Here is a 71,182-nt window from a genome sequence, read left to right on the forward strand (position 1 = left end):
TTAAATTCATGTCAGTGGTGGTGAGTTTTATCAGTAAGACTCTAAGGACTCATGTACTTAACTTCCTGCAGTCTAGTCTGCTTGTCTGTAAGGACAAACTGATTGGGAAATGACGCTCTAGGTTAAAACCAGTCAGTAGATGTCCATTGACTGCACCACAGAAACCAGTTACTTTGCCTCCTCCCAGCCCTCACCATGTACCCTGAGCTTCCGTTCTGCTGAAGCTCCCACTCATGGAAGAACCTTCCAGAAATCCACCGGTGCGGCAGGCAGGCAGTCTGAGGAATGGGCTTCCCACGCTGCTACCCATCCCCTTGGAACCGCCATCACTGATTTGCAACAAAGGTCGCGTGAAGTGGACCAGGGCCACACCCAAAGTTAGACATGCTAGAAAAGGGAGAACTACAAATACTGACATGATACCTAAACATAGAGAAATGCTTTTCAAACATATGTAGTTATAGTTGTGTGTTTCGAAGTTTTGGCTGGGTTTTGTGCGCATATCCCTTTTTAATGTTACAACGGCCAACACAGTGTGTATTTTTCTAAGCGGGAAGGCAAGGAGGGAGGAAAGGACAGAGGGGGGGAGGGAGGGAAAGAAGAAAGAGGACAAAAGGAGAGTAGGAAGTACTTACTCCTATATCAGATAACTTTACAGGTGTTATTTCAGTTTCTCCTCAAAATAATAGCATCAAATGTGAACAACTACCCCATGTTGGAGGTGTGATTCCTGAGCCTCAGAAAAATGAAGCAGTTTCCTCAAGGTCATGCAATGGTCAGCAATGAGGTTCAGGGTTCAAATTCTCATACATATATCTCAAAATCTTCTTTTGAACAAACTCTATAAACATAAAGCACTATAGGCATAGACACATGAGGAAATATTATGATAATCATGTTTCATGTCTAAATGCTTATAAATGACCTATCCGAGTGTATGCATTGAAACGCACACAAAAACCCTCTGTTTGTGCGTTGCTTTATAAATGCTAATCTGTATTAAGAAAGTCAGCCCTGGCTGGCGTAGCTCAGTGGATTGAGCACGGGCTGCGAACCAAAGTGTCGCAGGTTCGATTCCCAGTCAGGGTACATGCCTGGGTTGCAGGCCATGACCCCCAGCAACCGCACATTGATGTTTCTCTCTCTCTCTCTCTCTCTCTCTCCCTCCCTTCCCTCTCTAGAAAGAAAGAAAGAAAGAAAGTCCACAAATAATGTTGATGCTGAGAGAGATAAGCATTTGTCTTTTCTTCCAAGTGAACTGAGCCTAAGTTCTGGATTTACAGATGACTATCTGAATTCCTGAAAGAATTCAAAGCAAGTTAAGTCCAGAATGAGATTCCCAGCCCTCCTGTCCTTAGAGAATCAGGACTCAGCGGCAGCGCAGTGAGAGGTGAGAGGGGCTCGCCCACGGAACACGCCCCTCCCGTCGGCCCTCCGTCCCGCAGTGTCGATGGCGGATGCACTGCACATCTCACCTGGAGCCACTGGACCCTTCACTCCTGACTCCCGCTCCAAATGTCACCTCTCTTGTCCCTAACTCTCCGGAGCACGCCCAGGAACCTGAAAAGGCTTCTCAGGAGCCCAGACCCAGGACGCCATTGAGGTCTTCACCCCGAACTGGGGACTCAGTTCAGAATCGATGCACGGGGTGAGGACCCCTTGGTTCCAAGCTTGCTTCAAGGCATGGATGACGGAGGGGGGCTTTTAAGGGTCATTGCTCAGAGAATGGTTTGTTAACAGGCCAACCAGAAAGAGAAAGGCAAAATAATTGTTTTAAAAAATTAGAAATGTAAGAAGAAAGAATCGTGGCATTCTGGGGGCATTTAGGATGAGGGCAGCTTGGTCTATAGACACCAAGGCCACCGTGGCCCATCTAGGCGGTAAGTGTCACATACCGAGTGAAGGCTGAAGAATCATTACGTCATTCTGAATGTACATTGCAAAGTTTCCCCACCGTGTTTAAAATACACAAGTAACGATAAGACAGCAATAGGAGCAAAACTGCCCTCAGAGGGAGGAAAAGGAGGAAGTCACCATTTTTTCTGAAGTCCCACCATATGCCTGAGATGTTTCATATGTCACTTCATAGGAACATACAACATATGTTTCGTATGTCATTTCCTCTAATCACTATAAAAAAACCTTTTGGGTCTGTTTTATCTCAGTGTTATCAATGAGTTTTAAGGGTAACTCTCTGGCTTAAAGTCACTTTCGGGTCTCACACTCAGGGATGTTCTTTTCCAGAGCCCACGGCATGTCCAGACATTCTTGTCTGGGGTCGCTTAATTTCCTGCTGAAATAAGGTGAGCTGGGGTGCTAGCAGGAAAGGCAATGACGCAAAGAACAGGAATTGGTTAGTGTTGTCTACACAGTCGCCTGAGAACACCCACCATGGGCCCAGGGCCTTCCCTTCGCTGCCTGGCCAGCTGCCAGCCCCCTCCCCCGAGGGGAGTCAAGCAAGAGGGCGCAGTCTCACCCTCGGACAGCACACTTGAACCACCTGTGTGAGCAGTCTGCAGCTGGCAGACCCAGAGCATTCACTAAGTGTTGCTTTTTTGTATCTGTAAGTAGTAACAGCTATGTGCTACCACTGCAGTCCCGTTCCTTTCATGGTGTCCAGCACTGAGCGATTTAATTATTCATTTAGTCTCTGTAACATTCACCATAGTTTTCCAGTGGCTCCAAGAGAAACTGTTCACCTCTGGAAGCCATTAACATAAAGACAGTGAGCCGGCCCGCCCTTGTAACATTTGCTAAGCTGTGAGTCTGGGGAAAGAAGGGCTGGTATCCTTGGAAATGTAATTCACGTTTGTGTGATTCACGGGTTAGACCAGCGAGGACCTACTGTGTTCCCACTGTGAGGACCCAGTGTGTGCCGCGTCCTGCGTTGGGCCCTCTCCCTTAAACGTTCTCATTAATTCATCGCTAAACCCCAGCAAGGTGGGTCTTTTCCTTCCCATCTTGCAGGTGAGGAAACGAAGCACCGAAGAGTGAAACTGCGTCACCACGGCCACCCGTCCCGCTGAGATCGGGACACGGGTTGGGTCCGAACACGTACAGGGGCTGGCAGTTCACAGACTATGTACGAGCCCTGGTGACAGTGACCAGGGGACCAGGGCATTCTACATCCACGGCTTCTTTGAATCCTCTAAATAATTGAGCGAGTTCCACCACCCATCACATTAAAAAAAAAAAAAAAAAAACAGGCTCAGGCGGTGAGTGATGCATGAAAGATCACAGGGAGAGTATGCAGGAGCAGAGCTCCTTTCGGGTCCAACTTGCAGTGATCGCCAGCCCCCGCACCGTATATCGGCAGGAACGGGGTCAGGACCGAGTTCTTCAATAGCTTGTGCATCAGTCAATGTGCAAAGATAGTTCCTCATTTGGGAAAAGGGCTTGGATTTTAGTTCACTGTGTTTCCGTGGCATTTAAAGTGAAAGAGCTTGTAACACGCGCTTAGCACAGAGGGTGCGAACACACACCTGCATGAACGGGTCAACGGGGGCGCCCGACCGCCCGGCTCCGCGGAGTCACCTTGGCAAAGGGTCACTAAACGGTCGAAGTGAACCAAGACACTCGGGTGACTCTCTTCACCTGGACTTCATTCTAAAGGCGCTCCCTGCGACATTTCGGAAATCTTTAGAACAATCCTACGCTGCTGAAATTGTACGTGGGAAAGTTCTCCGGAAGAAATCATCGGACATACCCTGCACGGTGCATCAGGGTAGTCGTTGCTGGATTATTGTAATAAAAAAATTCCTGCAGGTTGTAGTTTGTTACGGGAATCTCAGTGTATTCACTCAACTGCATGCTGTGAAGTCCTAGAGTGATACCCACGTGCACACACACACACAGGCACACACATGCACACACGTGCACACACGTGCGCCCCCCCATTCAGACAAAGGCAGTTGCTTCAGGGTGGGTGAAGAGGGGCGCTGTGGACGGGCTTTGCTAGCGTGTCTGTGTGCGGCAGGGAGCGTGTTGTGTTTATGAAGCTTCTCTCTGTTTGCCAGGTTTTCCCTACTGAGTGCGACTTCTTTAGTCACTAGAAAATAAAAGGTCACGCCTGAGTACCCCGAGGCCCAGCCCAGTCCTGCTCTTCACCGTGGCTTTGTTACAATTCAGACAAACACACTGCAACACCTGTTCTGTCTGCGGGGCCCAGGGGAGCTGCAGGGTCTCCTTGGTAGCGGGGATGCCTGGGCAGTGCGGCTCACTCACAGGGCAGCCTCACCACGTGCCTGTCTCCGCGCGCCTGTCTCCGTGACAAACCCGGAGGGTCCTCGTCCCGAACGCTTGCAAGGGGGCGGCTGGAAAATCCCTCCCATTTCCACCTGGGCGGTTAAAATGGCCCAGCCGTGCTGTTTGCACCCAAACAGGCTTTGTCCGGGAACCCTCCCAGTAGCTAACGTGCTTTTGTTTATTTAAACGCTAAACCTTTTGGTTGTCTGCCAGTTCCTTCCAGAACAAAGTTAATTTACTAGGTGTGGTGTAGACCATTCCAAGCACTGGGGCCTCTTTATGAGATGAACAACCAAACACAGTGCGCAGTTTGATATAGTGTTTCTTATATTAATTGTAACACGCTTGTGAGTGAAAGACTTTGACACATCAGCCCAGTGACCCTTCAAAATGATTTGTTATATTTACCACCAGGAGAGTGCAGAAATGTATACATATGCATATATAAACAGGTGATATACTTTTTTTAAAGATTTTATTTACTTATTTTTAGAGAGGGAAGGGAGGGAGAAAAAGAGAGAGAGAGAAACATCAGTGTGTGGTTGCTGGGGGTCATGGCCTGCAACCCAGGCATGTACCCTGACTGGGAATCGAACCTGCAACGCTTTGGTTCTCAGCCCGCTCTTAATCCACTGAGCTACGCCAGCCAAGGCTAAAGAGGTAATATACTTTTATGCAAAATCGAAGTCATAGAAATAATGACAAGCAAACATTGAGCAATTACTGCATGCACCTGACCCTCCACAGTGCTTCAGGGATTTTCGTCAATACCCACAGCAGACTCATGTACCAAGTGCGGCCCTCCCTCCCACACCCAGGACCCTGGATGGGAAGGGTATTCACTCGGCTTGGCCATGCAATGGACTCGACCTCAGCCTGCGAGCATGAAGCCACGATGGTTAAGAACCACTGCATTTAGTTCCCCCAAACCTACCAGGTGCTACAGAGAACCCAGGGCCCTTGAGTTACCTGACATTGAGAAGTCTCATAAGTAGGGCCAATCCTCACATTTCTAGGGGAAAACTTTGGTGTAGCCTGGGGGAACTGCCACCCCCTGAAAACCAAGAAGTGGACCCAGCCCTCTCAGGGCTCTGCAGGTCTGTTCTGGTGCCGCCAGGGTGGTGCAGATACCCCTGGCTTTCCCAGCATCACCTGGTAGCCACAGGGAGCCCAGCGCCCTGGGAGCCGCAGCTGGGCGTGCTGGCTTCCTCCACCTGTGCTGATGGCTGCTTCCCCTCCGCTCTCTGGGCCTGTGACCGTGGGCAAGGACCGCCCTCTCTCTCTGGCTTCAGTAAATGAGTCAAGCAAGAGGTTTGGACTGCGAATGCTAAGCTCTCACACCCAAGGGTCCTGACCCATTAAAAGCGATGAGGTTTTATTTCCCCCCCGGCATCACACACAAGTGGGGAGGCTTACACACTTCCATTGCAGAGCAGATGATTTGCAAAATGATTCCACAATCTTACCTTCTTCCAGTCTGTTTTTTGTTTGTTTGTTTGTTTAGTTTTGTTTGTTTTTATTTGGGGGAGATGAGGCTGCTGTATTTAGCTTTCCCCAGATTCAACTGATGCTGTAAGAACTAGAACTGCGCGCCTTTCACCACTCCCCCCCCACACCCCCACCTCCCCCAGCCCCGCTGCAGGAGGTCTCCTGGGATGGTCCACTCCGGGTCCCTGGCACCTCCGGCAGGTGGGCTCTTTGTGTGCAGGCATCTTGGGAGACAGTGAGCAGAAGGGGCCACGGATACGGGTGAGCCCCGCCGCCACGGGGGCCCAGCCGCTGCGTCCTGGGGGCGCATCCCTTGCTCCTCCCCCAGCGCCGAGGGACGACCCCGCGCCACCAGTGCCTTCCCCGGGCTCCGTCCCGTCGTCTCCCTCCGCGAGCACCCCAGCACACACAATACCGGCGAAGGCGATTATCTCTGCCAGCGTAATTCCTCCCTAACATCTGCTTTCGCCCATAACACTCCACTAATTTTTCCCTCATTTCATTACACATAATTTTCTTTCAACACAATCTACATGTATTAAGTGGTAATGACTTTCAAGTTAAGAGCAAATCGACACCAAGGGACCCCCGTCTCCCCCATGGTTGCCTGCCGAGCCTGACTCTGGCTATTAGAGATAAATTCGGTACCTCAGGAAGCTGCAGCGAGGTAATCAATCAATTAAGCGGTTAGGACATACATTATCAAACTTCCACAGTGCGGGGGGCAGGGGCCATGCTGATCTCCTTGCCAAGATTTTTTTAGGAATTCAAAAAAAAATGAATAAATAAGAGCGCGAGCTATTATACAACCAGGCTGTAATTTGCCACTCAAAGTCAGAGGCTGCCTGTGTCAGCCGTGACGCGCGGAGGCAGTGGGGGCGGGGCGGCGCGGGGCCGCGGCTGTGCGCGGTCAGCCGTGGGGCCCGGCTCCGCTGTGCGCTGGCGCGACCCGGGACCCCCGGGGAGAACCCGGGGGTCTGCGAGGCCTGTCCTTTAGGAAGGAAAAGACGGATACCATGCGCTCCCGTGTCTAGGGCGCACCCATGTTTTTGGCCCAAATTTTCAGGGGAAAAAAAAATCTTCTGTTTTCATTTCTTTTTAATTCCATTTTTTATTTATTTACATTTAGAGACGAAACCGATGCTCATGTGCCAGGGTGTAATTTTTGCATACGGATATCATTCTTGCTTTGTAGCGTTACCCTTTTAGTGCATAAGCGTGAGTAAAAGAATTACAAATATTTATATAGATACGAAATGTGTGCTGCTCATGTGTATTGCACATACGTATTTTTCCCTCAAACATTTGGGCAAAAAAGTGCGCCTTGTACACGGCAAAATACCGCACCCCTGTGACGGCCCGTGCTTGCAGCGGGGATTAACTGAGACCAGGAGTACGGAACCCTCCGCCCCTCCTAGGCTCTCAGGAAGCCTTGATCATCTTACTCCTCCCCCAGGTTGTGGCTGAAGGGCATGTAAGGTAACCATGGCATCAAGCTAGGGTTAGATGATATCATCTAACCATCATCATCCCCATCATCATCATCCCCTCAAGTCTGTCAAGAAAAAGCCAGAAGACGGAGGATCCTGACGCTCCAATCAGAATACTGGCCAGTCCTCGCTCATCTGCTTGATGGGCGTGGCCCCGTGTGCCCAAGCCTCGGTTGCCTTGTCTGTAAAATGGGTGCATCAGTGTTTCACCCGCCGCAGCAAAAGGGTTATCAGAGCACTGAAAAGAAATACTTATTAAACTTTACAAATGGCAAAGTACCGAAAAAATAGGATTTTTCCTAAATTCGATTCATCCAATTAATATTGAATGCGTCTGAAAAGTATATTACATGTCGCCCCATGGTTCAAAAGGAAAATGAGCAGCAAAGGCAGAGGTCAAAAAAAGTGGTAACAGATACAGAAATATAAAATAAAATATTTATAAAATAAATAGACAAACTAGTTTCAACGTGTGTCATGACATGTAAATATCCTTACAGAGTATTATAGTCTTACAAGTCAATAAAAAGAATAAAAAGAAAAATAAAAAATATGAGATATAATAACAGTGAACAGTTATTACTGTCTGGCAAGTAGTCCTCATGGTTTTATATATTTTAATTTATTTAATAAGAAAAGGTAAAAAAACCACAAAAATGAATGAGTAAAGAAATAAACACTGAAATAACATAAAAATATTAAATCTCCTCATAGTCAAAAAAGACTAAGATAACGTCAAGAACATGTGACTTTTCATCTGTCCAATTACACGGCTTAAAAAACTGACGTCTTTGGAGTTGAGGCGTCAGGAAAGATGTTTCTACTTCTCCCTTGGGAATGTAAATTATTCAAAACAAAAAAATTAAATGAGCACTGCTTTCCCAGGGACAGAATTTTCCATATATATCCAAAACCTTAACATATACCCACCCATCCAGGGACCCACCAATTTTACTTCCTGGAATTTATCTTTAAAAGCAAACAAATCAGGGGTATTGGCAAACACTTAACTACAAAGATGTTCAATAGACTTTTGTTTATAATAGCGAGATAGTGGAAGCCACAGAGTCCAGAGCTGGGAGACTGTGGCTGTTTATTGAGCAACTGCTTAGTGCCAGGCTCCATCGTAAGGGCTGAGGCCCCAGCAGTGAGCATGGAGGACCAGGGGCCGTTCTCAGGGGTCCACAGTTACTGTGCAGGGACACCTAACCTGAACGAGTTACGGCATGCACAGGAGACAGAATGTTATGCATTTTTGACTCAAAATATTTGCGAAGGGCCCACTGGGTTCCAGGCACTGTTCTACCTCTAAAGGAGAGCAGCTTTGCGCAAGGCTCCGCATCCCTGGGCCAGCAGAGGTTGCAGGATGAATGGGGAAATAGGGAACGTGGGGTAAACGTGCCGTGATAGAGGCGTACTCGGGGATAAAGGGGGCAACGTCATGAGAAGTAAAAGTCGCTCTGTGAGGGCAGGCACGGTGTGAAGCGTCTGTGTAAATGAGCACAAAAAGTGTGTATATGCACTTTTACATACTAGAATGTACACCAACTTCTAGGAAGTGACGTCTCCAGATTTTTTACTTTCCAAATCCTCTGCATTTGTCACTTTTGAAGTGCTCATGTACACTTTTAAAAGCAAAGACTAAGTGATACACTTAGGTGATACACATGATAGGTCTACACTTAGCTGTTGATTCCATGTTTTGTTTTGTTTGTAAGAGGTCAGCTGATTTAGACACTGCAGCAGCCTCCAGATTCGATGTCTCAATAACTAGGATCCATAAAACACAGAGAGTGCTGGGTCGCTTTCACTTGCCAGCTTTTGTTCCTCATAATAAAGAAGAGCTCAGGCTCAGGCCCTGAAAGGAAGGAAAAACATTAGAGATCATTCTCGGCCCGATATCCAGCTCACAGTGACAGAAACTGAAGTCGCCCAGGCTCAGGGCACTTGTTCAAAGGGCGGAGCAGGACTGGGAGCCGCTCAACCCCAGCTGCCTGCCCTCTGTCCAGCTGTCCACGGGCAGCCCCGCCGCCTTCCTCCGTCTGGTCCCACGTGAGTCCTCATCTCTCTGCCTACTCAGTGTTACGAGGTGATGGAGGGCAGGGAAAGGGGTAAAAATATCACCAACGATTATTAGCCATCCCGTGACAGAGCCTACCTTCAAATGAAAGCATAACAAAGTTAAATAAACGATTGTGAAGTCCCCTTAGACAGAGGTGGCCCCTCCGTCCTGCACTCGGACAATGGGAACATGAGAATGTATATAACGTGGGGGGCGGGGGGGGGGCTGCATTCACAACAGAAATCTTTTGTCTGGATCCAAATGGTTCAAGCCTGTACTGATCAAGATGAAGTTTTAGAAATTGGTAAATGTGCCTTGAGTTCCCCAGAAAGTGGGCAAATTAGGAAATGTCATCATCATCATCCTCATCACCATCACCATCCATGGCATTAGCATAATTATTTAGGCTAGTTAATAGGCTGGAACTACAGGGATCTTTGTGACTCACAGATGCGCTCCATGCCCTCATATCTCCGCTGTGATTTTCCTGAGCACCACATTGTGCCAAAGTTGGACCCATTTTCTAGCAAGGCACGTTGAGGTTCTAGAGCCTGAGGGACCTACCTGCGGCCATTTCTCCAAAACAGAGCAGAGCCAGAACAAGCCATCCAAACACGAACTCATTGTTCTCATCTGCAGGGACAAAAATGGGAAAGGGCTCTTTAGAATAAGATTCGAATTCAAAAATCTTGTCAGAAACTTAGAGAGGTGGTAGAACACCAAATCGAGCAGTTGCTGCGTTGCCTTTTTCTTAATTTTTTTTTTTTTGCTTTTTAATGAACCCAAAGAAAGCCATTGTATATATTCCAAAAATCCAGCTGTCTGTTTTGTCTGTCTTCTAAACCTTTCACCTTGTTTAGTAGTTGGACTTACTGAGCCAGATTCTCATGCCAAGTAGGATTTTAATTTTTCAAGAAGTAAATTTGGACAGGACAATATGGGAGCTCCGGAGAACAGTAGTCTATGAAAAACAAATCGTGTGTTTATTTGGCCGTTTGTTTTAAGACATAAGTAAAAACATGAGGCTGAACAGATAAAGAGAGGCTCCGGGCTATTTCCTCTGAGACCGTAAGGCCGGGCAGGATGAAACGTGAACAGAAAAACACGCCAGATGCACCCAGCGCAAACACAACTTTCTGTCGCACGCTGATTTGTTTTTGTTTTTGTTTTGGGGTTGTTGTTTTTTTCTCAGACACTCAAGCTCTCAACACTCCATGGAGCTGGAAAAGAGAGTCATGTGCAAACTGATTAAAAAGCACCCCTTTGCACCATGCTCGTCCTGAGAGAAATATACCTTCCACCCCACAGGGCTCCCGGTGCATCTTGAACTTTCTTCCCGGCTCACATCAGGATCCCGGGGTTGCGGAGAAGCCGGTCCGGTGGCTGGGAGCACGATTTCATTTTCTCCCATTCTGTCCTGCCGCTTAACCACTTTTTGTCTTGCTCCCCTTCCCAGCCCCTCCCCATCACAAGATGTCTGGCACCCGACGTCTGGCATGAAATCTTACGCATCTATGTTCTCCTCCGGGGCTGTGACAACAGGTTTCAACTTGACTTGCCGTCCTCGGGAACAGAGAGTTTCGTGTGTTTGTTTCTGAGGACAAGGAGGGTGGTGGCTCTTCGTGCTGAAAAGGGACCTCTTCACACCTGACTGGATTTTTCTAAAGAGAAGATGCGTTCGTCTGTCATGGATTATTTAGGGAAAGTATTTTTATGGCATCACGGATTGTGGAAGCACATGCCGCTGAGGCGCGCCGTTTAGGGCCGTGTTGTTTGAAAGAGGCTGTTTGGAAAGAGGCTGTTAGCCTTGGCAGTGGCTGTCCACCGGCAGAGTCCTGCACTTAGCACCCTGAACAATTAGTGACGGAGGGCTGTGGGGAACCATGTTGTCTGTGCACCGTGTTTACTCAGTGCACCCTGTTTCTCTGCACAGGTCGGAGAAACTGAGGCCAGAAAACAGAAGCAGTGTGTGCGAGGTTGGAGCCAGTCCTTAGCAAGGTTAGGATCCCGGCGCTTCAGTGGGGATATCTGGGCACCCCCGGTGGTCAGCATCGCTGGCGTGGTCTTCAGGATGCCTTAAGGAGCCCTTTTATTGGTGCTGTAGCCATGCTCGTATAACACAGCTATATGCACCTTAAAAATGTAACCCTTCCATATACTACTGTCTGAACTCAAACATGTTATTAATATTTAACCATTTTGCAGAACCTATCATAAGTAGTACCATTGCTTTTGTAGATTTCTGAATTTTTACTGTTTTCGCTGCTTCTTACCACTTCAAACAAATTCTGCATTGTATACTAAAACTGATTTGAACAGGAAGGAAAAAAATGTGCTGGGTGGGTGAATGGATGGATAGATGGACAGACGGAGGGATGGATAGACAAACGGATGGATGAATGAATGAATGAATGAACAGTTGGATAAACAGACATGTATTGACATGCTCACACACGACAACACTTTAGTAGTAAGTTGTACTGCTTTCCATAGAGGTCCGCTAATAAACCTGTGCTCCGGCATGTATTCCGCACCCCTTCAGGACAGAGCCGCCTTCCCTTCCCGCCTGCAGCAGCCGGCCCAAGGACCTGGCACCGAAAACACGCTGAAAATATTTAATAGCATCCGATCGTGGGCTTCAGGACCCAGCAGAACTTCATCCGTCTCACCAGCCGTGGCCCTTGACTCTGGGTTGCCCCACATCCGGACGAGGCCCTCTCCCCGTTTCTGCCTTCGAGGGCCTCACACTCCACGGTAATCTGGGGGAGGAGGACACGCCATTCCCTTTCCTGGAAGACATCTGGGGCCAGCCCAACGCCTCTCTCCCGCCTCCTCTTTGTGTGTGTGTGTGTGTGTGTGTGTGTGTGTGTGCGCGCGCGCGTGCCTCTCCCCCATCCCTCTCTGGTGTGCTGTCTGCAGCAGCCAGAAAGACCACCTCGTCCCCGCTCTCTCCTCGGTTCAGCTGCACCTCTCTCCTCCAATAAACCGTTTGCATTCCATCTGGCGAGCATTTGCTCCGAAGACATTTCCCTGTCAATCTCTCCCGCCACATTAAAAATCTGTCATTACGATTGCATCGCCGCCTGGCTCCTGAGATTTCTGACTGCTTTATTGCTCTCCTCATTTTTTTTTTCTCTTGCCTGCTACAGCCGAGAAGCAGAAATAAAGGTTTGTTGTTGAAACATGGCCGGGAGGAAAGTAGGAGGCACGCATCTGTCAAGGTATTACCTTTCTTCACCCAGGGATTAAGGTGTTTTACGGCACTCGCTACTGAGCATCACACTGAATAAATTTTCTCAGTAGAACATAAAAATGAACTCATACATTTTGAACCAAGTTTCCTTCTTTTGAGCCAGCCCAGATCATTGTGCAGAGGCACCAGAAATGGGGGGAGCGCTCTTCGGGGGGTTCCCAGCACCTACCCCACTTCCCGCCAAAGCTGCATTAGTGAAATGCCAGGTGAGGCAATGCGAGCATCTGGATGAAGGGGAGACGTTGGTTGTGCACATGGGGGCTTCCTCACCCGGTGAGACAGAATGGGAAGATCTGGAAGGAATCCTGGCCCCAGGACCCTGGAGCCAAGACTTGTTCTTCCTTTAAGAGCTGGAGCCAATCGCCTCCCTTGGAGAGTGTCCCTTGATTCCTCACACTGCTGCCCCCTCACTACCTGTTCTGTGGAAATACTTACATGACAACTGTCGGTTCCCCATCCGATCTGCCCACTGGTCCGTGAGCTTCTCCAGGGCAGGAGCACACTGTCCCCTATCGGTGCCTCGCGTGTCCAAGACTCTACTGGGAGCACCGAAACTACACAACTGCCCGGCACTGCCTTTGTGCTGTGTGCTCGGTGCACAGCAGCCCCGCTGCGTCCGGCGGCGGGCCCGTGTCCCCACCTCCCAGGTGAGCGGACGGGGCAGAGAGAAAGGGGCCTCTGTACCCCGTCCAAGGTCACACAGCTGCCGGGTGGGCCCTCCGTTTTGCGCTCTGAGTGCCAGTCCCCTCTGTGGAGGGCAGGGAGCAGAGAAAGGGAGGGGAGAGCTGGCGCTGAGCCGATCTCCAGGCACAGCGGGGCCCCTGCTGGGAGCGGAGGGGCCTGGGCGCACTGCCGGGGCTGGGTGCCCTCTCTCCCTGCACGCCGCCGTAGTCCCACCTGAAGTCACAGTGGCTCGTGGCTCTGCAGAGACAGGAATGGTAACCGCTGGACTCAAGTTAATAAAGGCGAGGGAATGTCTTTAGCACCAACCCAAAGGTAAAGACCCTCTAAAATGTGAGTCGTTGAGCAAGCAAGTCCCATATTCCCTGAAAGACAGGCTCTGCAGAGCTGGTGGGAAGGGGGTATGTGGGTGGGGGCAGTGAGTGGGCCGCCCAGGTCTGCCGTGGGCCCCTGTCCTCTCCCCGGAATATTCTCGCTTCTGCTTCTGCTGGGGCCCTTAAGGAGCAGCGCCGTCTCTGCCGATGCAAGACCCTTCCCGGCTCCCCTGAGCTCAGTGGCACCTGGGAACCGCCGCATTTTTTGAGTGGGGGGAAGCTACTGATATTTAAAAATCAAACCCAATTATTTAAAATTTACTGTAAAATAAGAATTTAAAAGAGCATCGGGTAAACTATGATAAAGCACGTTTGGTTATAATCTTGTCATGGGGAAGGCCTTCTTTCTAAGCAAGAAAAAATGGAGACGCCGGAAGGAAATGTGCGATGAAGCTGAAAAGGCAACATTTTTTAATTTCGGTATCAACGTCGACAAAAAGGAGGGACTGCTGGCGAAGTGCAGAGGAGACGGGCAGGTGACGGCATGAGAGGGAAGGCATGTTGCGGATGGAAGGCGCTGATTCTCAGCAACAGGAGAAGCGCTTTAATTTGAGTCGCAATGAGATCACTTCACGCATCAGAAGGCAGAGGGCCGGAAAGTTCCCAAAGTGTCGGCAAGGGGACAGGGAGTGGATCTTGCTGTAGGAGACCTTGAGTTTGCCCGCCCTTTCTGAAGGGCGATTCGGCAACATGCGAACAAAACTAAGAGTGTTCAGAACTTCGGCTTTACTGTCCTGATATTTTCACGCCTAGATTCAAAATCCGTAACACATCCAGGGGTGTTCGCCGGAGCACCGGTTACTGCGGGAGAATGTGCATGGACCTGAATGTGCAGTTGGACAGGATTCACGGGGGAGATGACAAGCCAGCCACGGAAAAGAGGAGAACGGCGCAGTCTCGGAAAAAGCGGGATTGCTGTGCGTGTACTGACACAGAGCAGTCGGCAAACTATCGGTAATTGAATAAAAAAGCAAGAGGCGTGACAGCACAGCCCACGGAGGGACCGGCGCACACTCTGGCTAATATCTGGTCTGTTTCCGGAAGGACGAGCACAAACAATTAACTGTGGTCATCCCCGACGCCACAGAGTTTTCCCTGTGTACCCATGTCATATTGCTTAAATTGTTTGCGATAGATTATGAGTTAATTCTGCAGAGTGGATGTGCCCCACCCCGGACAGACCATGGGCTTGTGGGAAGTGACAGCCGTGCATGTGTGCTGGACACACGATCCAGGACACACGCCCCATCTGATGCCTGAGCAGCCCTGGACTCAGGGACGCGTGATGGCCACGGTGTGGTCTTCCTGGGCATTTGGACACGGAGTAAACGCCCTCTCCCCAGCCCCTCCTTGTTGCCCACTCAGTATAATTTTGATAGAATTCTGCACCCGTTGGCGGGACCCCTGTGATCAGCTTTGCCGACCCCTGAATGAATGACCTTCTGGAGAGAGGTTATCAGTCTTGCTCTGATCAGCCACACTGGCAAAGTCCCAGTGCCACCCATCATGCAGCTAGACGTGACCCAAGGAGCAATAAGCCCTAATATCAGACCGTTCCCTGACAGTCCTGTGGCCGGCTCCATCTGTAACAACCCCTAGCTTGCTGAGAGCAAACCCAAGTCAAACGGAATTCAGTGCACTTTTCTGTAGCGAAAGAAAAGCAGAGAGAAGAAGCTGACAAAGCTTGGGAGCCTGCTGGACACTCAGCACGGTCGTAGACTGATGTTTTTATTAGATTCGATCAAGCATTATTCCGATGATAACTCTGTGTAGTAAGTACCATCATCCCCACTTAACAGCATGGTGGTGGAGCAGTGGGTGGGGCTTTCTCAGACCCAGAGGAGCAGCCTCCGCCCATGACGTCTGCCGGATCAGCCCGGACCGGGAGGGGTGTGCAGAGGCTGTGAGGCCAGCCTACCCAGCTCGGCTGGGCTCCACCACCCGGAAGGTCTGTAACCTGAGGGGTGCGCATGTCACTCTCTGGGCTTTGGCTGTGTCTTCTGCAGCGCGGAACTTGCCCTGTCATGCCTCTGTGAGTGTTGAATGAGACACTCTTCAGAGCACCCAACATCGCGCATGTAGTAACTGCTTGATAAACCCTTGCTGTCATTACGATCTGTTTTGCCAAAAGGCCGTCCTTCTGCTGTCCTCCCTTCATTTCCCTGTCTTCCTGCCCCTCTTCAATGTTTAAAATTTGTTTTGTTGGTACCATCTCTTTTTCTCCTTGTGACCATGTCATACAACTGGTTTCAGAGTCCCAGATGCTGTCAACCTGAGAATGTTAGTCCGGAATGCCCGTAAGGATGTGTGACGTGATTTATGGAGGCAGTTTCTTTAGCTCAATAATTTCACGTTCACCTTTCGGCCTCGGTAGCCTTCATTGCCCTGCCAGTCTCTGGAGTTTTACCGTTGCATCAGATAAACTGTAAATCACGCCCTGGCGTCAGCCTCATTATTTGGAACGGCGGGGAGCCTGTTGGTTGGGGCACTCTGGACGCACACTGGCCCCCTGGAGCTCCTGGGGATCAGCGTCCCTGTCTCAGGCCAGCAGCTCCAGGGGCTGCCACAGCAGTCCCGGCTCTTCCCCAGCCCAGGGACTTCCGGCGCCTCCCCTGCCTCCTCCTCCAGGAAAGTCCTCACCAAGTCAGCTTCCACAAGGTGAGGTTTGCATATGGGTCCTCGACTTTCCAAAGCAGGAAGGCAAATGCTTCTTCATGCACTTGCACAGCGGTCCAATCGGGTGAGTGCCTGGGACACTTGCTGACCCACTGATGCCCAGGGCAGAGACCAAGGGTGGGGGCCTGGCACTTACAACGCCAAACCCACACGGAGTCACCCCCTGGTCACCCCGAGCCAGCCTTAGGAAGATGCACATGAGCCTCGATTGTCTGCCCCTTAAGCAGAGATGAGGCTTTTTAGAAACTCAGCCAGAAGCCCTGGCTGGCGTAGCTCAGTGGATTGAGCGCAGGCTGCGAACCAAAGTGTCTCAGGTTCGATTCCCAGTCGGGGCACATGCCTGGGTTGCAGGCCGTGGCCCCCGGCAACCGCACATTGATGTTTCTCTCTCTCTCTCTCTTTCTCCCTCCCTTCCCTCTCTAAAAATAAATACATAAAATCTTAAAAAAAAAAAAGAAACTCAGCCAGAGAAGGAGCACTCCCTGTTGGTAGCCCCAGCCCCACTCCCCCCAAAACAACCTTCCTTCTGCCTTCCTCGTCGGGCACCTGCTCCGAACCCTCCCACCGGCCTCTTCCTCCCTCCACAGGAGGAGAAGAGCTCCGCCCTGTGACTGTGGGCCCAGGCAGGTGGTGCCCCAGGCCATCAGGGGTCAAGGTCAAAGTGCTCCCCACACCTGGCACTGCTTCTTCCTGGTGAGAACCCGCACATGGCATCGAAAGCCCTTTGATAAACCTAATATTTGAGGATATTTGCATCTACGTCCAGGCCTCTCTCATGTGGCTACTTTAAGAGTGATTTATGCGTAAAAAGGCAAGCAGGGCACAATGGCACTGTCGCTATGTTCTTCTCGTCCCTCTGGCTCCGTGACCAATGGGAGGCTCCTCCGTACAGGAGAAACCGTAGCCCCAGAGCAGTCCCCAGCTGCTGGCACCAGGCCTAGGTGTTGCTTCTGTTCCCAGACTCGACTGGCCTTCCTGCTCCGACTCAGCAGGTGGTGGCCCCTGAGATACCTCTCCAGTCTCTTGGGTGGGTGTTCAGCCAGTTGACACCGTGGCTTGTGGTCTCCTCCGAAATGAGGCATCCCCCCACACAGGACCAGGTCACAGGCCCAGAGTTCCAGCTGCAAAGGGTGTGACTCATTGAAAGTGTCTCTTCAAAGGCATCCCAGCAGCAAAGGCCTCCCGGAGGGAGGCTGGGCAGGGCCAAGGCGCCATGGTTTCCTAGAGTTTGTTTGTGGGACATTTTTATGGGCTCCCCTCCCTTCTACCATATTAAACACATCCAACTTCAAGGGAAGGGAAGTAAATGCCTGGGATTAAGTAGAAAAGGGAAAGTCGTTTGAGAGACAGAGCATCATAAATGGAGACAAGGAAACGGCTCGCGGACTTGAGCACCGTTTGCTGGCTCGTCAGCTCACGGGATGAGAACAAGGTGTGAGCGTTTACGAAACTCTAGGGAGGTGGGAGGGTGTGAGGGGTTCTCACTGAGGTGCTATCAAAACACTCAGGGTGCGGAAGAGAGACCTTCACAGGAAAGACGGCAGAGAGCTCCCCCAGGGGTCCCAGCGGCCACCCAACTGAGCCAGGTGCAGCGTGCAGGTGGGCGATGCTAAAATCCCCCAAGTTAGGTCAGAAGTGCCCAAGGGCAGCCAGAAACATTCAGAGACCCGGTCCCAGAGTTCAATCAGGGACATCCAAGTTCATCCAAGATGCCCAAGTACAAGCCGAGACACCCACGGTTCACTCAGCAGTCTCCAGAGTTCAGTCTCTGCCATTGGAGCATGAGGGAGAATCAGGAACCACAGAAATATTTACGGGTTTGGTGATCCGACATCACATAACACACCGTGTCTACCACTCCCGTTCAGGGAAAAATTCTGAGAGTCCCCTCCCGTGCGGCCCACTTTACATCCAGGTTGAAGTTCAAAGTGGCCCGTTGCTGCAGTGCACACTGACCGCCCTGGAGCCCCACACTTGCTCAGGACACCTCCGGAGTGTGTCTTTGCAGGAAAGAGCTTCAGTCTTCAGGTCAGGCTGTTCTGGGCGGAAACCGAGCTCTGGAACTTGCAAGTTCTGTGCACCTGGGCGAATCGGAAAGTCCGTGGGAAAGTTGGGAAGGGGGCCCCTCTCTGGTAGCACCCTGACAGGGATGACGCCTGGTAACGCGCCGTCCCCGCAGAGCCCCTGGTGTCAACACAGGGCCCTCAAACACTGGACCCCTTCCTTCCCAAATGCTGCACGGCCACGTTCTGACGTCCCGAGCAGAAGGGCAAGCAAAAGGGAGGGAGGGAGGGAGGGAGGGGGAGAAGGAAGGAGCAAGAGGGCAGGGGAACTAAGTCAGAAGTCTGTACTGGGCACCTACATTTCTATAAGTGTTTTCCAGATTCTTCCTGGAAGCATATTAGCCTTAGGAAAATGCAGGTATTTTAATGCCGAATTTGTGATGAATGATTAATGTACAAAATCTCTCCCAAACAAATGCAAATTATTTTTTCTTATTTTTACAAGTCTCACAATCAGCTAGCTAACTAGTTATTGTACTGATACATATGTGTATAATACACGTCAGTAAAATATATGTTACATGTGTGGTATATACACAGTACACATGCGATGTGAGCCATGAGACGCGGGGCGGGGCCAAGCCCGGGTCAGGGCTGTGCGGCCCCCTCCCCGGCCGGCCGCAGGGTTCTGTGTAGCCCAAGTGCACGGAATGCGTGTGTACGTCACGGGTCCAGTGTCCATGGGGAGAAGCCAGAAGGAGCATCGCCCCAGCCAGGACCGGGTTCAGAACTGGCTGTTTCTCCGTTTGAACCGCTGAGGCGGTTCCACTGGAGTGGGGCGGGCTCCCCTCAGATAGGAGCATGATGTGAAAAGAGAAGCTAGTAACTGGGCTCTTGGAAAAGGTCTTACATGAAGTTCCTGGGACCGCCTGCCATTGTCACCAGGCCCTGTCATGGGGTCGGGGGACAGCACAGTGGATCCCCAGAAGCAGACTCCCAGCAGGTACCAGTGTCTTGAATTGGGCTCAGATCCCTCCTATTTCAGTCTTCAATCCTTTTGAACTATGGGTGGGACTGAGGAGAAGCCCTAGAAAGTTCTCCCTGCCTACCCCCGCAGAAATACCTGATGGATCCAGCCAGGAGGAGCAGCCCAGGGCAGCAGGGACCAGCTGTGGGCTGTGCCCATTTCAAGCCCCCACGGCCCCGGGCCTCGTGGGCAATAAGCCAGGACCACCCCACCCCTGGGACCCTAAAGTAGGTCCTTTATTTTCCCCATGTCGCTGATTTATGAAACTGAGGCCCAGTGGGAGCAGGCCACTCACCCCAAATGAACCAAATGACCCAAATGATGAGTTCTCCAAAGTGGCCTTGGGGGCGGGCCAGGTGATGCACCCCCATGGCTGACTCCGGCCTTTGTGTGGGGGACAGAACACAGACAGTGAGGGGGAACAGTCTGAGAGTCACCCACGGAGGGTTAGGAGCTGAAGGAAGAAGTGCAGACAGTCATCCGTTAATTCACACTGCAGTAAAATTTAAAAAATAAAAAAATAACGTGCTGGACACCTGGCAGCCCCCAGGTTCCTTTGCGGGGACTTGGTCTCTGTCCCTTCGGTCCCACGCCGAAGGGAGACAGCTGGACTTCAGCGTTGAAGGTTCGGGCCGTGCCCGGCTCCCTCCCAGGCCCCGTCCGCTCTGGGCCTCTGGCCTGCCTCCCCGTGGTGTGGGCCGTGAGACGGCGGGCAGGGCCCGGTCTGGTTCCCGGCTGCAGGGCCCTGGCCCGGCCCCCCGCGGAGCCCCGTGCAGCTCAAACGCAGAATTGACGTCGGCACAAACGGAAGATCGGCCACCTCAGGGCAGGCTGGGGTGAGCTTCCACACATCCTCGGGGCATCTCAGCCAGTCACGCTGGACCAGCAGCATCGCCTCTTTCAGAGAGGAGGGAGACCCGTGCCCCTCAGCTTAGGTGGCTGTGGCCGCTGTGGGTAAGCCTTTCCACGAGGATTTTTACAGCGTTGGGTGTCGGCCGTTGACACGTCCACCCCCCCGAGATGAGGATGAAATCTGCCAGGGCCGGAGCCAGCAGCCCTGTGGCGGCAGGGCTTAGCCAGTGCGGAGGAAGCCCGCAGGGGCGGGGGGCAGAGTTCGGGAGAATGACACGGCCCTCGCCCTGACCTCCAGGAGGTCCCAGCCTGGACCCGCTCGTCCGAACCGTCCCGCTGTGGACCACACGTTGGGGTTGGCCACGCAGCCACACAACGGGCATGTCTGCAGCAACGACTTGTCCCAGGCACCGACCTGGACACATGGCACTGTGTGTCCAGGGGGGACCCAAGGCCCGGCGGCCCCAGCCCACGGGCCACCGCTTATGCAAAGCTCAACAGCACCTTCGTGAGACTGAGAGGCCCGCTGAGAGCAGTGCTACTGGATCTTGCTGATTTGTTTGGAAATGCAGGTCGCCCCCAAGTCCCAGGACCACGTCCCTGAACGCTCAGCTCAAATGAGGTCAGGCTCGGGAGCTGCCGGCCTGCTTATGCGCGGGCAGAAGGACGAAATGGACACCTGGGGTCGGGGGGGGGGGGTCCCTGGGCTGCTGGCTGAGCTGGGTCCTCACGCTGGGAGGCCTTCCCGAGGGGCCCCAGGGTGGCTGCGACTTCAAGGCTGAGTGGGTGTCAGCGGGGGAAGAAGGCTGGGAGGACGTGGAGGGGGCGGCAGAGGACGGGCAGGAGGCGAGCTCCGGGAGGGCGAGCGGCAGGTGCGGAGTGGGTGAGTGCGCGTGGTTTCTGTGGCTGAAGAGCAACGTGAGAGCGGAGTGACCTGGGAAGTCCCCGGAGACCCAGCAGCCTTCAGGTCCTGGGTTAGGGTCTTGCTGGTCGCCTCCAGACCAGGGTTCCCGACCTTGGCCCTGCTGATATTCAGGGCTGCATTGTGCTTTGTCCTGTGCCCTGTAGTGTGTCGGTAGCATCCCTGACCTCCACCCACCCTATGCCAGCAGCATCTGTCCCCCCACCCCCTAGCCTCCTTGTGACAATGGAGAATGTCTCCAGGCATTGTCAAATGTCCCTCAGGGTCAGAATCGCCTTGGGTTAGAACAGGGCTCCAGGGGAAGGGTGGCAAGCGTGGAGGGACAGCTGGTGATGACAGGAGGGGCCCAGGCAGGCAGATAGTGCGGGGGAGATGTGGGGTGTGGGGCCAGCACTTCTAGCCTGGCACACAGTAGGTCCTCGGGCACTAGCGCGGCCTCCCCCGCTAGAAAGGAAGGCTGCTTGCAAGGCACTCAAAGTGTCAAAACGTTCAGGGCTCAGCAGAGCCAGGTCCTTGTCAGGCCGCCATCCCCTGGGCTGGGAGGCCGCAGCGGGCAGCACCTCCGGGGCCGGGTCACGCTGGGTGGCTGTTTATCGGTGTGCCCAGGGCCGCCTGCTGGGCGTATTAGCGGCCATGAAATAATGATGAGGCCTAGGAGGGGTAATTAAAAGCCAGGGTGACATTGATCTGCTGAGATTTCTGAGAGCGCCCAGAGCCCACGGGGCGGCTCTCCGCCTCACCTCGCGCGGGCCCAGCCTCTGATTGGCCCCCTGGGCATTGCCGGGGCCTCGGAACCTCACCTGTGGCCGGGAGACTCCCAGGGCAGCGCCAGCCTGGCCGCTCGGGCCCTGAGAAACAGGCGCCCGGGCCTGGGGGCAGCCCAGCTGCTCGGCTCAGCCCCGGAAGGCAGGCGCCAGTGAATCTGTTAAAGACACAGGTCCCCATTCTCCACAGTCTGCCAGGTGAACCCTCTGCCCTCTGGACCCCAGACGCTCACCCAGGGTAGACCCTGAGCTGCTCGGGGGGCCGGGCTGCCTGTCTTGGTGCAGGCGGGTCCGTCTTTGCCCTCCGGCCTCCGGAGGCTGCAGGAAGGTCATGACCCAGACTCAGAGGAGGCCCACTGTTCCCTTGGGACCACCCACCCTGGGCTGAGAACCATACACGCTGGACAACGATTCGGGCATCCAGCATCACTTACAGTGCTCTGGGCAAAGCTGGGCATTTCGATCTGAAGAGTCACTACTTTCTTGCCGTGACTGCTATTTATTGGCCATTTACTTCCCTGTTGCCTTACATTTCAAACCAACCTAGGGAAGGGAGTTAACACCAGTGTAGAGTCGCAAAGCCCGTGTCTCCAAAGCCTGGCATCCACCACTTGCTGTCTCTATGACCTGGGGCGAATCACTCAAGACGCTGTGCCCTGGTCTCCCGCAGGTGCGCGGAGGTGAAAGTGACCACACCTCAGGCAGGAAAGGACTGGATGAGCTAATGGCCACGATGTCCTGGGCACACACTGGCCCCGTGGCTGGGTGTTAGACTCACTCCATGGTTAAGGTCCTTATGCCCAACAGCTCAAGGGAAGAGGCCCGCACAGCCCACTTTACAGATGAGAAGACAGAGCCAGCAAGTCCTGTCTGAGCTGCGATTCCATAGGAGTACTGCACACTCCCACCGCAGACAGGGGCCGGGGCGTTCCCTCTGCAGAGGGCTCAGCTTCCAGCCCCGGGACTCAGAGGAGCGGAAGGCAGGGCCCTCCATACACCCTGGGAGCACCTCCCCCACCCTCCCGTGAATATGAAGTAGCCAAGCTGCTTCCCCTTACGTAATTGCAGCCACTGGTCTTCCTCTGTGAAACCTGCCCTGCTTTTTTTTTTTCTTTTTGCTCTGGGCCTTTGCCCCTGGCGGAGGGGGGATGGGCACCGCGCCTCTGCGTTTCACACTGTAAAGGAAGTCGCACCCCTATCAGATGGGAGGAAGGAGAAGTTTGCTGGGGCCTTGACAAAGTGGCCCGTCTCTCCCACCACGTGAGTGCAGGCCTGCGGTGAGCACACGCCAGTCTGAGTGTGGAGAGACGCTTGTTTCTTTCTTGTAAGTCGCCTAGAGGGGAGGGAAAGATGCTTCCTGATTTCAGAGCAGGCGCCCTGAATGACAGTCTTAGAAAAAGCCCCGTCCCCTTCCTCGCGAGCTCGCCCTCGCGCCACCCTGCACCTTTGTCTGACGCGGGTGGCACCTGAGCTTCGATGAGGGACGGCTGGGCCGGGGCCGGGGCCATCTCGCCCGGCTCCAAACTGAATGCACAGTGTTGCCGCACGACCCTGGCTGGAGGGGGCCTTGCAGAAATGAGTGACGACGGGGGTGGGGGAGTGGTACTGATGCCCCCGCATGCATCCCTACTGATTTAATCAAGGTTAGACCTGACCTCCCCTGGGCCCCTCCAGGTCATGCCAATCGCAGGTACCACCTGCAGAAAGTTGGCTGAGTGCCAGGTCCGGTGCTGGGTGGGCATGCATTCCGTCCAGGCTGCCGCCCTGGGGGAGGTCAGGGCCACTCCCCTGCACCCCGAGGCTGTGCGCCTGACTGCGTCGCTGGACCCTGCGCTGGGCCAGCTGCCCTCTGCTGCCCCGTTAAAAGACCTTCTCTGCTCTGCAGGTACGGGCCTTTTGCCAACGGCATCTAGTTTATACACTGACACTGTACCCGTCCCTCACGTGGCCACACGTGCTGCCGGTCACGTGGAAAAGAAAGTACCTTTTCTTGCCTGCTGGGAGGTACTGGTCCATACTGTGACAGTCACAATTCCAGAGAAGGTTTGTGAACTGACTGATAGTCATGTTCATCATTCATCTGTTGGCAGAACCTGGCCGGAACCGACAGAATGACTAGGAGGCTGTTTAGAGTCCTCATTTTCCCCACACCGTGTGACTATCCGTAGTTTTGCTGCAGACCCAGGACTGTGCTCTGTCTCTGAGAGCTGCCCCAGACTCTGGGGGTGGGGTTATAGAGGACACAATTAAGGCACATACTAACTTCCTAAAATGTGCCCAGTTCTGATCACCGCAATGCGCCGGGCCCCACGGGGTCAGAAGACAGGTGGTCTTCGAATCGGATGCTCCTCTTTGGAGCCGTGTCCGGTAGACGGTGTGGGGCGGGGGCAGGCGTGGGTGTGGGTGTTTGACCCCAGTTCCGGTTTATGCAGCTGCTGGAACACGCCGGGCCCATAGGGAGCTCCAGGGAGTCCCGGTTTCCCCTGTTTCACGACGGGGTAATGAAGGCAGGGTAGCTGGACGGTGGCTGTGGGCTCACGTGGGTAAGCCCACGTGGGAGGGCGTTTCGCGCCACTCCGAGGCGGTCCCTGTTCTCGCCTGCTCTCTGTGGCAGTTTCCAGGCCTGATGCAAAGATGTGGTAAAACTTTCACTTCTTCAAGGTCACTGCCCTTCGCCTGGAGTAGCACGTGGCCCCAGGGAGCTCGGGCTGCGGGGAGGCAGCAAGCACACCAAGACCTGCAGAGGCCAAGGCAATTAGTGGCAGCCGCCAAGACCTTTTCAATATTAATTAGCCGTCCCCAACCTGGTGCTGCGGGCCTCCCAGCCTCGGGGGAGCGCTCGGGGGCATCACGCTCACCGCGGAGCCCAGCCCTGACCACGAGAGCTCAGTAAATAGGACGGAGTTCGGCTTCCCAAGAGCCGAGAGTGATGATGCAAGGCTCCTCCTGAGCTCAGGTGCGAGGCGGGCTCTCGATGGACATGGGGACCAGAGGGACGGGCCCACCGGGAGGAAGGACGACGGGAGGGGGAAGCCCTCACAGGCTCAGACTCCCTGAGTCCGCTTGGACTTTCGGTCCCCCCGCCCCTCCTTCCCCTCTTGTGCTCCTCTCCCCATTTGCCTCTGGCTTTGGGTCTCTCTAGCTCTCCGTCCCTCTGTGTGGCTCTGTGCCTCTCGTCCACCTTCACACGTGCACTCTTGTCGTTACAGCCGACAGTCCCTTCCTCTTCCAGCGTAAGCCCAGCGTTCTCCCCGAAAAGAAGGTAGTTCAGACGACGTAGGACCGTTCCCTTTTCCTGGACGCGTTTTTCCATGATTTCAGACATAAGTGCTTACTAGGCAGTTATGTACAGAGCCCTTGCGGGCTGCCGGAGCCCGTTCTGCCCGCTGGGGACCCGGCGCGAGCGAGAGAGAAAGGCCTCGCCCTGCGGTGGGGTGGGGGAGGCGGCCGGGAAATGAAGGTGTAGCACCAGGCATTTCCGAGGATGGCCCGTGCGGTGGAGAAAATAAAAACACATCGTGGGACACAGCATGCTGGAGAAGGCTCAGGAAGGGGCTCCCTGACAGGTGACAGAGCAGAGCAGGTTGCTACCTGGGGGAGCAGCATCCCAGGCAGAGGGGGCAGGAAGGGCCAGGGCTCTGAGGTCTGCTTGGCATATGGAGGGGACATCAAGGTGGGTGATGGGGTACAGAGCCAGAGAGTGATTCTCCCCTCAGCCTCCTCTCACCAAGGAGGACAGCGCGGCTCAGAAGATTTCAGGTGTCTGCGCAGAATCAGAGACATTGTCAATGAAGAAGCAGGACATTGTCAATGAAGAAGCATTGTCCCTGGCCAGCTAGCGACACCCTGTCTGCTGAGAGTTGTAGGGACTCAGCACCTGTCCCAGCCTCCGAAGTCAGGGACAGCTATGACAAGTGACAATCGTGACCATGCAGGGCCGGTCTACAAGAAGGAGGCCGCAAGCAGCACGAGGGAGGTTGAAATCCAAGCCCCAGACGAGCGGGCACTCACAGCTGGGGAAACTGAGGCTCAGGGCGGCTGCGCATCTCGTCCAGGGCCGTGGCTGGCAAGCAGGTGGGTCTGAATCCTGTTGCGCGTGGGTCACCGGCCAGCAGTGACCACGGCACACTGTGGATGGCTCGACGATAAACACGCGAGAAAAAACATGCACAGAGACAAACTAGTTTCTGTGGAGAAGTAGGGACGAAATGGCCACCCCTTCTAGTGAGGAGCGCGCTGATCCACCGTCCATACCTGCTTTTATTAGGCTCATGCTACATAATAACTCAGGTAACGTACAATACTCATTAGGGAAGTAAGGAACATATAAAACAAAGAACTCTGCCGGTCTATTGAGTTGGGGGTCAAAGAGCTGTAAGGCTGAGGAACAAACTAGCTTCCTCCTAAGACCCTCCTCATTCAACTAAGAGCATTCTTGGACAAAGAAGGTTTCACAGTAATTTACATGTTCTTTCTTAGGCCCGATCACCCCGGGAAATCCGCACTTCCCAGTACCGAGCTGCACTTCCCCGTCATTGTTTCAGGCTTAGGTGGAGCACGGGAACTAAAGCCACCGAGAGATAAGGAGATTTTCTTCCGGACGCTGAGAACTCAGACTTTGTCAAAGCCGAGGAGTGAGGGTCCATCACCCCCTTTTGCTGCAGCCCCCCAAGTCCTTCTTTTGGGGGGCCTCCCAAAGTGATCGTGCCTGGCTTGGGTTGTTCCCCCGTGGGGAATCTTACCCGTCTTTGGCTAACCGACCAAGCTTTTTTGGGGTTCCGCAGCAGAAACAGCATTACTGCCAGGGAGATAAGCCTTTTTTCTCCTTGCCGGCTCACGGTTCCAAGGGCGTTCCCTTAGCCTAGCTTAGGCGGGGGTCTCAGCTTCTAATACCAGTCAGGGCGGTTCCCAACATATCCCCCTTTTTTAGTTTTTTAAAATCAATTGTGGTCGTTAAGCCTGTGAAACCTACTTTTGCTGTTTTCGAATGCAAATCAGAAGAAAAGCAACATCTACATACATCATAAGGCAATAATAGAAATATAAAGCAGAAACTAAATTCTATGGGTGGTGAATACCTAAATTTCTAAATTCAGTGCAAGAAAACATATTAAGGGAAAAACAAAAGTAATAGGTCTGATTACATTTCAATCTTTGATAGAAATTACACAGATATCAGGAAAGGCAAATTACAAGGCAGTTTGAGCATAATGCAAGCCTGACTTTTTACAAGAGGATTTCTTAACAGGTGCAGTTCTGCGCACCGACTCATCACCTACTTTCTTACGTGGGTGTAGAGTTTTAATTTCACGCCTGCCAGAGTGGTTTCTCATACCTTCTCCCTTGTTTTCAGTTAGGACTGCTAAGGGTTCCATAAAGGTGGGTACCTGCTGGTCTCTGACACGACCCTGGGAAAACAATTTGCAAATACACCGAAGTACACAAATCAATATCACAATCAGTAAACAACCAGCAGCTCCAAAAACCCAAATTCTCAGATTAATTCCATCAAACCATGTTTTAGGATTCAGCCAATTAATATTTTCATTAAGGGCTTGAAAAATGTCCTGTTTGGTTAAACGTTGAATGTCCTGCAGCTGATGATGTAACTCCAACTGCAATTTATCAATTTGTCCTTTTAAGTTAGTGGAGAAAGCTCCCCTCAAGCGATGTTGTATATCAGTCCAAGTATGTTGGCTGGAATTCCACTGTAGCGGTGTGACACACAGTCTGGAGAAACCAGGGTCACAGGTTAGGTGTTGACGAATCACGAGAGCGTCCTGGCGTTCACCAATCCAGTCCAGTGCTGATTCAACTGCAGAAAGGCGGGTCAGGATCTCCTGATCTATTGAGCCTGTTGGACTAATTCTAAAGTAGCATGGATTAAACCATAAGTGCAACCAGGTGTTAACAAACTGTCGGACTCATAAGGAGAGCAGTGCATTGTTAAATGCTATAATGCCATTTGGATTCATTCATTTTTTTGGTCATATTCTGGAGATAACAGATTTGGAAAGAGTTGGAAGGCACAATTAAATCATAACCACTATTAACGACTGGTCTTGTTAGATTTATGCAAAGAGACCTTATGTCATCATTCACTCCTTTAGAATGCCAAATTCTGGAGGGATCAGGTAGGGAGAAAAATATAAAGTGTGAAGGAAAATCCTTTTCCTTCTGATATCTACCAGGCTTCTGAAAACTTTCACTTTCACAGACCTTCTGCAATCATTCACAAACTCTCTATTCTTTTTCATACACTTTCTGATATCCACCAAGATTGCATCTCCATGTCTTATACCTTCAATTACTAACACACACCACATAATTCTTTCTTAAAACGTTTACTTCCACAGATTTTCTGCAACATTCACAAACCTTCTAATCTTTCTTTCATACTCCCTTCTGATATTCACCAAGATTGCATTTCCATGCCTTATACCTTCAATTATTAACTAACATCACATAACTTCTTTCCTAAAACATTTTACTTTTCCATTTATCTTTACAGTTTCCCATTTACATTCCTAGAGTGTGAAGTTTCAACCTTCCCTGGAATCCTCAATTTTTTTTTCAGAGCAGATACAGAGCAAAATCCATCCTTCTCTGTGGGGGTGAAGGTGGGGCCTCCGTGATCTGCTCACTCAATTTGCACACCGTTTCACTGTCAGAATCAGATTCATCATCATCTAGCTCTGTTTTCTTTGCCCAAATGAACTCCAGAGAATCCCTGACAAGCCTCCAGGTTACAAAGGTGTGTGCACCAATAGATATACCACTGTTTTGCAAAGATTTCAACCTTTCACCCACTTTTTCCCAAACATCAATGTCTAACGTCCCTCTATCAGGAAATGAAGGACAATATTTTCTTATAGATTGCAAAAGCTGCACCAAATGCTTTTCTTTCTTATACTTTGTTATACTTTCTTATGTTTCCTTATACTTTGCTTCTTTAAGAACTTGTAATATACGCAGAAAAGATTTCTGCCCTTTAGATAAGTTACAACCTATGTTTACCTCCCTTCTTCCTTTTTTTTTTTAAAGAAAAGGCTTACTTTTATTTACTTTTAATTGGCCAAAACAAATCACCTGATTACTTTTTTTCAAGGCAAATCTTTTTTTTTCCCCAAACTTGAGAATTAAATTACTATTTACCCAATTATAGGCGGTCGCGAAGAGAGAAACGACCTAGAAAAGAAAGACCTACTTCCCTGAAAATTCAACGCATCCCACGACAAGCCCGAAAGAGTTCGGGGTCGTTGGCCCTTACCTGGGCTGTTAGCGCGCAAATCCACCCGAAGTTGATGCGTTGTCCACAGCGACGGCTCGTAGCCGCTGGTTCCAAGTGGTCTCGAACGGGGTCCCACCTCTGTGGTCCCGAATCGCTGCCCCACGTTTGGGCGCCAGCTGTTGCGCGTGGGTCACCGGCCAGCAGTGACCACGGCACGCTGTGGATGGCTCGACAATACGCGAGAAAAAACACACATGCACAGAGACAAACCAGTTTCTGTGGGGAAGTAGGGACAGAATGGCCACCCCCCTAGTGGGGAGCGCGCTGATCCACCGTCCATACCTGCTTTTATTAGGGCTCATGCTACATAATAACTCAGGTAACGTACAATACTCATTAGGGGAAGTAAGGAACATATAAAACAAAGAACTCTGCCGGTCTATTGAGTTGGGGGGTCAAAGAGCTGTAAGGCTGAGGAACAAACTAGCTTCCTCCTAAGACCCTCCTCATTCAACTAAGAGCATTCTTGGACAAAGAAGGTTTCACAGTAATTTACATGTTCTTTCTTAGGCCCGATCACCCCGGGAAATCCGCACTTCCCAGTACCGAGCTGCACTTCCCCGTCATTGTTTCAGGCTTAGGTGGAGCACGGGAACTAAAGCCACCGAGAGATAAGGAGATTTTCTTCCGGACGCTGAGAACTCAGACTTTGTCAAAGCCGAGGAGTGAGGGTCCATCACCCCCTTTTGCTGCAGCCCCCCCAAGTCCTTCTTTTGGGGGGGCCTCCCAAAAGTGATCGTGCCTGGCTTGGGTTGTTCCCCCGTGGGGAATCTTACCCGTCTTTGGCTAACCGACCAAGCTTTTTTGGGGGTTCCGCAGCAGAAACAGCATTACTGCCAGGGAGATAAGCCTTTTTTCTCCTTGCCGGCTCACGGTTCCAAGGGCGTTCCCTTAGCCTAGCTTAGGCGGGGGTCTCAGCTTCTAATACCAGTCAGGGCGGTTCCCAACAGAATCCAGAGCCTTCCCCTTCTCCAGGGGCCACGGGGCTCCCACACCAGCGGCATGAGATAGAAAAATGAAAGCAGCACAGGGAATATTATGACCGGGAAAACCCGGAGTGTCGTCTAGTATTTCAAACATTCCTCTTGTTGGACTGGTTGGATTTCCGAGAAATTAACAACAGCGCTGAAGTGACAAAGACCGTTTTCCACCAAGAAAAAAGAAAAGGTGATTCTTTTAAACTCCTACCTGATTTCTTTTGTTTTCAAAAGGGAAATGATTTTGAAAGAGTAATTACATATATTGCTATCGCGTGAGTGGGAAGCAGGACGCTTCAATGAATCATCCTCATTCTACAACTCTGAAATCAACCCCGACACTCATGTGAGAGACACCTATGGGTGCAGCCCGTGGGCTGGGACCATGGCCCGGATGGGGCGGCCACTCTGGGTAGGAAGGGCTGGTGGGATGAGGGGGAGAAGGGGGCGTCCCGCTGCCTCTGCCCGCCCACCACAGCGCACACGCTCTCAGTTGGGGGCTGGAGACATTCCCCTCTCCTTTTAGTCTTTCTCCCCCTCACCTCTCCTCGTGGCACACACACTTCCTGTCACCTGGGCTTCCAGACTTGGGTCATCTGAGAATCCGAAGGCCGACAAGACACGGTGCCTGAGCTTTTGTGAATCAAGTTAACTAATGAGAAACGGGCCTAGGGTCCTTCCCGTGAGGCTCTCACGGCCTAGCGATGCCCCTACAGCTGTGGATCCCAGACTTGAACTTGAGACAAGGGACAAGCTAAGGTGGGCTAGAAGGAGCCGAGGCTCATTCCATGAAGACCCATGAGGAGGACAGGGGTTTTTTTGTCCCCAAACACCAGGGACCGTGTGGGTGGGAGGACAGCCGTAGTCTGAGGACGTGGGCGCGTGCGGGCCAGACGCCCCCAGGCTGTCCGTGGGGGCAGCAGTGTTTGTCGGAGTGGATGCAAGGAAGGATACACGCGGTGCTTTTACATGGAAACAGTGATTATCTGAGGCTCCGAAACCCAGACTGAGTCACATCCTCTTGTAGGAAACCCCCCGCCCCAGTCCCTTTCTGGGGTTCAGCCAAATCACTGGAAACAGGCAGGGGGCCCTGGCATAGTAATCGCACTACCAGGATTTCTGTTCTGACCAGGTGTGCCCCAGACAGGCCCTTAAAATCGTATTCTGACTCTCGGGGCTTTCTGAAAACCAAATGCACCCAGAGGTGGGGCTGCTACAGACGGGACAGAGAGGAAAGGCACGTGGTCATGGGCATCAGAAAAACGGGCAGGCTCCAGACCCCAGTGTTCAGCGAGGTACGAGGCTATGAACCAATTGTATAACCCCTGTAAGCCCGCCTCGTCACCCACGAATAAAGGACTGTTACCCACTCTGTCTACAGGTCGTGAAAAATGAGCCCGCCCTCATTGGGGACCTGTCACCTGTGTCTCAGATACGAGAAATTAGCATTAAGGAGAATGTTTTGATATAATCACACCTAATGCACAAGCATGCGTGTGAGTATAAATAAGAAACAAATGAGTATGTACAATATTATGTAAGCCACTGTGCGTTACTGGGTTCAAGCTGAGCCTTGAAGTATTACTTTGTCTCGCCTAACTTTCCGAGGGCCCTGGGATCACATCAGTCAACAGCGGTGATCGCCGTGGGCAAGGATCATTTTGAGAACGATAAGAACTGGAATATCAGTTCGTACCAGCTTGTTAATGAAACTTCAAAGTGGAAACCTAAGCAGCAGTGTGCGGATGGCTCCAGAGAAAAGTCCAAGGCTCTGCACGTCTTTCCTCTGTCGCTAATGAATGCTTAACCTCTTCGCACTTGAACTTGGGCATCCTGGCCAACAGTCGATTTCCACTTTTGTGCCTGTCTTTTCTTTTCTTTGAATCCTGCAAATCTGTAGCCATGTCATCAGCTCCTTCTTAATTATACCATATTCTTTACATCTGTCCTGCTAAATAACTCTAATTGAAATAGCACCGGCGTGAATTTTTGTAATGTTCCCCCCAAGACATCCCGAAAGTGACTCACGAGGAAACAGACTGAAGTCACAGCTGGAAGCGCGTCAAGGATCATTTCCATTTTTACATGATTAATTTGAATTTAATATCTTAAATCAAAACCTGATTAATTTAAATAAAATTTTGATGGTGCCCTGCTTCTAATATACATTGCAGTAATTAGATTCGGCTTAATGTGATTTTTTTTTACATAATTAAAAAAAAGGGGGAAGTCGAGTGTAGCAATGCAATGTTGATACAAATCTGTCTAAATATGTCTAGGGGACCCTGGTGGCGGACACTACTTAGGTGAGAGAGGATGGTCAGCGAAAGGGGTGCCAGGGAGCTGAAAATAGATACAACTGTGCTAGCCTCATCCCTTACTTATAGCAAAAACAACTCATTCGAAAATTAAAAGTGATGAATGAGTTGTTTCTCTAATAAATGGCGATTTCAACGGGCCACGGCGCCGAGAAGGAAAGCGTGGACAGTCTGCAATCACACAAATGTGCACGTGCTCCTCCCGTCTTTAGACAGTGAGCAGACGTCTCCGGGGTCCCCAGACAGGGCCGGCGGTGACGCGGCCAGCCAGGGCGCACCGCCCGGCCAGCGTCCAGTCCCCATCTTTGGAAACATGGCCTGGGGCCCACGCTCTGAGGACCCTGCTCTGTGGACCCTGCTGCCCTTCTTGGGAAAAGGAAAGGAGTCTCTGGGTAGGTACAAGCTTTTCCTTAAATCCAGGCTTCTCCTGACCCCAGTGCCAGCTGGCCCGGACGCACGCGGGATGAGGGCCCCCCAGAAACGAGTGAATGTCCGCGTCCAGGCGTTGTGACGGAACAACCACGTCCCGGGGAGGTCTGGCCTAGCTCGGAAGCAAGAGCAGCGCCTGACTGAGAGACTCCTGCGGGGGCTTCTGAACAGTTTTCTCATGGGAATCACTCTCCAGGTGACCCTAGGCCCGTCATGGTCCTTCTCGGGTGCGAGTGTGACCAGCAGGGGAATATGATTGGAAGTGAGGAGGGCCTTCCAGACACTTCCACGGGCCTTGGGGGACCCTCGGTGAGCCACACTAGACCGAGGTCGCTGAGCTGTATCCCCCACCAGGGCTCCTGGGGCAGCACGGTGGGTCATTTCAGGTAAGGGGCCTGCAGTGGCTGAGGTCACAGGTCGCTGTCCTAGGTGAGCTCCAGCTCCCCTTCCCCAGGATGTTTACAGACTGGGAACCGGCGCGGGTGAGGGCGCCAGGGCTTAAGGGCAGAGCAGGAGGCAGGCTCTTCGTTCTACCTGTTATCTGTTCAATTTAAAAAAAGCAACCGTCGGGATGTGCCCGAGAAGAGACGAATGCTCCACCCTGCCCCTGCATGGCGTGGAATAAAGGCTGCTTATAACGGTAAAATTACCAGTGTTATCCAAACCTGAATTTAAACTCCCCTTTGTGTTGATCGATGATATTTATTAGGTCGCTGCAATGTGCACAGGACTGCGGTGTGGAGAGCAGTAAAGACCCTGCTCTCCGTGATTTAAAGGCAAAATAATGCTCCGTATTCGTGAAATGCCTCCCACCAAAAAGATTTATTGCACCTGCCTTCCCCCCACCCCCCTCCCGGCAGCCTTCCCGGGCCTCCCGTTCTTTGCTGCTTCCCACGAGGCCTCACCGGAAGGAGCCGCCCCGAAGTTCCCGTCCTGGCTCCGCACTCTCCGCACGGCCTGCGAGAGAGCCTTCCTCCAGCCTGTGCTCGTGTCTGAGGGCAGGGACGGAGACCTGGGGTGGGGGTGGACACGGTAGGTGGAGACTCAGGAAATGCACCGCTGCCTAATTCTAAGTGGCCAGCGGTCACACTTAGTTTAACGCCATTCGTGGACTGTCCCTCGGGGGGGGCTGATTTCAGACTTGCCCTGGGCGTTGGAGCGAAGGCCGTGATTTTGACAATTATTGAGAACACAGCTCTGCCTCCCGTCGCGGCAGGGAGGGAAACCTCGCTCTCAGGCGGTGCCTGCACAAGCTGGTGTGTGAAAAGGGAAGTCCACTGAGCCTTCAAGTTTGATCTGGACTGGACAGGACACACTTGAAAGTCTCGGTCAGCCTGGCCCGTGGCATCGCTGGGGATCCGGCGCCCCACAGTTGCTGCAGCTGTCTCCACTGTGACCGGCGATGACGGTGGGGGTCCTGGCTGCTTCCAGGTCCTGGACGCCTGCGTGTGCAGCCCACGGTGCTCCCCGACTCCCTGTGTCACCCCTGTGATGCTTCTGTTTAACATGCATTATTTTAACCATCTTATAGACTTGCAAGCTGAGGCCCAGAGAAACAAAGCAACTTGGTTGGATGCCAGCACCAGCCGGCACCAGGATTCAAGTGAGCCTTACCCACTGTCCCTGTGCATGGGACCACGACCTTTCACCCCCGCCGTCAATCCAGGTACACAGGTAATTACCGGCCCCTTTGAGGGGGCCCAGATATGCACAGACGCCCCCGCCAACCCGGGGCTCACGTGGGAGAGAAAGGCTTTGTGCCAATGTGGCCGGCGAACCAACCAACCTTCCAATGCTTCCGATGGCAGAAGGGAAAGAACGCAAATAAGAATTCCAAGGAAATCGCTGATTTATTATTCATCACAAAGGGTCTCACACGGTGGCTTTCTAATCTGACAGCCAGGACTTCTGATGACAATCAACAATGTAATTTCTTTCCAAATTTAGGTTTTTCCCTCTTCCGCATCAGACACTGAGGCCAGCTAAAAATAACTGAGCAGTGAATGGTAGAGGGGGGAATTTTACCGATTACTGCTTTTTTTTTATGTCAAAGTGGAAGTCAAAACAAAATTAATCAGGAGAGGTTATCTCTAATGAATCACTCAGCCCTCGGCCAGCGAGGACGCGGCTGGTGTGTACCTCTGCCGGCCGCTGAAGGGCCCTCCTTTCCAAGAGCCAAATTAGTTAGACTCTAGGCTCCAAGAAAGCAGACTGTGGATCTTCCACACGCTGCAGCGTGAATCGAAACTCTTCAGCTCTGCTCTGACTTTCTTTCTTATTAGAAGGCAGCAGGGGTTGGGGATTGTATGGGCTGTGATTTAAATGGTTAATTGAAAAGACACCCTGGTGAGCAGTTTCTGGCTATGATATTACTGGGACAATCTTATCTGAGTTTACAGAGTTCTTTCTCATTTGTAACTGCGGCATGACTTTCTACTAGATAAAGCACTTTAAAAAAAAAATCCCAGACCTTAGTAAAGGGACCGTGCTGTTCTAGAGCCTTCCACACCTTACCCTCTGCCTCCTCACCTCCTCTGCCCTCCCCTCCTCCTCTTTCCTGTCTCGGGTAGGAAGTCATTTCACTACCCGAAGCCTCAGCCTTAGACAAATAGACTTAGTCACAGGGCGGTGGGATGAAGGGGGGACTTGCCCCGAAGGCCCAGGGACAGAGGAGCAAACAGAGGATCCAAGAGGGCCGGTGGCTCACCGGGGCCTCAGGGGGAGAGAGGGCCAGTGCTGGGGCCGGGGTTCAGGCTTTGCTGCTCCTGAGCCCAGTGTCCTTTGGGAGGCTTGGAGGTGCCGGAAGGGTGACCTCCCTACGGAATCCAGTATGAGGCAGTGACGTGAGATGAAGTGTGTGGCCGCTGAAACTGCCCGGGCCACACAATCTAATGGCTACAGTAACACGACTGACAACTGCAGGAGGCCCTTGCCCAGGAAGAAAACGGTTTAAACACCTTCATGATGTTTTCCAGGAAACGATTCTTATACTCTTGACTAGACAGGCAGCACGAAGCAATGGTTTGCTCTCCACAACCCTTCAAAACCCTCACTAGGCTGTGTCCGCCGACCCTAAACCGTCACACTGGCCCCTTTCTTCCACCGGTTCGAATCAAGGTACCGCATTGCAAGAGCTGCTTTCAGCCAGACCCCAAACCCCCACAAACATCTCGGCACAGGCCCCTCTTCCCTGCGCCACGTGCAAGTCACAATGTCAAGGGCGCGCTCTTGGCAAGAATGGACTCTGCCTGGTCTGGTCAGCAGGTCGTTTGGAGAGCCAGCGCCTGGCATGCATCGGGCAGGGGACGGTGCGTGCGTGCGGGTGCGGCAATGGTCTGGGTGAGGAGCTGGGGGCGGGTCACACCCTGACCCAGCAGGGAAGGCGTCCTTGAAGAAAGTGGGGGAGGGTCATGCCGAGTGTGGACCAGGGGACGGCCTGGGGCCTTGACGGAAGAGGTGGCCTCTCCTCCCTCCTGGGGCTCCGGGTGAGTGGGTGCTGGAGACCCGGCCAACGCCGTGAGCCCCGCGCAGCGGGGGGTTTGGTGAGGAGTGAAACGGCAGCACAGAGACGGGGCGGACAGGTTCTCTCAGGGGGCTGGTAGGACTCTGAGACAGTGTCACCTGATGACCTTGACAAGGGGCATCCAGGCTGAGGGGCCGGAAGAGGTCCTGCAGGGGGCTGGACACCAGTGTGGCCTGGGGCCCGTCACCCTGCCTCCCAAGTCCAGCAACCGTGGACGGACTGAGCACCCCGTTCTGACCGTGTGACTTTGGGCACGTGCCTTGCCCTCACACATGGCCGTGTTTTCCTCTGCGGAATGGGGAAGATAAAAACAGGCCCCACCGGAGCAGGCCCAGCGCCTCATGCATGCCACCCAACGGCCAGGAAAGCCTGATGCTAGTAGCCGCTCCGCCCCTTGGTGTCCTCTGCCCAGTGGGGCTTCGGGGCCAACCTCCACTGTGCAAAACATACATTATTTTCGGAACTTCCATGTGACCTTAACAAGCTTCTGATTAAAAAATGAAATCCATGGCCACTGCCCTTACAAGAGCTCAAGTGTGGATTTAGGAGAGAACAGGTCAAGTCCGTCCTGTCCCCCCCACCTTTCTGAAGCCGTCTGCTGGTCTGCGAGGTGAGTGGGGGGACGCAGGGACTTGCGGAGCGGCGGAAGGACTCACCGCCACCCGCCAGCCCTCACCTGCGCAGCCCGCACCCACCTCAGCCTCCAGCAACGTCACCTTTGCAAACTCATCTGCTGCCTGAGACCCAAGGAATATCTCCAGCTTTGTTTCTGCATTATAATAGATGTAAATTAATGTTTTCCCTTTGTTTGCCACGGTAATCATAGAGGCAAGTATATATTCCTAACAGCTATCTTATTTTCAATTTGCAGAGCGCACTGTGCTTAGTCCCACGAGGCGGCCCGTGGCTCGAGATAGGAATTTTAAAAGATAATTAGCCCAGGACAGGAAGGGCTTGGCGCAACCAGGAGCAGGCGTGGCGGCCTGGTCTGCGGGGTCCTCTGGGGGGCCCTGGTGGGTCGCAGCTCCACCCCCCCCCCCAGTGTATTCGTTTTTTCCCATCGCCACTGCCCTCGTGCAAACCAGCTGATTTCTTCAAGGAAATTTAAATCATGTCCGTACTGGAAGCTGGAATTCTTTTTGGGGTTGTTATTTGAGAATTCCCACCCCCGCCCCTGACCGATATTTCTTCTGACAATATTCGTGGCAGGTGACAATTTATTTTCTTTTCCTGTTTTTTTTTTTTTTTAAACTCAAACTGAAAGAAAGTCCCAGGCTCGTGTTGGTTATTTGCAGGGCTGAATGCTGGTGGTAGATCAAGTGACCGTCGACTAGAAAGGGCCTCAGGAGGTCCCAGGTCAAAGAGGTGGATGTCGTGTCCAGCCCTGGTGGTGGGTGGCTCCTATGCAGGCCCCTCCCTCGAGCAGAAAATCGGTTATGAAAACGAGCAAGCGGCTGGACAGGCCGAGGAGCCAGGCAAGCTCTCCCGTACCTCTGGGACCTCAGCCAACCGTGCCTCACAGCCGGGCAGGGCTTCGCCCTTATTTACCTGCCCTGCTTGATGTGCAGGAGTGTGTGTGGCTGGCACTGATGGGGGGTCGTGGGGGCACCCCAGGAGCAGGCACGGTCTGCACTCCCAGGCTTAGAGAATACAGGTGGGTAAGAGGCACCACAGAGGCCCCGCCAATACCATAGGCTGTGGGCAAAGGAGGCAGAGCAGAGTCTATATATCTATCTGAACAAGTCTGGGAGGCCTGCCTGGAGGAGGAGCCACTGGGGCTGGTCTGAAGTAGGTAAACTTACATTTTAATTTGATCAGGTAACTTTTCTTAACTGTGTTTTGTTATGATTCCTCTAAGCAAATGAAACTGGAATATGGCAATAGCTCACACATGTGGAATTTCAACTCCACACCTGGTACCTGGCAATAAATATCACCGCATTTCTATCTGTCACCTCGCTCAATCCCCAGGGCGCAGGAGTGGTTATTATTTACGACACTGAGTCACAGGAAGAGTCAGAAGCATACCCAAGGATTCTCAGGGAGAGGGGTAGCATTTGAACCCTGGCCATTTTGCTCTGCTAGACAGGCAGGGGGTGGGGTTCCTGCGGCCTCGCTGCCCTCGACCCTCACAGGTGGTGGAGGGGAAGTGTGGTTGGCATCCCAGGACGCCCTGTGCCAGGACCGAAATGGACCCCAGCTCACAGTCGACTTCAGTTTGCCTCGACAAAGCCACCGAGCTGAGCACAAGGGTGAAGTTTGCTTTAATTCAAATCAGACTAGTGAAAAAAAAATCTTCATGCAGTTGAAGGCATTTTTTCCCCTTTAACGTATAAGCTAGGGGACTTCCCTTCTACCGAGTGAAATGTCATTTCATCTTTAATTCTTAGAGTTCATGGAACCGTGTGCGGCTGGAAGAGTGCGTGTCTCCCCGTGTGCACGTGTGCTTGTGTACACACACAGCTCACCAGCAGCACGAGGCCCTGCAGACTTGAAGGATTAAAGAGACGGAACGTGCATGAGAGAGAAACGCACTGGTTTCAGACCAGCTTCGGAAAGGTTTGAGTTGGTTTCAGAATCTGTTCTAACTCGTCCCCGGCGTTTGACATACTGTCATGTGCTTAGAGGTTTTCTCCTTTGGCATTTCTGAACGTTTATGTAACGCGGCTGCACAGGGCGCTGTGTGATCGCCATGGGTGTGCAAGTATTTAATAAAACTGTGCACCGGAGGAAGAGAGAAGGCAGCTCTGGGGTGTGCGGAGCCTGTCTCCCCGCCAGCTGGGGCCAGGGCGCGGGCAGCCGGGGTGGACACGTCTCCTCGAACGGAAGGTGCAGGGTTGCAGCTGGGACCACTTCCTCTGTGCAACTAGAGCAGTCCATCAGGAGTCTTCCTCAGAACCAGGCTCTCTTGTATTTGAAAGTTATTTATTGTATGTCGGGGAAAACACGGAGACCCAATGAGAGGGTGTGAAAACCCAGGCCATGCAAGGCACAGCCAGGCCCCAGTTGGTGGAGCCCCATCCTGAAGTGACAGAAACCGTGCCCCGGCTCATGGGGGTTTATGGCCACCAACAAGGTCACCCCGTGAGACACAATGGTGGCGTCGTTGATGGCATTCTGGTACCCAGGACCTTGTTCATCCACAGTTCATCCCTTGGGCGAGGTGTTCATTGTTCCAACAACGTCGCTCCCTTGTACACAGGCATCACGGTGTTTGAAGAGAAGGGCCCGCGGGACAGCGAGACTTCAGCGCTTTGGCAAAAAGCTCTGTCTGTGGGACACGAGTGTCAAAGGGAGGAACAGGTTCTGTGAAACCGCTTCCGACCATTTCTCCCCGAAAATGGACTGCACAGCCAGGTCTGTTTGCTGATGTCTCACGCACCCTCATCACACCTGCTTGCAGCCTCTCTCTTTGGCCCGGAAGGCATGGCTCCCCAGAAAAAAAAAATTCTTCTAAATACCTGAGAAATGTCTACCCTTGCAGTGAGCACTGTGGTCTGTGGCCAAGGGCGGGGCTCCCACCGCCTCGGGGAAGGATGCTGAGAGGCGCCCAGGAGAGTTCTTTTAGGATCGCTTCCTGCACACCCACAACTTGCGAGCGCGCTCTGCAAGTCGGGGCTTTGCTCGCCCGTCCCATAGGAAGGCCAGTGAGGGCCGAGGCCGCGTGTGGTCGCGGAACCAGGCCAGGGTCCTGCTGCTGTGCTCCCCCTTCCCCCCGGGGATGGATTTCCACACAACGTTGAGGAAAATAACAAAGACCTGAAGCTGTCGCTGGGGAGCCCTCCTTACCAAGTCCCAGACACCCAGTGTCTGGTAGGTGAGGACCCCAGAACTGGTGGTGGAGGCACCTGCCCACCAGTCCATTGTGACGGAAACGGGCTCCGCGTCCTGGGTGTGCGGAGAGGATTAGACGAGTTCCTTTGTTGGAAGTGCTCTCAGAAGAGATCTGAGCACAGCAGAATACAGGCAAGAACACTGTGGCTATTGTTATTATTTGAAAGGGTTCGATGATCAGGTCTCTGTCACTCTGCGTTAGAATACGCCCTGCCCGTATCACCCTCCACACCAGAAAAAGTGTTCTCTTCCTTCAAAAATATCTTTTTTTAACGTGCCTTGAAGTTGAAGCATAGCAAACCAAAACAGCTGTTGTTCAGTGCTACATAAACACAGAGATGGCAGGTTAACTCCTCCCACCCCTTTTCTTCCAGAAGGAAACTGGCCGCTGGGGTCCGGCCCCTGGTTTATTGTTCTCACCGACCCGGTCAGTGAACAAGGGGCAAATAAAGGAGTCAGTCAAAGCCAGACTTGCCTACTACTGGGTCCTCAACCTTTTGCTTGGGTTTCCCCAATTTAAAAAAAATTAAAAAGTTACTGCATATTTTAAAGGTCTTCTTCGTATGAAAACAGTGTCCCACCAGCAAAACATTCACTGTTCTCCACTACGAGGTTGGGAAGTCCAACACGCTGGCCCAGAAGCTCTTTGTCACAGCCCCGAGCACCGTGAGAGCAGGGAATTTATCTCCCTCATCAGCGTGCCCCAGCACCTGGCGGACGGACGTTTCAGCTGTTGATAAAAATAACCTCAAGCCTGGGAGACAGAAATGGTTGTTTAAAAGGTAAAACCATTTAAAGAGCCAGACCCAGTCTCCAGATTTGTTTTAATTTGCTTCCCAAGGGCCCACTCCACTGGGGGGGGCCCTGCTTGGAGATTTTGGCTGATCCTGAGGGCGCACCGCTGTGGACTTTTTCAGAAGACTGAATTTGCCCGTCACAAAGACTTCCCTTCCTTCTGATATTATTGCCTTTGGACTTGACATTGGTGGGTTCCTAGAGCCTGGGTGTTTCACTGTCATTGAACTGAGCCCTCCTTATGTTGCCGTCCATCGATATCAATTCTTTACCTCGAATCGTGGTGATGGAGGCCCGTGGACTTCTTGTGCCCATTGTCACTCTGGTGCTTCATCAGGGGCTTAATATTGACTGACAGACAGAAGGACAGAGGCCGGGATGGAGCAACAGAAGGAGGGAGGGAACATGGGAGGGCAGAGGAAATCTTACGCTTGTGTTCAGAGAGAACTTTTGAGCAATTCCTCTGGTGACGAGCCAGACAGGTTGCCATGTGAGACTAGGACAAGAGACGCAGGTTACAGTGTTCGAAGACATGGGTTTGAGTCTAAGTTCTGAAAGTTCTCAACCGACTCTTACGAGAGGGCTGTAACACCAGCCCCTGTGCCCAGTGCCAGAGAGCCTACATGAGCTACTACTCTTGACCTTGAGGAACCTGGGTGTGTAGAGACAACTTCCATAACACTTCCCCATTGCCCATATCATCAAGGGCTGCCTGCGTAAGCATGGGGGCACTGACACGCAGGAACGCTGGGAGATATTGGATGATGGCCTTGAACAAGACTCTTAGACTCTGCCCTGGCTGGCATAGCTCAGTGGATTGAGCGCAGGCTGCGAACCAAAGTGTCGCAGGTTCGATTCCCAGTCAGGGCACATGCCTGGGTTGCAGGCCACGGCCCCCAGCAACCGCACATTGATGTTTCTCTCTCTCTCTCTTTCTCCCTCCCTTCCCTGTCTAAAATAAATAAATAAAATCTTTAAAAATAAAAAGACTTTTAGACTCCAAGGCCATATATGAATGTGGGAAAGCACTTGCTAAAGGCCAAGTCTTACCACTGTTAAGAGGAAGTTACCAAGTAGAGTATATGAGTGTCTTTTTTTTCCAGCGCCATACATTGCAGGTCCTTAGGCCTACTCGTTCACCTGACCCAGAGCTCCTCTCTTGAAACACAAGAGGAAAGCTTCCCTCGCCTTGCTTCAGTGTCTTCAGAGGGTCGCTGCCTTCTGGGGCAGTCTTTCTGTGCAACGGACAGCTCTGGGGGCCAAGTCCTTTCTGGGGTTGAACTTGTAATGGCCTTCCCGTCATTCTCCTGCTGCTGTCTATGACATAAAGGACTTTAAGGTGTTTGCATCTTTGAGAGGAGGCTGGAGAGCGGGGTCTTTCTGGTGGAACAGTTACAAATCACGCTTCCCACTGACCTTGACTGGGCAGACGGGCCTTGACCAACCGAGAGTTAGTGACGTGTCTAGGGTTTGGGCTCTGGGTGAGAAGTAGGGAGAAGACACCATTTCCGACTTTAATTTTACGAGTCCTGTAGGTCATGAGCCTGTCGTGTCTGGGAGCCTGAAGACTGTCTGAAGTCGATGCTCACATCTGGCGTCTAGTTCAAGGAGGCGCTGCCCAGCCTGCAGAGGCTGGGGCGGGGGGAGTCAGGAAAGTCTGCGGTCACATCCTGCTGTCAACAATTAGCACCTGTGCCCCTTGTCAATGTAGCCTCACCTCCAAAAACAAAAGAGCAGTAACCTTCTCAGATCATTAAAACAACAAAAATTAAACAAGGTAAGGCAGAATGCCACAGAAGAAGCTGGCATTTGAGAGTGTTAGTGACTTCAGAATGTCAGCTCGCTTCCCGCCCTTTCCCGACTGGACAGCGGGCGTGGGAGTCTGCTGGCCTCCCAGCACGCACAGCGGACATGCAGAGCCCCCGCGGCCCCAGAAAACAGGCCTCACGGTGGAGCCGCACTTCACAGTCTGCAAACAGTCTCGTGCAAACGACACTGTCACACTGCAGCCACAGAGCTGACTGGATGGGGGAGGTGGGAGTAGACACTGGTATTGTCTCTCGTTTTTCTAAATGAGGGAAGTGAGTCCTGGGGCGATTCGGGATTTTCCCAGGCTACACCGTGGGCAGGTGCTACCTAGAACTTCAGCATCCTCACTTTGTACCAGAACAATGCCTTTTCTGCAGCTGGCCCAGCCGGCCACTCTCCCCTCACCCTCGGTGAGCGGGGCCTCGTGCCTTTTGCCGCTGCCATGGGGTGCTGTGCCCTCTCTGAATCTCAGCTGCCCCCGGGCCCCAGCATGGCCATCCGACTTTGTCCTGGACACGCTCAGGAGTGTGAGCGCAGCCTCCTCCTCTGAGGACTCGGTGGGGCTGTGGTGAGGGTCCAGCTGAACTCTCAGGACGCATCTCTTGTCACCAAGCCCTGGGTCACTCTGCAGACCACCTGGGCTTGTTCTTCACTTCTGCTCCTTGTCACATATCTCGAGGACTCAGTAGGGCTCAGGGCTGCTACTGGCCACGTGCGTGTTGGGTTTTTCTCACCACAGGCCCAGTCTGCACAGCTCCTTACAGAGGACAAGCCCGTGGGCCCTCATTTAAGTGGTCATCTTAGGAGCCTCACAGACCAAGGTACTGCATAGACCAACACACAGAGGGCAGGGACAAACTTCTGTTTGTCCGGGCTCCATGGCCTCGGTCTCTCTCAGCTGAGTCTCTGATGCCCTCCAGCCATCCTGTCTGTCTTCTCTGACACCTGGGCATGCAGCTCACTCACTCATCTCTGTTTCTTCCAGGTGGGTCCGAGTTTCCCAACGGGGTGGAACTCCGGAGACCCTGTGGCCTCGGAGGGGTTAGTTGCCTTGTTCCGGACCCTCAGCCTCTGAGGTTCAGTGTGAAGGACCAGTGGACTTTTTCACCGGAAGGCCTCCCTCGGCCACACCCTGGCACCCTGGGACTGTTGAACCATTTCCTGTGACCTCTCACCTCTGTACTTCCTGACCTGCTTCTGGTCTTAACATCTCACCACATGCATACGGAGAGGCAACGGTTTGGGGATGGAGAAAAATGAGGCATGAGCTCCGCCATGCAGGGATGTGGACTGACATGTCCTGGGCAGCTGGACACCTGCTTGGGTCAACAGGCACAGGGACAGGTCCCACTGCCCCTGGGTGACAGGCACTGTGCACCTACGAGGAACCAGGCTTTGAAAAATCCAGGGAGTAATTTGGGGGAGCAAAAACCCTCCAAGTATCTGTGCTCCTTTCAAGAGTGTGATAACAAAAAGAGTCACGCATAAAAGGAAGAAGACGAAATGAAAACAAGCAGCAAAAGACAACATCCGCTCTCATTTCGGTTTCCTGAAAGCGGAATGTGGTTGGCAGATGGTGCTCTTTTGTTTCCCTGCAGAAACACTGAGATGGAGCTCCCACAGCCCCGCCTGCAGCGCAGGGTGGAGGTGGGCGTGTCCGCGTGGGCTTGCCGGGCCCGGGTGAGCTGGGGGTGGCTTCTCGGAGCTGGTCATCCCTGCTGAGTTCCACGGATACGGCCTCAGACCAATAGCGCTCTACCGGGGCTCACGCGCTCCCTGGGGTCCCACGAATGGGCTCTCCGGGAGTGAGTGAACGGCCTCCCTTGTTTTGAAACAGGTTCTGTGTGCATTTTCTAGAGTTTTCTATGGTTTTCAAGCGATTGGCAGAAGCTCTGCTATCCGTTGCCTCGTGGCCTGTTCACGCTACCCTCTGAGCAGGTCGCCTGCATGAATCCATGCGGCTGCATGGGGGTGTTGAATGCCTTCGAACCACTTCTCTTGTGCTGGGGATTTTTCAAAGCTCTTCCACATGAAAACATGTCACCAGACTCAGTGCCACGCATTGTTGCTATTAGGCCTGTTTCACAGCCCAGGAAAAGACGCTCAGAGCCTTCACCCGACTGGCTTGAGGGGCAGAGGTGGGGCAGAGAGTCCTTGAGAGTCATTTGAGACATTTCTTCATCTGGTGGTCTTTCCACCCATTGCTTCTGTCCTCTCTCTGAGGATCTGGGCAAGAAATTGCTCTCGGAATTTGGTGTCATTGGAGATTGGGGGCCTATGAGTCTCAGAGGCATATGAGATGAAAAAGGAAAACAGATCAGACCACACGTCACCATGATTCTCATTCCACTTAATGGTATACCTGCTTGCCTTCCCCACGAGGTCATTATGAAGCAAAAATATTTTATTGACCTTTGCATCTTCAGTATCAAAACAGTGCCTTCTGGTCCATAGTAAATGCTCAAATATTAGAGGTCTGCCTGAGTGAGTGAAAGTATGAATAAAGAAGTAGGTCTTACAAGGAATAAATCACCTGGCTTCCAGAGACCTATCAGAATCTTACCATGCATCCCAGATATCGATTTGCCAACATTCTGGGGATGGTCACACATAACTGCAGGCAGAGTTTGCTAGAAGGCTTTTGGTTCATTAATAGTAAAGCTCTTTGACAGAGAGGTTTCTATTTCCTATCTTCTTATATCTCCTTGTCACCCCACCTAGATGCTACTCTTAAACTAGATCTCTAGGCCATTGAGTCTAGTAAGTTGTGTTCTTCATCAACTAAGCTATTGTTACATCAGTCACACACACCCTGAGATGCCAGAGACAGAAGGGTCTTTTTCCATAAATAGAAACTACAAGCCAACATCCAAAGGATGAGAGAAAGGAGCTGTGAACCCTGCCCCTGAAGAGCTCCTGAGAGTAAGAGGGGGAGGAAGCGGGGAGGACGCCTTGGGGACTGCCATCAGCCCTGACTCCCGATGAAGCAGGAGCCAGGTCAACAGCCCACAAGTGTGTCAAGGAGTGTGGAGCTGAGCCCACTGTGACACTTGAGTCCGGCAGGAATCCCAGCCGGGCTGCACTTTCTCGCACGGGTGGAAGGGTCAGGTTTACATGTGGAAGATGTGCTTGTAAATAAAAGAAAATCATTCATTTTTGTGATTCGCTTTTGTATGAGGTATAGAATGTATTTCTCAAAGTTGAACCCCAGATGAGAATCTTGTATGTGTTAAAATGTAAATAGCCTTCTTTTGCAATGAATCATCATGCACCCCTTTCACCCCAGCAGCAATGGTTCGTCAAGACGAGGGCACCTATGTTAACTTTGGGGCAAGAAACCTTGGGGGGGGCACATGCCGTTTTACACCTCTATTGTGGAAAGCCACCTAAAAGACACAGTTATGCAAAAGTGAGTTTTGCTGAAAAGATTTTTGTCTTAAAAAAAAGGCAACTTTTTAAAGGGTTGTACATCTTCCCTCCATCATATCAGAGAGGCGGGCACCTGAGGGCAGCGTGTCAACATGTGTGCATATGAAGACCCTTGCACCCTTGATGTTGTACTGGCTCCCGAGAACAACACAATGAATGAGCAAGTCACATTTCTCCCACTGTCCAGAAGGGAAACTGAGGCTCCGGCATTACCCAAGACTCTCTCCAAAGCACCTCGGTAAGCTCAATGATTTGTTTTCCTAAGTGGATTGTTTAAAACAACCCTTGATGACCACCTAGTCTTCCTTCTACAGACCGTAATGAGTAATGGTAAAGATAATAATGTTTGTTGCTGTTTATCCTCAGCTGTTGTCACTCACAGTCCCTTGGAGTGAACTGCTGAAAGGGGGACCAACTCAAGGTGGAAGATGAACCTGCACCCCTTGGTGGGAGCTGTAGCCTCATACACTGCGGGGCAGGTAACATGCTGACACTCGGGCAGGATCACAGGCCATTGTGAAGACTCGGTCACCTTGAGTCACGCTTGCATTCACCATCATCCCTTCACTCATTAACAGTCACTGAGCACCCACTAAGTCTCCCATGCTTTTTAGGTATTTAGAATGCGTTTTTGAGCAAAATAGATACAGGTACCTGCCCTTGGGGGTCACCTTGTATGGAAGAGAAGATGATAAAAAATAATACCACAAAATGGTACATTGTAGAGTTTCAACATGGTAAGAACTAATAAAAACAGAAAAAGTTGTGTTGGCCAAGGGAATTCACGGTGTGCCTACGGATAGGTGTCCATGCGGTGAGCCAAGGAAGATTTAGAGAAGCAGTCAGGTGGTCATCAGTGTGAGTGTAGGGCATGGGCTGTGGTCGCGGGACTCCTCATTCCTCAGTCTTGGCCCTAGCGCTTTTTCATAATCTGCTCCTGGGTAAGATGCTTAACCTGTCTGCTTCCTCATCAGTGAGCTAGAGATGAGAGGGTGGCAGGGAGGGTCAGCTGGGAAGTGTACCTGGCACCCACTAGGTGCTCATTAAACGTTACCTCATTATCATTAACACCCCGCCCCGCCATGTTGCAGTTGAGGAGACTGAGACCCAGAGACCCAGAGGCACAACTTCCCCAAAGAGCAACTGTGGCAGGACCTGAGCTGCAGGTGCAGGCACAAGGGACATTGCCCTGAATCACAAACTGCAATGAGAACCTGCAGAGGCGGTTTTGTCTTTTGGGCGCTGTTTGGAGGAACCTCTTCTGCTGGCCTCGCCCCTGCTCCAAGGCAGAGGCACGTCCAGGGTTATGCTCTCTTAGGCCCCACGTGGAGCCCCAAGGAGTAATGTCTGATCTGTCGGTCGGTCAGCTGCAGCTCTCAGGTGAGGCGAGGTTAGCCTCTGTGCTCAAGCCCTGGCCTCGCGGAGGAGAGAGGACAGCTGCTTGCTGATGAGCATGCACATGACCTTATACATAATTGAAGACACATTAAGTCACCCACCGTTCTCTGTCTTAGACCACATGATCCCAGAGCACCGATCTCCCAGAGGGCCCCCCTTTTGACCCTTTTATCCTGTCTGTCACTCTTAGACCCTCCCCCTTCTTTCTCAGAAGGACCTGCACCACACAAAGGACTGTCTTGGGGGAGAAGGGCAGGAAGAGGGAGGGAGAAGGAATGGCCCCCTTCAGGACTCTCCCTGCGTCTTGACCTGTGACCGCAGAGCAGGACAGGCCAGGGAGTCCCTCTGAAGCCCTCTGACGGGCATCACCCTGCCTTCTGTGTCCCCCTGCCGTCACCGCTGCCTGCGTGCCAGGAGCCCTGCGCCCATGATAACGGCGGTGAGCGTTTCACTCATCTCTATGCTCCACTCACTCATCCACCTCGCTGAGTTTCCCCTGTGCCCTGGGCTCTGCTACAGGCCGGGAAGAAACAGAACACAGCAGAGCAGGAGAGTGGCAAGCAAAGGGTGTCGCAGGAGCACAGGGTGTCCCGGAACCACAGAAAGGGACCATGAGCTTCGCCCAGGGGAGATGGGCCATCCGATAAGGACGTGCAGAGGAAGCCAAGCATGAGCTGACAGTGTCTGAGAAAGAATCAGCCGAGCCGAGGAAATGGGGAAGGCAGAGGAGCACGGGTGAGGGTGGAGCGCTGAGCAGAACCGTGGCTCAGACATGAGGGCCGGGCAGAGTGTGTGAAAGGGAGACGGAGGTGGGGGCCAGACGCAGGCACCACACACTGAGGGGCCCCGGGAACAGTAAGCAGGCTGGGCTCTGTTCCGAAGCCAACAGGGGGGCAAAGAAGGGTCTGAAGGGGGAAAGAGAAGGCACAGGTTTTGTGTTATGCCGAGATGACTCCGGCTGCACGTGGATGATGGAGCCGAGGGAAATAAGAACAGAGAAAAAGTCAGATGAGAGATCTTTGCAGAGCTCAGAAAGCACATGATGGCAACCTGAGCCAAAGCAATGGCGGTTTGGATGGAATAAAAGGGTTTGATGTCAGGGAGATTTGTGGCAGTCTCCCTAGGAGTTTACCTTGTGTCCGTCAGCTTAGGTTAATGCACAGTAACAGATAAACCTAAACGCAGTGTTCATGGCAGGAAAGGTCTGTTTGTAGTTCAGAGTCATGTTTGACATGGGGATTGCAGGGGTTTGTGGCTCTGTGACACGTCCTTCTCCTCTGGGCCACATGGGCCTGGCAGGAGAGGAGGAGAAGGAGAGTCAAACACAGACTCCACACCCTTCCATCCACTCACGTTTTGGGGGACAAAGCAAACCATGTGACCAGGGCTGACATCCCTGTGGTAGGAAGGATCCTCTTTCCACAAGGACCACTCTGTTAGGGGAGCCAGAAAATGATTTCACACCAATACAATGGATCACCATCTGCCCCACGCTCACAAGTCTTCATCTTCTTCCCTGATACTTGCACAATGTACTCAAGCCTTCTCAAGGAGAAGTAATCCACAGTCTCAGCCAATCTCTGGATTGAAGTCAAAATCCAGGATCTCCTATTTGTTAATATATCAAGTCTGAAGTTACTCTTCCTGTATTCGAGTACAAGTTCATTGTAAACCAAGCACCACACCCCATGCAATGTGTTAAGAAAGAGAGAAGGGAGGCACAGAAAGGGAAATGAAGAAACACCCATCACATCGGTCCTCACCAATTCTGAGAACCTACCGGACAGATACGGTAAGGATTCCCTCAAGGAGAGGAGTGGCCTTCACTGGGCCAGGTTCTCCTGCCTGGAAGGAACCCCCCACCCCACCCCAGTCCATTGTTCTCCAATCTTGAAGGGCAAAAGCTTGGATGCAGAGTTGGTGTCAGAGGTGTGCAATGAAGAGTTTAATTCCAGCAGCATTTTGCTTCAGAATACTAGTTTATGTTATATACCCAAGTGGTGTGTGTGTGTGTTTTAGAAGTATATTTAAAACAGCAAGTTCCAATTTCTTGCAAAGTTAAAGATCACACTCCAACTCTGATGCCCTTCCCTTCTACATGACATCGCATATGTAAGGCTCCAGCCTGGCCTGGGGGGACTCAACCTCACCGGGGGTCCCACCAGGCCCTGCACGTGGCTGCTGACAGAGACAGGGCGCTGGGAGTGTGAGCGCTCCAGTCTGGGCAAAGAAGCAAATTCAAGATGACGCTTCCAGACTTGGGGCCAGACCACTCCTCGTCTGAGCTCCCATGTTCCTCTTCCCTGCCGTGAGGCCAGTGGCCAGCTCACCTCTCTCAGGGAACACTGGCCACCACCAGGCCCCTCCACCGAAGACGGTCGATGTTCTCCCCGTTGGCGCCGTCCGCTGTGGGTGTGTGGGGATAGCGGTGGGGCAGCAATCACCCAGGGACCTTGTCAGGGGCTGGGTGGGATGGTCAGTCACAGCTCCAAACAGGAGAGAGCGCCCACTGGCCCACCCCTTTTCAAATGTGTAGTTGGGGTCTCTCACGCCTAACTCTGTCCCTATTTAAAGTTCTAACTGGTTAGTTTCCCCTCCTTTTATCAAAGCGAGGGGCAACTTTTATGACTTCATCCAGGCAGACACGAGGGTGATCAACAAAACTTCCACCTGCCCCACTGCATGTCTCAGCCGTCTGCCACTGAGGCGGGGCCATGCGGCTACATCCGGACACGGGTCGGACTGGCGTGTGGCGCTCCTGGGAAACAGCATGTAGATGACTCCACGGGCAACCCCCAGGAACCTGTCTGCCTCCCATGGTAGAGGAGCTGTGCTGGGTTCCGACGCAGCAGCGGCCAGGGGGCGGTGTCTCTGTAGGTCTAGATCCCCAGGTGAAACCGCGCTGAGCTGCACCAGACAGAGACGCTGCCACCAGGGGTTGCCACCGCCGCCTGGGAATGCTCGTTACTGCAGCCTCGCAGGGACGCGCCTGGCTGACACGCTGAGCATCAGGAGCTCCTTTTTGGCCCCTGAAAGAGAGTGTGACTGACGTTCCTTTACAACCACACGTTCAGGGCATTTGGGGGCTAAAAGCCTTCTAGGGCCTGAAGAGGACACGAGGCCCTGGGAAGGGAACCGATCCGTCAAAACCACACGGCCCTTGGCAGAAAGACCGGGGCAGGTCCGATCCACACTCTGGCGCCCGACCCCCGCGGCCGTTAAAACCAGTGCCGTTGCCACTGTCGGGAGCGCCTGCCACGTGCTCGCATCACATGCGATATTCGAAATTACACAAATGGTTTCAGCATCAGCTACTCTGTCCCAATTACAATTAAACTATTTGTACGGCATGCATATTTATACAGTCATCCCCTCTGACGAGACGTAGTCATGGGCACAGACAGAGGCGCGATATCACTTATTGTCTGAACAAAGCAGACACGGGGGGGGGGGGGAACCGCGGGAGTGGGGGGAGGGCCGGCTCTGGGAGCTGGGGAGAGCGTCTCCATTAGGCAGGCAGTTAATTTAAAGTTTAAAAAATGGGTTTTCAGCAGCCGATACATGGTGGATTTAATAGCCTGACATTCTCTCTCTCTCTCTCTCTCTCTTCCTCGACAGTCCGCTCAACTTTGACGCGACCTGTTGCGGGGTGATATGGCTGCCGTGGTGCGCACCCTCTGGCGCTGTTTGAGAAAGCAAATCCCTAATCCCTGCTTAATTTTATGAACTGTCAAAACGATTCTAAATATCTCCTCTGTTTGCATTTTCACCTCGGGACTGGAGTCCAGAGGCGCTGATGGGGGGGCCGTGCAGCAGTGGACCCCCGGCAGTTTTCATCTCTTGGCGCCTGTAGCTCGGGAGGCTGAATGCGTAATAATCACCAGATTATCTGCAAAGATTGCTCTGTTATACCTGCAAAACGGTTCCGCGGGAAAATGCAAACGATACGGGGGAAGTAATTGATGAGAGGCAGGAGATGATTACTCCTCCTAATCCCTGTTGGGAAAGGGAAAAAAAAAAAAAACTTGGGCGAAGACAAATGTCAGTAATTTCTGTTAATACTGTTTGGAACCCGCAGTGGCAGAAACTGCTTGGGCGTCGAGGGTGGCGCCTCGCCCTCGCCGGCAGCTCCGCACGCTGAGGCACCAGGCAGGGGGGGCGGCTCTCCACACCGGTCCAGAAGGGGAGGCAGGACCCTAGATCCACCCCAGGTGAGAGGGCGTGACCCCTGTGAAATGTGTGGAATCAGGAAATGCAGGGGTGTCTCTGGTACACCACCTGGGCCCTGGCAGGGGGCCCCAAACCTATTGGTGTCCCTCTTGTTTCCCTGTCCTCTCTCTGCAGGGGACGACGCAGCACAGACAGATGGAACCGGGCCCATGCTCTTTGCTGGAACTGGATTTGGAACACTTCGTCCACGTGCCTTTTCACCCTCTTTCCTCTGTGCGGTCGGAGTCGGGAGCGTGGGGTCGCAGACCACGCTCCGCTCCGCCCTGTGCGTCTCTGTTCCGGGGAGAGGAGAAAAGCTTGCCTGTAACTACCGGTGACCGAAGGTTAAGCACCCAGGGAGATCCCATGTCTCCCCAAACCAAAACCTATGGCTTTGCATGTGATTAAGTGATCGCACAGGCCGAAGACCCCTGTGAAGCCATCTGTCACTTCAGGGTTCTGAGAGTGGAAGTTCTACGTAACAGATTGTTCTGGAGCATTGAGGGAGCATTACTGAGACACTGCTTTCCCCAGTTCACTAGCTAAAGGGACCGGAATGCAAGCTGTCTTCTCCCTTGAGTCTTGAGGGCGCTGGGAAAGAAATATTAAACCCAGTTCCTTTTCAGGATCGACAGACGAGGAACAGTGAGAGGGGGCATGCTCGGACTTTGGTGTAGGTACTTGTGAATGACCATGACTTCCAAGCCTCGCTGTCTCCTGTTGTGTCTTGCTTTTTCCCAAAGAAAAAGCCGGTCTGTTTCCAGAGCTGGTGAGCAAAGGGCCTAACCAGTGCCCTGGAGTTGTCCTGGGGCAGAGGCAGGCAGGGACAGAGGCAGGCGGGGACGTCTGGGGCCCCAGCCCCGGGCCTTCTGACGGACGGACGGACGGACGCCCTCGGTGTGTGAGTCGGAAGGACTCAGGAAGTTCTGAACGTGGTTGTTGTTGTGTAGTGTGCTGCCTGTAAAACGTAACCATCTTTTAAATTCAAATACATGAGATCTTCGCATCCTTTTATCAGAGTCTCCTAAGAAGGGATTTTGATGTGAAATCTCACAAAGTCTGAGCTCAAACGGACCCTGAACAATGAGAAGTCGAGAGTTTTCTCAGAAAACTGGTCGAATAAAGATTCTTACACCTTTTTTTTTTAGAAATCCTTGAAATTGATCAATTATTAACCAACTCTCCTCCTATGAGGAACTTCGATAAAAGGAAAAAGTTGTATCCCTTGCCTATGAAAGCAATGTCAAAGCTATGCCTTTATTGTTCTGAATTTAAATGCATTTATTTTTAGATAACCTACATCACATGTTTTTTTTTGTTGTTGTTGCTGTTGTTGCTGTTCCTTAAAAATGCTGCCTCTGCTCCAAATAAATCAAGGCCAACCCCTGCTTGAAAACACGATAGTTTCCAAAGTGCTTTTGCTACACACTTCATCACACCAACAGAACAATTTAATATTGTTCTGCCGACTAACACAACACTTCACATACGAATAGTATTTAATGGTTAAGAGCATCAGTGCTACTTAACGTTTTATACATATTAAAGTCCTAAATGAGGAGGACCCTGCTATAAAGCAGCCGCTGTGTAGGTGGCTGATACGATCTTGCTGTCTTCTTCAGAGCAACACCAAAAGGCTGGTTTTACTCAGCGTGTAAGAGATGAAGAATAGGAAGCTCAGATCAATAAAGTTCTTCCTTTGGCCCCGGTCTCACGCCCAGTGAACAACAGAGGCGGGGCACAGCATCGGGTTCTCAGATGCCCATTGAAGTCATTTTTACAGTGACTGCGTTAGCCAGGTTGAAAAAAAAAAGTGTATGTCATCTGCAAATGGCAGAGCCCTGTCTCGTAAGTTCCACCTTTAGCCGAAACTTCCGATTGTCCAAGAGAGTCAGCTCCCGCTTTGATATGCGAACCCTCCGCGGGTACGAAGAGGACTTCCGCCCAGTATGGAGTCCAGGGAGGGGGACCGAGAACCCGGGCAATCTGGAAGGCGAGCCGAACATGCACTCTCGTTAGAGAGAGCCAGATCCTTCCTTTTCGAAGGAGGCGTTTTGTACATGATCACAGGGGAGACGCGTGTGCAAATTTCTCACGGCAGGGACCCCGGGCGAACATATGGGCCCATTAATCATGAAATATTGATTGTGGATTGAAATTAGGAAACAGGTTCCGTGACACATGGGTTTGTTTTGTTGGTGCGGAGTGTTAAGTAAAATAACACAGAGGCCGTGTTAACATTCATGTCCTGCTCTCCTTTTGTTAGCAGGTTAGCGCTCACCCCATGCGCACACCCTCAGGTTTATGAATTATTCATCAAAAGAGCTAAAAAGTCAATCCAATCTGGTTAGATACTGTAGTTCTCGTGGCTCCCAAACTTTTAAATAATGAATGGTTTCATCACTTCCCCGGTGGAGGGCAAACAAGGAGGAGGTCCGGGATCGACATCCCACCGGGTAACGAAAGCAACAGAGTCTAAAAAAAAGTAGTAATTTTTAATAATAGCAACTGCAACCTATTGTCGCATCCCTGCCACTCTGGAAAGACCGCTCCAGGATGGGAAAGGAGACGAGTCTTGGAAAAAGCACGTCATGGGATCAAACGCTGCAGAAAAAAGTGGCGTGGCTTGGGGGCGTTGAGAGAGGCTGCAAGTACCTCCACGCACACGCCTGATACTATCAAAGCACGCGCTTCTGCTACTCGTAGTTTTTCAAAAAAAAATCGGTACTTCTAATGATTCCTCGTGGTGAAGGAATTCTCGGGTGAACATCACGTCACGAATGGGAACTTGGAGAAGAGGCTGTCGAAGAACAGGGAGGAGTACTTGGTGTCCTTAGGGTGGTCAGACCCTCATGAAAACTGGGACTCCGTCCCCACGGCGGGCGTTGAGTGGGTGACGACAGAAAGAACGGACCTACTCAGAGGTAACTGCTCGTATCAGAGAGGGAATGTGCAGAAAACACCGACTCAGGAGACGAAAGGAGAGATGATATTACCGAGCACCCACGTGGGACAAAGGGCGGATGGGCGAAGAGGCACCACAACCCGCCCAGGCCTAGCGGTCGGGAACTCCCCGACGTCTCAGAGACGTCTGTGGAGCCGTGTTTGCCTCTGGGGGGGAGCAATTCTGAAGTGGAGGACCAGGGTGGCCGAGGCTTGGTTGGTCACTGAATGTCCCTTCTACTGCGGACTGAACATTCTCATTCACGCGGAAATGTCAAGTCCCTCCGACGCTCCCACGCGCAGTAAGTTTCCAGTCCCTGCCAAAGTTGCCGGTCCGTGGCGTGAGGAGTCACCGGCTCCACGCAGGACAGGACTGCACTTATTTCACTGGGCGGCCGGGCTGGTCTCGGGGAACAGTCTGTGCAAGGAGCAGTGGGAAACAACAGCACCTTCATTACTAACCAAGCTTTGCCCTGAGCCCCCTTGAGTGGCTGTTTGGTAAAATGCGCTCAGTCGTGCGTAGATTGCCAACCAGCCCGAAGGCCCTAAGCCAGGGTTGCCATATAAAACACAAGTCTCCGACTTGCATTTGAATTTCAGATGAGCAACGCATTTTTAAGCAGGAGTGTGCCTCAAATATCGCATGAAGCATACTAAGAAAAAAAAAACTACTCCTTGGTCTTCTGAAATTCTAATGTAACTGGGTGCCCCATATTTTCACTTGTAACCCCACCCTGAACCCAAACTCACAACTCCAGATATCACTGTCTTCTAACGTTGTTTCACACGGACAAATATTTCATGACATAGCTTGATGTCAATCACTTAGATCTGAAATATATGCTTCTACTGCATTCCCCCCTTGTCTGTCTTCCTCCCACTTTTCCTCTCCTCCGGTTTCACTGAGCAGATGTGCCTGGAGCTGTGCTACTGGTCGCGTCTGTGAGGGTGTGAAACTGCATCAGACCCACCGGTTCTCCTGGAAAGGCCCCAGTACCCTGGGAGCGAAGGAGGTGTGTACCATTAGTTGGAAAGAAACGCTTTTAATAGAGTTCATAGCCCTCCATCCATCCATCCATCCATTCATCCATCCATCCATCCATCCATCATCCCTCCATCATCCATCCATCATCCTCCACCTAAATCTGAATCATGGAACAACTTGTTGACCAAGCTTCAAAGGGAAATCCTGCCACATCCTTACAATATAGCTTTAAAACAGATGTCCTGCCCTGGCTGGTGTAGCTCAGTGGATTGAGCACGGGCTGCAAACCAAAGTGTCGCAGGTTCAATTCCCAGTCAGAGTACATGCAAGGGCTGCAGGCCATGACCCCCAGCAACCGCACATTGATGTTTCTCTCTCTCTCTCTCTTTCTCTCTCTCTCTATCTCCCTCCCTTCCCTCTCTAAAGATAAATAAATAAAATCTTAAAAAAAACATTATGAAAAAAAACAGATGTCCCATTCTATGGATCATTACTCTGAGCCTAGAAACGTTTCTCCAGTCCTGCAGAGCTCATAGGCAGAAGGTCTGGGGTAACGATCCCGATTCTTACCCTAGAAACAGACCTCGCTCGATAGGTAACAAGTGATACAGACGGGCGTGCACGTCAGCCCCTTCCCTCCTCCTGCCCTCTCTGTTGTCTTTCTTTCTCACCGAACCTTCACCCTTCCTGTGCCAGTGCTCACACGTTTCTCTGCCCTGACATCTGTGGCCTGGGCCCTGTGATTCCTGTCACCTGCGCAGCGCAGGGGCTGCCTGCCACCCCTCCCCCACTGTCCGCCGCACCCCGGGGCCCCCGACCGCAGGGGCGGAGAGCCGGGCTGCGCTCTCCCCGCTCTCAGAGGGCACTTCCTCCGGCTCGGGGCTCTGGCAAGTTGTTTATCTCTCGCAGGGATAGTGACAGAGATCGTATCTGCGGAACTCTATCTGTCTGGGCACAGATGTCTGCCTCGGTGGCGGCACCGTGTCATCTCCCCACCAGGCCTCACCTTACGTCTCCTTCCTCCTCCCCCGGAGCCCCTCCCTCCCCGCGGCAGGAGACTAGCTGAAGCCCGGCAGGCAGGACGGAGCAGGCCCTGTCCTGCTTCCCTGGGAGCTTTCCACTGCTAGGGGAGACCAGCCCTCCGGCGCTTCCTGCCATTGTTCAGATTCTGGTGACCTCTGGGCCAGGAATTCGGAGGGGGCAACAAGGAAGGTCGCAGGGACCCCAGAGGGCAGCCAGGACAGCAGCTCCTTGAAGGAGGGCAAAGGAAAAAGAGACAGCTCACAACGTGACTGATTTCCAATGCCTCACTCAGGGGCTGCGGCTGAGTCTTTGGACCCAGGCTGCCCACCGGCACCGGCCGCGGGGATGGGCCGGCCGCTCCCACGTCTCCGTGTCTCTGCAGAAGTCCTCAACCCCGCGGGCACTCGAAATGTGGCCAGTGCCAGGGGCAGAGGGGATTTTTAACTTTAGTTTACTCATTTAAAATGAAATCCAGCCCTGGCTGGTGTAGCTCAGTGGATTGAGTTCAGGCTGCAAACCAAAGCGTCGCAGGTTCGATTCCCAGTCAGGGTACATGCCTGGGTTGCAGGCCATGACCCCCAGCAACCGCACATTGATGTTTCTCTCTCTCTCTTTCTCCCTCCCTTCCCTCTCTAAAAATAAATAAGTAAAATCTTTAAAAAAAATGAAATCCAAACAACCACATGTGGCTGGTAGCTACCCAATCAGACAGCGCAGCTTCAGAACCCCCTGTCGGGGGGCCAAGTGGACCGTCCACCCTTTGGGCTGCCCGCTTGCTCCTTCTGGAGCCCTGCCTGTACCCTGGGGAGTCCCAGCTTCCTCGGTCTAAGCTCATTCGTCTAGTGTCCCTGCCCCCAAAGGGCGATCTTTGCCTTACCTTCCTCAGCATGAGCTGGGAGATCGCAATACAATAGTGAGAGTAACTATGATAGTCAATGAGTCATTGACAGGAGCAGCTTGCAACCTTAAAATAAGTGTCGCCAGTCCACGAGGGCTCTGCCTGGCGATCCCCGTGCACGTCCACCCCGGAACCCCCACACGACGGTGTAAGGCAGTTGCACACTTGCAAAGCTCCAGAAAAATGCGAGACACGTGGCTACCCCTGGCATGGGGATGCCCGTCGCCTGTCTTGACTGCACCTGGAGAAGTGGGTGGGGAAGCCCCCTGGTGCCTGAGCAACCCACGTGTTCGATGCCATAGATTCCGAGGACCATGGACAGGCGACTTAACCTCCCAGGGCTCCCGCTTCTCGCTGATGAAGTCGAATCGTGGTGGGCAGGGCATCAGGCTGTTGGCAGGACTGACAGGCAGTCCTGTGGCTGACGTGCCGCATACACAGTGCCGGGGGCCCCCACTTCATGCCAGCCAGCCCCTGCCCTTCCCCCCCGAAAACAACCGTTGGCTTCGACGGCACACCGGAGAGGCATGGTCGCTGTTAAGTGCCCGGGCAAGGGCTGCGGGCAACATTCCAGAGGCGAGTTCTGGGGGTCCGACCGCAGCTCTTATGAAGTGCGAGGACGTCGGCTGCTTCCAAACCCTTGTCAGGCGCCCTGGTGTTTCCAGACTCGAGTTATTCATCTCCGGTGGGTTTATTTACCTGCAGCAAGGCAAAGTTTCCGGCTTTTAAGAAAAGAGGCTTTTAAAATCATATTTAAAAGACCTCAAAAGGTTTCCTAGACATCAAACAACCCTTAAAATATGTTTTGATGATTTAATGGTAAATAAATCGGGAACATGGGGATTAAATTTCAACCCGAATGCGCATGACTTTTTTCAAACCAGAGAGCGGGGACCTGGCGGGATACACTTGGGGCCGCGCTGCAGCCGGAGCCGCGGAGCAAAGCTCTGGGGACGGGGCGGGGCTCGGGCGGCGTGGGGTGCGTCCTGACCGGCTCTGTGTGTTTGCGCGCACCGAAGGGGATTCCAGTCAGGGAGGGGAGCTTTAGGGTTTCACAACATCCCATTTCCACCGGCCTCGCTGCCCTGGTCCACGGGGCAGCCCCAGGCAGGAGCGGCCCTGGCCCTCTGCAGCAGGGAATGGCGGGGGGGTGGGGGTGGGGCAGCGCATCTGCCCCGGCCACGGAGCACTTCGGTTTCCTTAAGCCGAGAGCAAAGCAAAGGGGGTCTGGCCACAGGCAGCATCCCCAGACAGGGCTCCTCGGGCTAGCGCTGAAGCCGAGGCACCAGGGGGGGACCTGGGCGGGCCCGGAGGTGACCTGTGAGTCATTTCTCACGGGCACACTTACACACACGCTCAGTCACACACACACACACGCACGGGCACACTCTCAGACACACATGACGAGAGGAGGAGGCCGATTTGGGACAAACCCACTGCCTGTGTCCTGTGGCCTCGGGTGCTTCCTTTCATTCTCCAGATGACACCGAGCTGGCCAATACAGTGGGAAGGAGACTTCTCCGCTCCTGCACTCCCCTCACTCCTCCCCTCCTTCCCTGCCTTCTCGCCCCTCCCCCTCCTTCCCTCTCTCCTCTGTCACCTCCCTCATTCCCCTCCCCCTCTGCCTCTCCCCCTTCCTCTGTATTCCTTTCTTCTTTCTTCCCCTCCTTCTCTCCTTTGTTTCTCTTTCTCTATTTGCAAACCCTCTGTCCCTCCCTCTCTCCCTCCCTCTCTCTCTCTTTCTTCTCCTTCCTTTCCCTGCTTCTGATCAAGTCCCTCTCCGGTGCACAGTGAGGGTTTATCGTGCGTCCTGCTTCAGCCAATCCACACGTCCTTTCATACCCCGGGAAAGCCAAGGTTTCTGCGTGCTGTCCCCCCCACTGCTGGACCCCCGCGGCCCCATCCGGCAGCTGATAGCCGTGTTGGGAGGGCGGCACGCCTGCGCACAGTGGGGGCCTGCAGCCTCCGGGAGCAGCGCGCCGAAGAGGGGGCTCCCGCCAACGCAGCCGAACAATCACACTGTGCGGAGGAACCTGTGTGCACGCCGGCCTGCGGGGGGCGGGGGGGACCTGCTGCCGAGTGTGGGTCCCGGGGAGGGAGTGGATCGAGACCGAACCGCGGATTACAGGCCGTTAGACGACAGGCCGGCCCCCTGCGGCCTTGCGTGCTCTGCCCACACGTCCCCGGGCTGCTGGGAAGGGCACAGAGTGGGCACATCCGGGAACCGTGGTGATGTCCCGGCTCCTACATTCCAGTTGGGTGATTGTCCGTAAAAGTGACCCTCTAGGGACCTTAGGGTCTTTATTTCCTGAGGGGAAACTTTGGGAAACTCGCCCACAGTTTTATGTGATGGGCAGGTAAAACCGTGAAGGGCAGCGTGGCCCATGCCCAGCCACCATCACTGTGGAATGAGGTGTCCATGAGGTGGCCACACGGTAGTGGCTGATCTTGGCTGCCCCACCGCCGGGGTCCTCTGGGGGGGCAGCCCCTGTCCCCGCAGGCTGCCTGGGGGAGTGTGGGTTCGGTCCATCCGTCACCCGCTGTAAGTGCCCGGAGGAAGTCACAGGGATTACAGGCGGCCGCCTCCGCTGCAGGAGCCACCCCACTGAACAGCCTAGAGACCCTGGGTTCTCAGTGCAGAAGAGGGGGTGGGACCACATGACGACGGTGACAATGACCAAGCCGCAGCGGTGCCTGTGCTCGGTGCTTTCCCGCCTCGTCTCCTCCTCCAGGGCACCCTGGGCCCGAAGCTTCGTCGTGCCCATTTCGCAGACGAGGACACCGAGCCTCTGACTCACGGAGGGGCAGACCAACAGGACACCGTAGCTCTCAGACACCGAGAACCGGAGTCCTTACCGTGACCAAGAAAGTTGCTCGCGAAGACATACAGTTGACAAGAAAGTTGTTCAGAAGACATAAAATGTAACCAAAGGATGACCAGCACTACAGAGGTGTTTCCTTTGAGATTACGATGGTCGATCACTAGCATTAGCACTAAAATGTCCGTGTTAACTCTGTCACTAATTCATGGAGATGCCCGTTGTTACTGCTGCTGACTCTCACCACGGCAGCCCAGGGCCAGCCCGGGCTGCTTTGCCCCAAGTCCTTCCTGGAGGCCCGATCGAGTCTGGGACGAGTGGGGTCCTGTCCACTGTTGACGGGTCTTGAGTCCTGTGTTCTAAGGGACTGAGCTGCTGAACATTGAAACACTGGTTTTAGGGGTGTCCGTATCTCCCAGGTCAGCAGACAGCCATCACCCAGTCACCTCGCTGGTCCTGGCCTCCCCTGTAGAAACGACCCATCCTCCCAGGGTCAGCCCCGTCCCTGGCTTCTCTGAAAAGCCGTCCCAAGAGCAGCCGCACGTCCTCCTGGGAAGTGAGCGGGGTGTCACCGTCGGCTGCTCTCACTGGACTGGGAGGCACAGCCTGCGGTCACCGCCATCCCCACAGCTGCATCAAAGCGCCAGGCCAGGCGGAGAGTGGCAGAAGCAGGGACAGACACGGGCTCCAGTTCCCGGCTCTGCCGTGTGCCGGCTCAGCGACACTGGGCAAGCCAGAGGAGCTTTCTGCCCGTTGGTGTTCTCGTCCACCTCGTGGGCGCCAGTATCCCCACTGGGACCCCGAACACAGGCCGCGTGGGTGGTGCCTGCTCAGGGCCTGGTTCTCGTGGGGGAGGGGCTCCCCTCCCAGGTGCAGGCTGCTCCTGGGGCACAAGAAGGATGCCAACCTAACATCCTCCGGCATGGGACAGGCAGGAGGGGGGTGGGGGCGTGGGTGGACGGGAAGGGCTAGCTCCGGCTCTTGGCTCTGCACACCAAGGGGCAGAAACAGGGTACGGCTCAGAATAGTCTAGATCTTCGGTTTTCTCATTTTCATAAAGAATAACACCCAGAAAGCCCTGGCTGGCGTAGCTCAGTGGATTGAGCGCGGGCTGTGAACCAAAGTGTCGCAGGTTCGATTCCCAGTCAGGACACATGCCTGGGTTACAGGCCATGACCCCCAGCAACCGCACATTGATGTTTCTCTCTCTCTCTCTCTCCCCCTTTCTCCCTCCCTTCCCTCTCTAAAAATAAATAAATAAAATCTTAAAAAAAAAAAAGAAGAACACCTGCCTCTTAGGGCACTGGTGAGAATTAACTGAGCTGCTATTGCACCCTAAGTGCCAACCCTTTTAGGAAGACAAAAGTTGTTTTAAAAAATGTTTATTCTCTCTCGTCCTTCCCAGGGCTAAGGTTTCAACAATAGCAACGAAGAGGCAGGCGGGGAGAAAGGCGGGGGAGACTGGGTCTCACACTCATGGAGCTCTGCCCAGTTCACGGAGCCCTTTAACAAGTATAATCTCATATACCGCTTGCAACACTCTCAGGGCAATGGTGCCACATGAAGATCTGGAGACCGAGGCATAGCTGGCTTTGATGACCCCACAAGACCGCCCAGGTGGGCCCACGCAGTCTTAGCATGTTGCTGCTCACAGAGGTCCCACATTGCCGGGGAGGTCTAGGCAGGTTTCCGTGGGCTCAGAGCCAAGGCCACAGACACGCGCCCTGTCCATCCACACTGTACCTAGATGATTGGGAGTGCGGTGGGAGCGGAGGCCTGACCGATATCCCCCGCTTTTAAAAAGATTTCAGTTATTTATTTTGAGAGAGAGGGGAAGAGAGGGAGAAAGAGGTGGGGAGAAACATCGATGTGAGAGAGAAGCATGGATTAGTTGCCCCTCATATGCGCCCAGAGCTGGGACAAACCTCGCAACCTGGGCACGTGCCCTGACTGGGAATGGAAGCTGAGATGTTTTGCTTTGTGGGACCATGCCCAACTCACTGAGCCACACCGGTCAGGGCAGTCCTTTTTTTAAAGATTGCCTTCTAAATATTAAAAAAAAAAAAATCCAGTGACCTTCCCCTCTGTGTCCGTAACAATGAGCATCTTCCTCTCCCACATGCTTTCTCCAACTGTGGGCTGAAGTTTCAAGCTGTGGTCAGTGTAGGGAAGAGCGGGATCTGTCAGTTCACTGTCCGCGTCTGACCAGCCTGGGGAAGGCGTGGCAAAGGGCGGAGATTCACAGACCCGCTGCTACTGCATTCCCTGCCCGCCCCCACCCACCACGTCCTCCTTTCTCCTTCCTGGGTCTCTGCTTCTGTGGCTGCTCCAAGTTGGTGGCCACTGTCCTCGCCCATCTGGTCCACACCTCTAAGCACACTCCCTAGCTGTCCCCTGCCTGAATCTACAAGCCGTCTCTCTCCTATGCTTCCCTGCTCCCAGCCTCCTGAACAAGACCCTTGATTTATGCTCTGCAGTTTCTGACCTCCCTTCATAGGTGTCTGGGGCCACCCCAAAGGTCTGCCAGGGTCTCGGTGGTGGAGATTCAGCAGTTTGATTCATGGCGTTGTCTGCCCCTAAAAGACTCTGTCTCAGCTCTGTTGATGTTGACCAGAGCTGGCCATAGCGCGTCTCACACGGTCACCCCTAAATGCCTGCATCCCACCCACCCACGTTCTCCGACTTCCGACCTTCGGCTCTGAACCTCAGATCCCACCCCTCACCCATGCAGTCATCAGCGGTTTGGCGTGCTGGGCCCGATTCTCCAGCTCTAAACCTCTGCATGGACTGGCCTTGGCCCCTTATCCTGTCGGCCTGTGGTGAGATGGGGCAGCTACCCTGTTTCCACCATGGCCCCTTGGGGTTCAGAGAGGCGGGTCAGCCCTCCTTGCCCAGGGGGGCCTCCGGCCCTGGCCCTGCTCTCCGCGTGTGACCAGCTCCTTTTCTCAGTGGGCGGATGATGTGCTTGACCCATATGCTTGTGAGGCCCCTCCTGCTCCTAGGACATCTTTTTTTTTTAATGATTAAATATTTGGAATATGTTTCTTCCGAGTGACTTCAGAAAAGGACGAGACCCAAGGACTGTCTCAAAGCCCACCATGGGGGATCTCTGGGGGATCTCTAGAAATTAATTCATAAGGGACTATTCAAACTTGTTGATTTTTTATTTTCATTTTTTTTTCACTGATGGCCTGGATAAAGACAAAGATAATCCCACCTGGTGCGTGTGCACAGCCCAGAGGGAGAATACGATGGTACATGCGATGCAATCCTAAACAAGCCACCAAGACACGGGAACAAGGAGCTGAATGTGAGTAGATTTCCCTCCTTGAGAAAAATGACGGCTGAGTGGAGCCTGAAAGGGTATATTTCCCATGAAGAAAAGGAAGATTTTAAGCTGTAACGGAGAGACACCGGGGAGCCTTGCCTTCCGCCTTTGAAGGTCGCCGATCCCCGGAACGTGATGTCAAATGGGCCCTTAGACACAAAAGGAGCCGGACTGGACCCCGAGGTCGTGGCCACAAGCCACGATAGGCGCTAATGTTGGGTCTCCCGAAGGGTCGCCTACAGGCACAGCCAATGGCCATTTATTCGTTCATTTGGCGAGTGTTCCCATGGGAGCCGGTCTGCCAGGTCCTGAGGAAGTGGCAGTGACCAAGACGGGCACATCTCTGCTCTCCCAGCGACCCATCCTGGGGGAAGAGACGCATACCAGGACGCAGGTAAAGAGGTGCTCGAACAGCACTCATCACACGCAGGTAAGCATGTACGTCAACAGCACGTGGTGGTAGGCGGGTAGACACGTATGTTAAGTGCTACATAATTGCACACAGGCAAACACATGTACATCAGTCAGGCCGCTGCCCACGTGGTCAGTGTCAGGGAGGGGGTGAAGAGGGTGTGGTAATGGGGCAGGGAGGGAATAGGGATGGCGTGGGGAAAGAAGACCCACTGTGGATGGGGGTGGGCAGGGGGGGCGTCCCCAAAAAGGTGCAAACCCGAATTGAGATCAAAGGACATGGATGAGCAGCCCTGTCCAAAACTCCCCCCCAAGACAGTGGAACCCCAAGTCCACCATCTCCAAGCTGTACAGAGTCCGGAGACGCTAAGGACAAGGACAAGGTCAGTGTGGCTGGAGATCAACGTGCTTGTGGAGGTAACATGAGAGGAGGTTAGAAAAATGGGGAAATATCCACTCACGCAGCTCCTCCGTTTTCAGGGGTGGTGGTCCTGATGGGCTGCCTGGGATGGGGTGAGCTCCCTGTCAATGGAGGAATGTAAAGGTAGAATGACCACAGGCCAAGCGTGTCGGAGAGCAAGTTTCACATTAGGTGTGGTAGACTGAGGAAGGAATTCAAGAGAAATGGCTGAGAGCTCTATCCATCTTTCACATCAGAACATTCACTTTCCCGGGCTGGAGACACCTGAAGCTCCGTCTCCTAGCAAAGATGTACTTTGCCGCCCCGGGGAAATGTGGCAGAGCAAATTCAACCGAGGAGAAGCACACAACACAGTACAGTAGATACAGTCACCACCCACGGAGCCTGCGCCGTGACCCACTTATAGCTGCACACGTACAGCAGCCTGAGATTCTCCCTTGCGTTGACTATGGAAACCATTATAAAAAAGAAGTAAATAAATTCAAAGTAGCCTATGTTAGCCCCACCATTATTTTATGCTGATAAGACATTAGAATCCGAATGTAGAGTGAGAGACAGCATTGCTGCTTCAATCCATCAAAAACCCTCCCTCCACCAGACCAGGCCTCTGGGAGGATGCTGCCAGCCACCGCCACTGCTGGACCGGGCTCCTGGTGTCACACTGCGGTGACAGCTGCTCCCGACACATCAACTTTGTCTCGGCCCGGAAACTCGCTGAGCTCTGCCCTAGTCAAGTCAGATGGACTTTGATCATCTTTCACACAAGATGCTCAGTTTTCTAGAAAAAAGAAAAGCAGAATGTAGTTCAAAGTGTGATCGCATTTGGGTGAGAAGTCTTCCCAGTTACTTGGTATTAAAGATTTCCGGCCCACCCCCCGCCCCCGAAAGTTCTGCTACCAAGAGGGGGTCCCGTCTGCCCACTGACCGTGTGTGGGGTGGAATGTAAACAGGTATCTCGGGCTGTATCATCCTCATCTCCATGTTCAGACACATGTGCATCTTGACAGAGCACTTTCCGCCCCCACATGTGCTTCCCCCCCCACCCCGAGACAGGATGTGGGGTCGTGGAGGACCACAGAGGTGCCTGGTGGCCCTGAGGCCCCACCCGCGTCGGATGGCTGAGACCCTCTCGCCCGAGTTCTAGGACACCGTCTCAGTCCACTCAACCTCAGTGGGGCCGTCTGGTTGGACTCCGGTTCTAGAAAGACAGTCTAATCCCATGAGCATGAAAACACCCCAGGATCAAAGTTTTGACCTCGTTTTATTGCCAGGCAAGTTCACACTTCGGTATTTAGGAAACTTCCCAGGATCTTCCCGATCTGTCAGGAGCAGATTTCTCTTTCAAACCCAAACTTGCCTGATGTCAACCCCCAGGCATTGTCTGGTCACCGTCCTGGCCCCTGAGTGCCATCTGTGGTGTGTCTGAGCTGCAGGCACGGCGTTGCCCCAGGAAGCTGCGTGCTCGCCTCGTGGAATCCGCCCAGCCTGTAAGGCGAGCCATCCGCCCCCTTGCTGGTCTGTCTGCTGAAGTTCCCACTCCATCTGGTGACATGTGGGAACCTGTGGTCTTGTCGCCAAATCGCCCTCCCGGCCTCTCAGCTCTCCCACCGTGACACCCCCCAGGGGAGCGAGGCCTGGGGTAATAACCCGCTAATGACAAAGCGCTAACGGAAGACCCGAGCGACCTCTTGGTTTCCTCCCTTCCCATGGCCGCGGTCATGAAGCCGGCCGGGCTCCGGAGGGGGAACAAGATCCAGCGCCGGGTGAGCTAGGAGGTGGTTTGTGGTCAGGCACCCAGCAGATGGGTTCCCATCACCTGGCTTTAATTTCCAGTCATGGGTGAGCTGGCTTACCCTCCAGCTCAAGGGACCTGGGGCCAGGGGGCTCCGGCTCTCTGCCACTGCGGAGAGGAGACCGTGCCTCCGTGGGGAGTGTCGCTGGCAGGGGGGCCGGGAGCACCAGCGTCTGGACGGGGGGGCACCCAAGTGACCCTGGAAACCAGGAAGGCCAGAGTCCCCAGCCATCACGGGGGGCCTTTAATGGTGAGGCAGAAGCTCTTGCAGAGGGCGCGAGGACCCCTTCCAGAAGACAGAGGGTGACCATCGAGCAAAGCCAGCTTGGATGCTTGGATCATAGAATTCTATCCTGTTTTTGGTTTTTTGTTTCAGTTTAATTACCAACATGTTTGTGCCTCTGCACCTATTTCCAAACGCTTCCTTAGTCTCCTGTGGGTCTACTTACACTCAATAATTTTTCGATTCTGGAGGGGACCTCCAAGGCACACGGCGAAATGTTTTACATGGATGAGCACAGGGAATATCCCAATAGCCTCCACGGGGTAGGGACTCACAGCCTCCTGCTTCCGGTTGTGAATATGGGTGGTGAACTTGGTGGCCCCACAGCTCCTCACGGAGGGCTGGACCCTGCCCCGGACCCCTACACATTGTCTCTGCCCAGCATGGCTCTGCCCCACCACCCTCGACAATGCCAAGGGCTTCCACTCTCCAGTTCCACCCCAGTCTCCTCCTCATCACCTGGGCCTTCAACAAACCATCCGTGGGTCCATTCATTTACTGATTCATGCCAAAGCACGTCCCCATGCCCACTCTTTCCCCAGGCCTGGCATAAACCTGGCACGAACCACACACTCAACAAACACGTGTTGGGTGAATCCATGAACACGTACGTCATGATCACTAAGAGAGAGCTCTTCTGTGCACGGCTAGTGCACAGCCCTGTGCAGAAAACAGACCAAACTCTGCACACACCAGGTCAGCTTGTGAGCAGATAATGAGAAAGGAGTCCCCAGGGCGAGGATAAATGAAGTTCCGTGTGTGACATGGGCCGTACCTCCCACCGCACTGGGGCGAGTATAGTGCCTGTTCAGGGAACATCGGTGTGACCTCCCCCACAGGCCATCGTCTGTGGTGGTGAAATGTGCACGCGTGCACACCTGTGCACATGTGTGCGTGCATGCGAGTGAGTGTATGTTTTTGATCTCCTGCATTCCCAGGGCACCCAGTCAGCACCTGGTCACATCCCCAGTACCCGGCCTATAAAAGACACTTAAAGACAGAAAAACAGAGGCCGAGATCAAGGCACAGGCAGTTGCAGCGTTGCCCCAAAGCTTCCTGAGGGCTTCTGAAAGGCAGCATGGGTTACTTTGTTTTCTGCGCTGGTTCTAAGCGGCGCCATGTGACAGAGCCTCTGGGACCCCGACCAAGAGCAGACAGAGCCCTCGCGCTCCTCCCTGAGTGACAGCAGAGGGCCACGGCTCTCAGAGAGAAGTCCCCGGGGGAAGGAGGTGTGGGCTGGACCCTGAGACATGTCACCCTCTACCCAGTGGGGATGCTCTTGCTTAGTGGGGCCACCCAAGCACAATCTGACATAACGTGTGAAGGGCTCTCAGCCAGTCATCTGGTTCATAGGACAGGCCCCCCACCGTCACGACCCCCCACTTCCACGCTGGCAACGAGGGACCAACAAGGCACCAGAAGGAGTTGTTGTCGCCCCCAGATGAGACAAGGTGCCCTGAGTGCTTGACAGACTGCCGAGTGCTATCGCGGTGCTGACCAAGTGACTAATTCACAAGCACAACTTTATAGAAAAGGTGGGACTTCCAGCTCCGGGGTGTTATGTCATCGCCACAGCCAACTGCACCCGTCTCACATCAAGGCTGCCCCCCTCGCTTCGGTGGCCGCGGAGACAGCTCACACCCCCAGACAGTTAAACCACGCTGGGGCCACCTGGTACTTGAAGCACCTCAAGGGTCTTCATAAAACTGCTGGGTGACCACAAAACTAACCACCAGTTCCTCCGGAGCGCAGCCAGCAGCCTGCGCCTGGACCGCGGGAGGAAAGGGTGATGCAGCGCTTCGAGCCCCGGGTCCGAGCAGCCAGGGGCCCGGGCGGCCAGCCTGGTTATCAGTTCTCACAGCCGTGCACCTGGAAAGCCCCTCTCTGCGCGCCTCTGAGCTGTTCCCTGGGGGCTGCTGACCTTGACTCCTGAATGTACTGAAGAGAGTCAGTGACTTCGGGCTTTCAGATTAAAGCAGTCATCGCTGGCTTTTCTTGGGCAGCCCTGAGGACAGAGGAGAAAGAGGAGAAGCTGGGGCATGTAGGTTTATGAAAAGGAGCACCCCCAAATCGGATGTCCTAGCAGTGTCTTGACTTCCAAGGGCTTGGACGTGTTGGGGAAGAGTCCAGGGACATACTGTCACCACCTGTCTGTCTGAAAACCTTAGGTCACCTGAACTCTGAATGTCCCCTGCCCACAACACACACATTCCCCAACAAACCTGTTCATTTCCTTCTTGGAAAACCACTGAAGTCAGATCGGTCAGTTAATCAGATCATGGCCTTGGAAGTCAGGCCCTGGGCTGAGACCCCAGTGTCACCACATGCTGGCGATGTGGTTTGAGGGGGCTCCTCTGACCTCCCTGACTGTCCGTTTTGTTTCAGAAAGTCTGGGGGAAGGGTCTGGGAGACCACACCAAAAACCACCACCAGCCAGGGGGCCCAAGCTGGCCACACTGACAAACCCTGCCCAGGGGGTGGGGGGGGGGGCTCCATGGGCTGCGTTCACAGGACTAGTGACCCCCGGAAACAGTGCAAACATATTACTACCCATGTGTCTTCTGAGGTGGTTGTCATGGAGCCCAAGGGGGCCTCTGGCCCCACAATAACTTAGAACTAGAGTGTAGAAGAGGAGGAGAGAGGGGGCCGACCATGACCCCGGAGCTGAGGGCCGGTTCTCCTAGGAGAGTGTGGAAGGCCTTCCGAGGCGGGGGCATGCGGGAGACGTGACGAGTCGTGTGTAAATAAGTGACAATCCAGGACTGTGGGTCGACACCACGGTACGTAAATGGTGACACCCCAGGAAGGGCAGGCGACACCAAGCAGGTCTGGCTGAGAAGTGCACCGTGGGGGCTTCCAACGCACCCCAGCGACAGCGTGGCCTCTGAGAGCGGCTTCAGGGAGGAGAGGGGTTGGGGAAGGTATAAAAAGTCCGAATAACAGAGACAGAAAGGGCCCAGGGCCGTGCAGGTGGGGTAGGACCAGAGGCGGTCCTGCCATGCTGGCGGCCCGACCACGGTCCCATGACCCTTCTGAAGAGGGACACAAGGAACAAGGTCCCAGGAGCAGCGGAGGCCACGGGGTTTTCAGAGTCCCCCTGGTTCCAGCCCTTGCTGGTACTGGGGCTGACGAAACAGGCCCGGATCCACCCGCAGTGCCCTGCCCGTCAGCACGCACCCAGAAGCTCTGCTGACTGTCTTCACCTTAAAGACGTGACTCACTGAAGACGTGTTTGTAGTTGCTTTGTGATATCCCCACCTACAAGTCAAAGACCAGCCCCAGGAATCTAGTGGAATTCCCATCCTTCCGGGTGGGAAGTTCAGGGAGCCTCGCCTTGGTCGATCTTCAGGAGACAGAACCAAGTGGAAACGACAGCCAGCCAACATAAACTTGGCAGAAGCACCCACCGTTCAAGGCCCATTTTGCTGTGAAACCTCTGCAGCCTGCACTGAAGACAGGGGAGGGGGCCGGGCTCCTCTCTCCTGCTGCTGCAGGAAGCAGGGGGAGAGTGGAGAAGAAGGATGAAGAAAAAAATCAGAAAAAGTCGTGGGCACATGCATTGAGGACCTAGAATGCCTGATTTGGGGCATAGAGGGCAGAGGCCTTCTGAGCAGAGCCTGGCTGATAGCTTCTTGGTCCCCTGAGTTCCCACCGGGGCCTAAGGCTCCAAAGCAATGAGGACTGGCCTAGACCACCCTCTCCCCCTTGTGGGTCACACCTCTGGAAAGTCATTCCCTGAGTCTCTGCTAAAAGGATAGAAGACAGAAACATAAATACAGAGACAGGTGTTTGAAACCGAAACTCCTTAGGTGGGAGGTGGGCTTCACACCCTGCTTTCAGTAATACCCAGAGACATTTCAGGAGCTCATTTCTGATGTTCGTAAGCATCTGAAGAATTAAAAAGTTGCATTTTCAACTTTGACAGTTTCTTCTTTTCGTCAAAACATGGAGGCCACCAACCACTCCTTGAAAACAAGTGAGCTTTGCGATGAGTGCCCAACCCCCCATTCAAACCCTTGGGGCCACGTGCACTTTGACATGGAGACTGTCTCAGACTCAGAAGGGCAATCTGTTGCATGCTCAGTGTTATTTAGCATGCCCAGTGGGGCCGGGGGCAGCACCCTGCAATAATCAAGCACATTAATATTTCTGCAGGAAAATGTATGACTAGAAGCAGCCAGTGAGATAAATGAAGATTATAAATAGCCTTGTGTCAGTCCAGGTCAACTTTTGCTGCCAAATGAGTTCTGAGCGGGTCAGTTGTCACAGGCAAATAGGTTAGAAAATTGAGGCGTTCAGAGTGTTGTTGGAGCTTTCGGAATTGCAGATAAGGAATTGAGGGCCTGTGGCCATAACGGGCATCGACCACATTGTTGACGGCTCTGGGCATGCTCAACGGCTGCTTCTCCAGGCCCAGACAAGGCAGGAGT

At 53.1% G+C, this 71,182-nt stretch overlaps 1 long non-coding RNA gene across 1 annotated transcript; it reads left to right on the forward strand.

Moving 5' to 3' along the window:
• Positions 1-49,340: 49,340 nt before the first annotated feature.
• LOC123808847 lies at positions 49,341-53,023 on the forward strand. The gene is made up of 3 exons (XR_006783840.1): positions 49,341-49,432; positions 51,719-51,851; positions 51,985-53,023. It is a non-coding gene; the product is annotated as an uncharacterized LOC123808847 (long non-coding RNA).
• The last annotated feature ends 18,159 nt before the right edge of the window (positions 53,024-71,182 follow it).

This window comes from Phyllostomus hastatus, unplaced genomic scaffold, assembly GCF_019186645.2.
Source record: "Phyllostomus hastatus isolate PE091 unplaced genomic scaffold, TTU_PhHast_1.1 phas_scaffold_501, whole genome shotgun sequence".
In the NCBI taxonomy this organism is placed as follows: domain Eukaryota; kingdom Metazoa; phylum Chordata; class Mammalia; order Chiroptera; family Phyllostomidae; genus Phyllostomus; species Phyllostomus hastatus.